Source organism: Glandiceps talaboti, chromosome 19 (genome assembly GCF_964340395.1).
Source record: "Glandiceps talaboti chromosome 19, keGlaTala1.1, whole genome shotgun sequence".
Classification (NCBI taxonomy): Eukaryota; Metazoa; Hemichordata; class Enteropneusta; family Spengelidae; genus Glandiceps; species Glandiceps talaboti.
This window is the reverse complement of record NC_135567.1, coordinates 19,434,894-19,506,982: the sequence shown is the minus strand read 5'-3', so window position 1 is coordinate 19,506,982 and position 72,089 is coordinate 19,434,894. Positions and strand designations below refer to the sequence as shown.

The following is a 72,089-nucleotide window of genomic DNA, read 5'->3' as shown; positions in this document are numbered from 1 at the left end:
AGGTAAGAATTACATTTATCAGCCAACTAAAACACTAAAAACGAACAAAAACATTTCAAAGTCTTACTTTGGTTCATGACAATAATTTATATGAGATCATATTTGCCCTTTGTAATTGTCTGTGTCTGTGATTTATATCAATTAATTCAATATGAGACACCATATCAAGTAAACCATACGATGCAAATCCAAGTTGTACATGCCTCTACATCAGTCAACTACTTGTAACCACATTTAGGGTAAATAACGTTACTTTTTTCATGTTAATATTTATCAGATGTTTTTTAATTATATATGCTAATTCTGTTGTCATAGTGACTAATTGATTTATTTTCTATGTATCATAACCTATTCCTTTATATTTCTGATTTTAATATGTCATCACTATTAAGAGTTGCGTGCGTGCGTGCAGACATTGTTTGTATCTCATATGTTGGTACAATACTGTGTACAAGTTGTTTGCATGATTAGTTAATGAAATAAGCCGGTCATTCAGTGGCGGTAGCATAGCCTGCCATTCAGTGGTTCACTGCCAGTAGCATAGCCTGCCATTCAGTGGTTCACTGCAAGTAGCATAGCCTGCCATTCGGTGGTTCACTGCCAGTAGCATAGTCTGTCATTCGGTGGTTCACTGCCAGTAGTATAGTCTGCCATTCGGTGGTTCACTGCCAGTAGCATAGCCTGCCATTCAGTGGTTCACTGCAAGTAGCATAGCCTGCCATTCAGTGGTTCACTGCCAGTAGCATAGTCTGTCATTCGGTGGTTCACTGCCAGTAGTATAGCCTGCCATTCAGTGGTTCACTGCCAGTAGCATAGCCTGCCATTGGTGGTTCACTGCCAGTAGTATAGCCTGCCATTCAGTGGTTCACTGCCAGTAGCATAGCCTGCCATTGGTGGTTCACTGCCAGTAGTATAGCCTGCCATTCAGTGGTTCACTGCCAGTAGCATAGCCTGCCATTCAGTGGTTCACTGCCATGATGGTGGTGGTTCTGTTGCTGCTGATGATGGTGGTGGTAGTGGTGGTGGTGGTGTTACAGTTACCGTTGTTGTTTTTGGTGGTGGTGGTGGTGGTGGTGGTGGTGGTGGTGGTTGTGGTATTACAGTTACTGATGTTGTTGTTGTTGTTGTTGTTGTTGTTATTGTTATTGTTAGAATAGTAGTTCTTTTCATTGTGTCAGCAGAAACACGTGTTATTGTTCAACTTCACTTTTGTGTTGATGGTAGTATGTTACTCACTGTAGGGTGGTGTTTCTGATGACTTCCGTGATTTTCAAGTGTACATACAACCACGCAGAAACCAACAGTCGCGATCTACTAGCTAGAGGAGGCGATCAGGCTAAAAAATGTAAACATGTACCAAGAAGGTCAATTCAGGCAAAATAACGAAGGTAAAATAGCAATGAATGATTAGCCGACATCTACATCGGATTTTAATCAGATTGGTTTTGTCTATATTATGTTTGAAATAACATTTTTATCAGGAAATTATGGAAACACATGTTGACCTCTTTGATTATGGGTGATTTTATAGAACAAAGACTAAAACACCATCAGTGACAGACTGATTTTACAGGTGAACCCAGGGTACGGTCATGTGACAACCATCCCCCTGAGTAGCGCATACAAACCCCTCAGTGCGTACATACTACATGGCATTGTATAGAGAGACGCCCACTGCAACTGAATTGGAACTGGCAACAGGTCTAAACGAAACTGCATGATCTGTTTGTCTATTATGAAATAAACCGAATACTGCAACTAGACCCATGTCAATGTTTTGACGTCTGCATTTAATGTCTGTATAGCGGCACATTGGAATTATTTCATTTAGAGAAAATGTCGCAAGAAACTGTTTCATTCAATCTAAGACTTGCTCTCGTAAAGTGTAGTACAGTTTCTTATTGGTTTCTGTGCGACTGAACAGAGTCGGTGAACGGAACGGTAATATGAAACAGACAGTGTACATATGGAAGAAGGGACACTATATGCCACTTGAAAAAAACCGTACATATGCTGTCAGATAATATTGCTTTTCAAAAAGGATTAAATACAAAACTAGCTTATATGGCTTTCGAACTGTAACAGTTGGTGTTTCCAAGGCATATATAGAAATAAAGGCGAACCAAAGGTCAAAGGTCAATTCATAGAACAACGTTTGAATTATGAATACAACGATTGATTACAACTATATTCTTACTGTGTATTTGAATTGTCGGCTTTCCGGTTCCAAGATGCACTGCGTTAGACTACGTCACTAGCTTATAATGATACCTTTAGGCTCGTTTTGTCTTTATTACATTTGAAATGACATTTTCATCATGAAATTATGGAAATACATGTTGCCCTCTTTAATATTGTGAGTGATTTTATAGAATAGAGTAAATGCAGTCAATGAAAGAGATAGATTTTACTGGTAAACCCAGGGTACGGTCAGGTGACAAACACCCCCCCCCCAGTAGGGCGTGAAAACCCGTGTGCCATTTTGATGTTGTTGTTGTTGTTGTTGTTGTTGTTGTTGTTGTTGTTGTCGTCGTCTCAACATAATATATGTAATAACAAAATCAGCCAAATGGATATTTCCAAACAGAGTCTGACTACAATTTTCATATTTCTTCCTAGTATTCTTTGCTTGGAAACATGATGTCGGAAGCAGAGATGGGTGATGAGGAAAAAACGGTAATTGGCAAAGATGGCGAAACTAAGCCTATATCAGCAGGGAACACTCCGAGTAGTGCTGGTTGGGGTTTCCGTGGACTCGTACAGAAAATAGAAGTTGATCTGCTTCCACAGAAAGCCTACTTTTTCACTTTTGGATACGCCTTTGGATCTGTTGGCCCATTCCTTGAAGGTTACTTCAAACAGAGAGGCATGACTGACAGACGAATTCGCATCATGACTGGAATACGACCGTTTGTCGCGTTCATTTTCATTCCGTTGATAAACGTCTTCTGTGACTACTTCCAAAAACGAAAGATAGCTCTGTTGGTGTCGTTGATGGCGCTAATCCTCATGATGTCTATAATGGGAGTTGTGCCGCCACCTGAGGAAAAATCTTGTGAAGAAATACAGAAACACCTTGGCAACAAAACAAATGTTTCACAGTCGTCACATTTACTAGGCGGTGGTGGTGGAGAAGGAGGCAGAAAAAGATCGCTGCAACTTGTTATACGTCAATCCGATGATTTTTTGCCAATCGACGATAATAATAATTCGGACATCAGTGATCTAGTAGACGACTTAGAGGGCGATGGACTCCACGATAGAAGCTGGTTGTACACAGAAAGCAGTCTTGATTCTCTATTTGCTGGCTACATGGCGTTATTAATTGTCGGTGAAATGTTCACATCGCCAACAGAAAGTCTGGCTGATACAGCGACGTTTTATTCCCTGGGCGAAAAACGACTAACTTATTACGGTATCCAGAGAGCATGCGCAGCATTTGCACATATATTATCGTAAGTGTCGTCTGCTATTTTTGGTATAATTTTGAACACAAATTTCGATAGATAAGAAAAAGTGTGTTAATATAGAACATGCTACCCTCTTACCTTTACAAAGTGTGTTTGTAATGTAGAAACCGAAATTCTTAATACTTGATACCTTATTTACATTAAAATGGCCATATGGATGAGAATTTGGTATTTATTTTGGATTTTTATTTGATAAAACAGCTTCACCATGTTTTTCTACTTGAAAAAATAATGTGAAATAACATATACCAAGTCCATGTTCACAGCTCAATAAATGGCAAATCATTAAACAATGTGTAAAATGTTTGTTATTGTACGTACAATAACAAACTTTTACACTTTGTGCATCTTTTTGCAATGTATTGAGTTATGAACATAGACTTGGTATACGTTCTTTTGCATTATTTTTTCAAGTAGAAAAACATAGTGAAGCTGTTTTATCAAATAAAAATCCAAAATAAATACCAAATTCTCATCCATATGGCCATTTTAAACTCTTGCAAATCAAGCTACATTTTGTAATATACAAACAAAAATATGTGTGGTTCCAGTTATGCTCAATTTTAGAATAGGTGGGGTAGGTAGATTTTTTATTTTATTTTATTATAATTTATTTTCGTGTATGAGTGTCTAGTTCAAGTAGTTATGTGTTCCATTGTTTTCCAAATGGTCTCCGTGTTATTGGTTTCTTCCTATCAGATGTACAGCCATTACAGATTTGAAGAACAGTGTTATATTGTCTTTTTAAGTTGATGTCATTTTTCACATCCACTATTTCTAGCAAGACTGCACAATTTTCACGAGTTTATTTTATTTGTTTTCGAATATGTAAAAACGAGTTTAGGGTCGGCAGTGAAAAACTAGGTGGGGGTCAGGTAATCGGAACCCCAAAAAATTTTAGGCCTAAGAATGCACCTCTTTTTATAAGTCTTAGATAAGATAATACTTTATCATACCCCTAAAAGGGGCCTGCTGTAAAAACATACAATCACAGTAATAAAAACAAAGTCACAACTTACAGACTAAAAAGGAAAACATAAATAACTCACTAAAATATTTACAGTCCTACAGAAATATTGCACATGACAGATAAAAGCAATGTCTGATAAAAAGTTGGATACAGTACAAAAAAGTGGAAGTGGTTCAAGTAGAATGCTTAAAAAATGGCGTTAAAAAGTCTAATTGCTTCTGGTATGAAAGATTTGCTTTAAGAGTCAAAAAACATGCAGAGCTTCTAGGAGGAGACCTCTAGGACACCACGAAAGATGGACTTTAACCGTATACTGGTATATAAATTGTCAGTGAGAAATGTTCTGTGTGTACACTAGTATTAAAATATCATTCAATGTTTGGGGCAGTTTTATTGATTTTATTGCATGTCAGTTTGTGTTGTTGTCAATTTTACTTAAGCTGCTTAATCTGCAAGCTGTTACATACAAAATACAAAATACAAAATACCAGACACTGGAATAAATAAAGTAAAAAAGTAAAAAACAGGTCGCATAAAAATTTACCATAAACTATCTGTAGGTATGTAACATAGGCCAAATAAAATAAATAATGTGTTTCCAATAACCAGACCAACCCTATTTTGTCTCTGACCCTAAACAATTTTTTTCTTGCAAAAAGGTAAAATTATGCAATTTAGTTTTATTACCATGTAAACCTTTATGCCTTTGTCTCATCTATCACCACTTTATTTAAATGTATTCTAGAGAGAAATCGTGTCTTTTTAGACTATAGCAGTACAGTCTACATAACTCATTCGTCGACTTAACTTATAATTGTCTCCGTTGGCTTCTTTTACACCTCATCAAGCTCTCTCAGAAGTATATTGTGACTGACAGTTATCTTGCAACCAAAGTAATTTTGTAACCATTTTTTATGAATTTTTTTCTCTGAATCATATTTTTAACCCTTGCTATTTGTTCTGTACAGATCTTGTAATGGTCCTTACACAATAAATTATCATTTTTATTATTTGTATCTTACAGTGTGTTTCCTGCCATCGCAATTTTAAAATTATCACAATTAGTAATTGAACGATGCAATGGTCTCCAGTTTTACTTCCATCATTACAAGATATTGTTTTTCATATTTGATGGCTGGATGTTACTTGCTTTCCTTGTTGTGTTTTTTAAGTTCGAGTATGGCGTAAGTACTACTTTTTTTCAACTCATTCATGGAACATTAAGGGTGAGATCAAAGGTTGAATTTCTCAATTGACTACAATCATTAGAGATATTTGTAAACATTAAATTTAATTACTCCCATCATTTCCACTACATACAGGGAAAGTCCTTATTCTAGCACAGATATCTGTGCTACCCCTGCTGGGTGAAGTGTAAACAACGCATGTCAGTAGTAATCCATCACAGTTGCAGTTGAGTTCCATTAGACGATTGCTAATTAACTGAACTCCACCTCTCCAGTCTGAAACTAAAATAATGTTGGGACGCCATAATGTCATCACGTTTATATGAACGCAGTCGGGGGTAGCACAGGTTTCTGTGTTAGAGTAGCGGCTTTCCCCATATGTGAATGGAAATATTGGTTGTTATAGTAACACGTTGTATAGGAACTCGACTAACATAACCTTCAGTTAGTGAAAATACCTTTATTTCCAGGGGTGGTGACTCAGTGTGCCCTCTAACGATAGCCAGATTTTGTTGTTGTGAGTAAAAATGAGAAAAACTGGGATTTCTTGTGAGTCACCACATAGTAAAAGATAGGGGAACACCAAATGTTGATGCGTCAAATTGTGTGCATCAGTGGTACGTCAAATTGGCTTAGAGGGCATACTCACCACATAGTAAAAGATAGCGGAACACCAAATTTTGATGCGTCAAGTTGTGTGCGTCAGTGGCGCATCAAATTGGCTTAGAGGGCATACTGCTTGTGAGTCACCACATAGAGATAGGAGAACACCAAACTTAGTGTGTGACTGGAAACGGCATCAGTGATGTGTCAAATTGGCTTAGACACACTGCTTGTAAATTACCACATAGTACGAGATAGGAAAACACCAAATTTTGATGCATCACTTGAATTTTTATGTTCTGTTACTCACTTTGTGTGTTGTCTTTTTAGTAGTCACCACATAGTAAGAGATAGGAGAACACCAAATTTTGATGCATCAAATTGTGTTCGTCAGTGGCATGTCAAATTGGCTTAGAGGGCATACTGCTTGTGAGTCACCACATAGAGATAGGAGAACACCAAATTTTGATGCGTCACTTGAATTTTTATATTCTGCCACTCACTTTGTGTGTTGTCATGTTATCTATAGGATGATAAACCCAGATCTACATACAACCCTAAGTCTCTGCTCAGAATGGCCAAAACTCCTCACTATGCATCCATATTACTAGTGACTATATTCTTTGGTATGTGTAATGGTCTGATACGTGGTTTTCTGTTTGGCTACCTACGAGAATTGGGTAAGACTTTCCAAGATTCCATTAATTTTTAGAAGTGATTGTAGAAGAGTTTAATGAGTTTCAATAAGGCCTAATAAAAATATTATGATTCTGATTATGCTCAATTTTAGATTTTTTATTTTATTTTATTTAATTATTTTTTTTTCTGTGTGAATGTCTAGTTCATGTTTTCCATTGTTTTCCGAATGGTCTCCGTGTTGTTTATTTGTCGGCAAACAAAGTCAATAATGATTTCCTTCAAATTATACAGCAAGTGACTAGGAAAAGAGGACTCAGGTGTTTGATGTGATAATGAGCTAAGATTTCTGGTCTATGATATACTCACTGGAACCTGGCAATGTGATCCTGCCCAGATGGATAATTTGCTATGATGGTATACAGAGTATACAACTAAACATTGATGGAAACTTACAAGATATTTCTACTGCATATGAACAATGATGCTCTTTCACTGGCCAGTATTATTTCCATTAAACAAAATGATCCATAAATGAAATAGCCATCTCCTTTATTTTCTGGTCTAGGTGGTGATGAGACTCTTCTCGGCTTGGCAACGCTCCTCCTGTACGGGTCAGAAATTGTGATGTTCTGCTCATCTCATTGGTTGATACAAGCTCTTGGCTTTGTATGGGTTATGTATTTTGGTTTGATCTGTTACATAATAAGATTTCTAATGTATGCGCTGATTACTGATCCCTGGTGTTTATTGCCTGCTGAAGTGCTGCAAGGTAAGGTTTTTAAATATGAGTGACCTAAGGGGCCTTGTCACTTTGAGTCAAGGATGAGAAGATGCAAACCCCAATATGTTGCGAGTATTTTGCAATTGAATGAAGAAATATGCATTAAAGAATGATATATTCATGCACTGCCGGAATTCCTTAATGCAAGTTAAGGAAAATATGAGTGACCTAAGGGGCCTTGTCACTTTGAGTCAAGGACAAGAAGAGACTCTCCAAAAGCCAAAGTTCTGAAAATGTTTTTGGGAGTGGCGATTCCCTGCAATTATTCTTCTCTTGTCATATCCTCTTTTCAGGTATATCATACGCTGCTGTCTGGGCATCCATAACAACATACCTAGCCAAGGCAGTGACATCAGACAATTATGCTACGGTATTAGGAGTTTTACACGCCCTCTATTGGGGACTTGGCAATGGCCTTGGTCATTTCGGTGGTGGTGCCATGATTGATGGATTAGGAATGCAAAACACCTTCTGGTCATTCTGTATTGCTAGTGCCGTTGTTTTGATAATATTTGGCACAATGCAAAAGGTAAAAATTATCAAATAATCTTTTTTTTAATTTATACTGAATAGTTCTTAAGTTGTTTTTTTTATTAAATAATTTTTTTTTTTTTTATACTGAATAGTTCTTAAGTTTTTTTTTTGAAATTTATACTGGAAAGTTTCTTATGTATATAGACACTTATCTCCCAAGAAGTCCAGTGATTGCCATCCCTCATGGGTTCAGTGTTAATGCAGGAGGAAACCCGGGGGGAAATCTACATTGTTTGGTGGAGTCAAACTGAACGACATTCTTCTTACTTACTGTAAAGTCTTTTAGATGAATGTGTATATAGTTATGTGAGTGGGTTGATACAGATAGATGCAGGATACAGCTAGTGTTTACTGTTTGAATGCTTACTATGGAGTGATTACTTTATTCACATATGTACTGATGGATATAAGGATCAGTTACACTTTGATGAGAATGTGGTATGTGGATGGTTGATAGAGATAGACGCAGGATACAGTGTTTACTATTTGAATGCTTACTTACTGCAGTATGATACTTTACTTTATGTTTAGATGGATATAAGGATCGGTTACACTTTGATAAGGAGGTGGTATGTGGATGTTAAAGCATTAGAACAATTTGGTAGTTGAATGTTTATTTGTAAATACTACATTTACAGCTGTGGTAAATTTAAACAAATCCTGAATGATTTTTAAACTAACTCTGCAGCTGTTTCCTAGCGGACATAGTGAACTCGAAGGTGGATACTCTGACTTAGAGGAAACAAAGTTAATTGATGATAAACCTGGTACCCTATACACATCATCACTGGAAAACAACTTTGATAACAACATGAGAATGCCTGACAGTGAAGCTGGTACAGCAGCAGACAGCACTGGACAAGGTGTCGCTGCCATAGCAACAACTGCTACTGCTGCAGAGGCACAAGAGGGCGCACCAGCTGAGGAAGAACACAAGATTGAACATGAGAAAGAAAAAGGAGATGAGAGCAGTAAAAAAGAAGAAAGTGATGATGATGATGATGATGATAAGAAATCAGAGGGGGAGGAATCGGGGAAGGAATCGGAGGAGGAGGGGTCTGGGGATGTTTAGGTGATGGTTGTAAATGATTCAAAATTTAGTTTATCAAAAAAATTTAGTTTATCAAAAAAATTTAGGTTATCAAAAAATTTGTTTAATACCTAAAATCTTATGAGTGTAATCATAAATAAATGTTTACAATAAAATCAACCTCAATTATAGCTTAAATAAGTTTTAAAACATTTCAAAATATCGCTCTCTGATGATCAGATTACCTTTGGAGTAATCAATATGCATGCTCAAACTTGGTTTCCAGTGTTATGCTCTTCAGATATCTTTATAAAGAAATTATGGGATACTAGCCAGTCGTTGTTCCAGTCACAACAGGACCCTTGTCATTGTTTGAAGAAAAATCCTGTCCTGTGATCATAATAATATTGTAGAATGAATGAGTTTTAGTCTGTTGAACTAAAAGCTACTTCTCTATGGCTATAGCCTTCAATGAGGACGCCCTCAACGGAGAGATGAGATGAGTGACTTTATAAGTGTGAGTTACTGACCAGGTTTATGTAGCATGGGACCCCGAGATGTGTCCTTAGTTACTGACTAGGTTTATGTAGCATGGGACCCTGTGTGTGTGTGTTTGTGTGTGTGTGTAATAGGGAACTTGCAAACCCGCCATGTTGAATGTTGCATCATGGGAAATGTGATAATAAATACTAATCAAATAATGTTCACCACAAACAATCAATTCATAATCACCCTGACCATTGTGGGAGGTTTATTTTGCCGGTAGCTCCAGATTAGGTATTACCATAACCACAGATAATCCCATAGTCCTTTGCTTCTGAGCATGCTCAGTCTGGATTGCAAGTTCCCTATTCAGATGACTGCTGCACTTACAATCTACATGTAGTAAATTATTTTAAAGACAAAAAACTAACCTCCATCCTTTAACAGTAAATAAAATATAAGAGAAAGTAAAATATTATATATTAAAACTTTTAAATAATTTGACAGTTTACTTTAAAAATGACGTAACTATTTACTTATAGCGGAAGTATAAGGAGTCGTTCTGAAATATAGATAGGTATAATTATACAGATGATGTCACATGTCTATAATTACAATTTTGCATGTTATATTGCCTTTATACAACATGTGCTCTTTACATACACTTTTCCACTTTAGGTTAGGTCAGGTTTGGTCAGGTCAGGTTAGGTTGGGTTAGGTTATGTTAGGTTTGGTCAGGTCAGGTTAGGTTAGGTTAGGTTTGGTTGGGTTATGTTAGGTTTGGTCAGGTTAGGTTAGGTTATGTTAGGTTAGGTTAGGTTTGGTTATGTTAGGTTAGGTCAGGTCAGGTCGGGTTAGGTTAGGTCAGGTCAGGCTATTATGTTCTTGTTTTATCACCAACTTGGTAGGGTTGTGTTAGCTTCAGCTGAGTATGATACAACACTTTCATTTACCATTGGTTGATAGTTGATTGGTTAACTTTGGTTGGTTTTTGATGATTTTTTTATAACTTACATCAAAGGCAAATGTACTTAAAGTGTTAAACCATACAATAAAAGTTGATTGATAGGTAGTTGTCATGGTGCTGTCAGGTAGTTGTCATGGTAATATCAGGTAGTTGTCATGGTAATGTCAGGTAGTTGTCATGGTACTATCAGGTAGTTGTCATGGTAATATCAGGTAGTTGTCATGGTAATGACAGGTAGTTGTCATGGTAATGACAGGCTTGTTTATAAATAATGTTTATTTACCTACCATAGTCTAATTGACTTCTTGCATATTACCTCATGATATGATGTTTATTCACCCACCACATTAAAAAAATAACATTGAAAGCATACAATACACACAGTGTGTGCAAAATTGTATTAGAGCTGGCGAGAAGCTAGAAAGTAGTTACTAATTAACTAATCAACTCAAATCTCAGAAAACTTGTATAACATGAAAATCCAATTTTGTTTAGTTTTCTGAGATATTATAAATAATAATGATTTATTTAGAGAACCAGCTCCTACACTAAAAATTGCCCAAAAACATCAAAAAAACACACAAAAAGAAGAAGAATTTACAGTACATAGTTAAAGACATTCCAGCTTACATATTCATTACCACACTGTCGCAAACCACGACCTGTTTTACGGCAACGTTCTTAACGAGCCTCCCACTTTATTTCGAAATGTAGTGGTAGAAATAATAACTCTGGTTTGCGAGAATGTCATTACCCAAACAATAGAACAGCTGTTTTCCTATAACTTAATATTTATTGACTTCATCATCAGTAAACAGATAATATTTACAAACTGGGTTTTAATGGTATCGTTAGTATTTTGGGCCTTGACAATCAAATTTTTGAATATAGCTTACAACTTTATGTGTTATTACATGTTGTTTGTACTTACACCAAAATAGATTGCATTTGTGTCTGCATGCAACCTACCTACATGATATATCGGGTAGCAGATGGATAATAAAGATTTTTTTATAGAAAATATGTTTTGTCTCGTGTGTGATTTCCCCAGATGACAAAATAATCTGCACTTTCAAAGAACATACATATGATACAAATATACAAAATGAATACATAATTGTTATCTGATGTTATCTGATACAGAAGAAAAGACAAATGAACTCACTCACATACATACATACATACATACATACATACATACATACATACATAGACATACATAGACATACATACATACATACATACATACATACATACATACATACATACATGCATGCATGCATGCATGCATACAGACAGACAGACATACAGAGACATACATACACAGACAGACATACATACATACATACAGACAGACATACATACAGATACATTTGAGGCTAAAATAAGCATTGAGATGTGTGTGACGTAATCATAATAAACAGCGCCATCTATCATAGATTGAACAATACTGATAGTTTGCAGGTGAAAGCTCTTACCTTTTCAAATCATGTGCATACTGGTTAAAATTTTAGAACTCATGAGTATTAGGGTTAATTTAAAAACAAATCTTGCGGTTATGTAAATGATGTCATGATTTTGACCACTAGGGGGCGCTGTTCACAATCTTAGTTTCTTTGTGCCATGTTGCTCATATCTGATAGAGGGACTGTGAGTTGAAGTTTGTTTGTTCCATGATGCATAGTATAATTTGGCACACACACATACATACACACACAAACAAACAAACAGTTTAGTGGTCGGGGTCGGCGACATTACTGAGGTTGACCCATCAGAGTTGACATGACAAGATATGGAAATCAAAAAGCTTGTTTACTCGTATATAATATCAGCTAGGTAAATTAGCATATTATGTTTCGACAGATGGCTGGAAAGTGAACAACTTGATTGAATTTGCATATTATTATATGAAGGACACCTGGTGGCAATTATATCGTCCAATCGTGTGAGGCAGTAGAGTTGTTTTGACACTAGTATGAAAGGGAAAGTGTTTGACAGTTCTGGGAGGTGGACTCTCGATTTTGATCTCTGATAAACCTAGGAATTTCTGAACTCTGTTACTGCTTAAACTCAATGTTTGCCACGACTGTGAAAACTACATTGTATGGCACTATGCTTTGTATTTGTGAACTGCTGACCATCTCATCCATGAGTTGTGTGTGTGTGTGTGTGTGTTGCAGTGTCAACAGTGTCCCCAAGTCTGCACTTCGACACAGGACAAAAGAGACTGTACGTCGAACATTGTGAGTAGATTTATTTGCCATAACCAGCCATCAAGTTAATTTCAAATGTACTCTAAGTTCAAAGATTTATGCATAGTTTCTTCGTACAAGCAATTTCCATGTGCAAAATGTTGTATTTTTTTATTTAGAGAGAAATTAGACCAATTCAAGTTAAACTTGTGACATCTGTGTGTGTGTGTGTGTGTGTGTGTGAGTTCTCTGTTATTTCTCCAGTGACTGTGGTCTAGAAATCTCGAGTAGAGTCACGTGAACAGCCAAGCACTAAGGAAATCGTACTCTGCCGTAGAGGGCGGAATAAGTTGTGAATGGGGTCCGCTGTATATATTTCTCACTGAGCCCTGTATTACACACAGAAGCCAACTGTACGGTCAGAACCGCCTTCCCTGTGGATCCTGTGTGCAAACAGTGATTGTATCCAAGTGCAAGACCTGCATTGAATACCAGTCCAGTACATGGAAGCAAAAGGCGGTGATCATCCAGAACTAGAACAAACGAAACAAAACGATGAAAGGTAAATAAAGACATCTCGCCCGTTTCACCACATCAGATGATTTTAATCAGATTGGGTCAGAACGTAAACACAACTAATGCACTGAACGCGCACAATAAAATATGTTAAAGATATACAACGAGCCCGTTGTCGGGGGCAACGTGTTATTATATACTTTACAGCTTTTCCTGTTTGTTTACGATCAGCTGTATAAATATGTCGGTAAGATTTGGTTTGGTTTGAAAGCTAAGCGCTACTAAGTGGCGAGATAAATATTTTAATGTGTGATAATAAAAACTATTTTAGTTAAGCCTCCACCAACCCCCCCCCCACCCCCACCCACCCCACCCCTGCTTTCTAACTTAATTGGCCAAAATTGAAAAATTGTTTCTTCTAACAGTACCCTCAATTTCAAATCAGTATGTAGTGGTGTAGACTGTAAGATACGTCGTGACGTTTCGCCCTCACCGTCACGGCGTACCTTACAGACTAGTAGTGGTGCTATGATATCGAATATAAACCAGTATGTATATATGTAGTGAGGTAAAAATGCTCATTTTAAATTAAAGGCCAGGGTTTCAGTCCCAGGTCATCGCATTAGTGTTAGCCTATCATTGAAGCCACAAGGATTACACAGGATTATTCTTTTGTTCCGGACTAACTTCTTCTATAGCTCTACCAAAGAACCAGAATTTTCATCAAAAACGGGTCTTGACTCTTTAGTAGCGTAAGAGTACGGTTGACACAAAATGTTAGAACATATTGTACAAGTACTGTCAGTCGCGAAACGAGTGAAAAATTGGAAAAGACACGAAATAGTGCGTAAATAAAACAAAATGAAGGTGAAAAAGAACAAAAAATATCGTGGCGCCCGGTTAGGGGGTCGAACCCTAGACCTTAGGATTAAAAGTCCCACGCTCTACCGACTGAGCTAACCGGGCCGATGTCGTCGGAGGTGCATTCAATGAACTTGAACCGTGAGACAGTCCGCACATTACGATTGAATTTTTTCTTTCTGACATTTTTACAATCCTGTACATTTTGCTGTTGTTGAAACGTCTCCGTAAAATAATACCCCCCCCCCTCAGGAACTCGACTATCGTGTAATACCGTTCTTTGTTGGTAAATTTTGGCGCAGCCTAGCCGCTCTCAGTTCGGTGGTCGTTCCGATTCCGTTTTGTGTTCTGTCACTGTTAATGTTATCAGTTTTGTTGGCTATGTACATGTCATTCAATACAGCACGAAACATACCTGCCTGACGTTCATAAAATCATGAAATCGGCACAGATATAAGTAAATATCGGGTGATATACTGCGCTGAAGACGATGGTAGAGGGCGCTGTGACCCATGCAGTCAAACATAACATTCGGCTCTCGCTTGACTCTGACTGTCTCGAGTTGTTCGGGGGACGAGTCGATATTTACATGTACAACCGTACGTGCCTAATATCAACGTTACAGAGGGACTTAGTACATGACATAAATCATAAATTACAAAAAATATTCACCAACCTTGTTGTCAAATCATTGATGTATAGCATAGTACTTTATTACTTAGACAATTAACTTTTGGAGCGTTCATGTTGAAATTATTATTACGCGCACCAGGAAATTCGAACACATAACCCCTATTCTAAAACAACTTCATTGGCTTCCAGTATCTTATCGTATTGTTTTCAAACTTCTGCTCTTCACTTATAAAGCCCTAAATGGAATCTCTCCACAATATCTCAAGAACTTAATTACACCTCGTTCTTCATTACACACTCTTCGTTCATCGGATAAATGCCTTCTGCATACACCCAAATGGAATCTGGTTTCCTATAGTCGCCGCTCCTTCTCTTCAGCAGCTCCTGAACTTTGGAACTCTCTACCCCTGGACATTAAAACCTCTCCCAATGTAAACATTTTTAAAAGACGCTTGAAAACTCATATATTTCAGAGAGCTTTTTCATCTCCTTTCTAACTCTAAGCGCCACTGAACATTGTTTTCTTTGGATATTCGGCGCTATATAAATTTATTAGATAGATAGATAGATAGATAGATAGATAAGGAGAGCGCCCCCTGTTGATCACAGGTATTCAGCACTAGTAACATATCAGCATTCGGAAATTTCCAAATGAAACAACAGTAACTTAAACCAATCACAGACTGCTAGCAATAATTTAAGCCAATCACAGACTGCTAGCAATAATTTAAGCCAATCACAGACTGCTAGCAATAATTTAAGCCAATCACAGACTCCTAACAGTATAAGGGATTTGACATAAATTAAGTGTAGGGGACCAATGTGTTTCAGTGTATATAGTTGTCTGTCTGTCTGTCTGTCTATCTATCTGTCTGTCTGTCTGTCTGTCTGTCTGTCTGTCTGTCTGTCTGTCTGTCCGTCCGTCCGTCCGTCCGCCCGTCCGTCCATCCATCCATCCATCCATCTACCCTTCCCTCCCTCTGTCCGTTCGTCCGTCCCTTTTTCAGAGGATCAGTGCATGGAAAAGATCAAGCTCCCCCCCCCCCACAACCTTGCATAGAAAAGTTATTAGACAGCTGTCTTTGGGATTTCTTTGATAAGAAATATCATTATAACACAAAAATGGGAACCACTCCAAAACACTTGCATGAAAAATAGTGACACTCCCCCTCCCGACCCCCCCCCCCCCCCCCGTCCTTTTATCCAGTTCCTAAAGTTACAAATACTATTAATAGATCCCTGAACGTGACTTATCGTTTGAAATTACTGGTAAATCCATGGTAGTCACGTGACGACCATCCCCTGAGTAGCGCGTGTAACCCCCCCCCCCCCCTCCCTTGCAATTGCGAGTACAGCATGGCGTTGTGTGCCGTGAAGAGACGCGTAATGCAACTGGAAACCGGCAACAACTGGTCTATCAATTAACAGTGCAGTGTTATCGTTTCATGTTACCCAGGCATGGACTACTTGACCTTGCCCGGAAAGGTCATCTAGTGTCTGTTGCCCTGCAGCCCGCCAAATGCTTGTGTGTACAGTCGGCATATAGTGTCTGTTGCCCTGCAGCCCGCCAAACGCTTGTATGTACAGCAGTCGGCATATAGTTGTCTGCCCCTCTGTCCGTCCCTCCGCCCATCCATCCCTTCCACTCCCTCTGTCTGTCTGTCTGTCTGTCTGTCTGTCTGTCTGTCTGTCTGTCTGTCTGTCTGTCTGTCTGTCTGTCTGTCTGCCTGCCTGTCTGCCTGCCTGTCTGTCTGTCTGTCTGTCTGTCTGTCTGTCTGTCTGTCTGTCTGTCTGTCTGTCTGTCTGTCTGTCTGTCTGTCTGTCTGTCTGTCTGTCTGTCTACGCCGGCCATTTAACTTGTCATGCGAAAGTGACCATAGTTTCTTTTGATGCATATATGTGAATAATACTAAGTTTATATTATTGTTACTTTTTGAATAGGTAAGAAATTAAATTCAAAGGAACTGTGAAAATGGCCAGATAATATATTTGTATTCTAATTATTATCACATATATATTGGCAGGGTTGGACTAGATTAGTTGACAGGCAACTATTGGTGGGGTTGGACTATAGATTAGTTGACAGGCAACTATTGGTGAGGTTGGACCAGATTAGTTGACAGGCAACTATTGGCGGGGTTGGACTAGATTAGTTGACAGGCAACTATTGGCAGGGTTGGACTAGATTAGTTGACAGACAACTATTGGCGGGGTTGGACTATAGATTAGTTGACAGGCAACTATTGGTGAGGTTGGACCAGATTAGTTGACAGGCAACTATTGGCGGGGTTGGACTAGATTAGTTGACAGGCAACTATTGGCAGGGTTGGACTAGATTAGTTGACAGACAACTATTGGCGGGGTTGGACTAGATTAGTTGACAGACAACTATTGGCGGGGTTGGAGTAGATTAGTTGACAGACAACCATTGGCGGGGATTGGACTAGATTAATTGACAGGCAACTATTGGCGGGGATTGGACTAGATTAATTGACAGGCAACCATTGGCGGGGTTGGACTAGATTAGTTGACAGACAACTATTGGCAGGGTTGGACTAGATTAGTTGACAGGCAACTATTGGCGGGGATTGGACTAGATTAATTGACAGGCAACCATTGGCGGGGTTGGACTAGATTAGTTGACAGGCAACTATTGGCGGGGATTGGACTAGATTAATTGACAGGCAACCATTGGCGGGGTTGGACTAGATTAGTTGACAGGCAACTATTGGCGGGGATTGGACTAGATTAATTGACAGGCAACTATTGGCGGGATTGGACTAGATTAATTGACAGACATCTATTGGCGGGGTTGGAGTAGATTAGTTGACAGGCAACTATTGGCGGGGTTGGAGTAGATTAGTTGACAGGCAACTATTGGCGGGGTTGGACTAGATTAGTTGACAGGCAACAATTGGCGGGGATTGGACTATAGATTAGTTGGCAGACAACTTTTTTTCGATCCCTTTTCCCATTTATTTGTGTACTCATACTTTCTTTACTGACTTGTATTATTTTGTATCTAGGAATAAAGTGATATACATATATATTTATCCAAATGTATGGTTCCTCAGCAGATCTTCTGGTGTACACTGCTCGATACGAATGCTAAAGTTTGATAAGTGCCACCAGCCACCTTTTCTTTAATCACATCAGACAACATATATATTATATATATAACTACGTATATATATCAACTTCCTGTATACGTAAGATATATATATATATATATATATATATATATATATATATATATAACTCGGTGAGTATCAATCTGCTAAGACAGTGCTCTATACCGCAGTGGCAGAGCGTAATAGTTTTGGTATTACTGGAACTCTTTCTTGGTTGTAACTCGGAGTTTCACGCATTGCGCGATCATCAGACAACATTGTCTGATGATCGCGCAATGCGTGAAACTATATATATATATATATATATATATATATATATATATATATATATATATATATATATATATATATATATATATATATATATAACTACGTATACAGGAAGTTGATCCAAACCAAAATAATGCATTAGCTTCCCTGATATGTACACGAACGAGAAAATGTGGCGTATAATAGTGAAACTTTGGCTTTTTGATAAAAAACAACAACTCCTTAGGAAGGTGGCCAGCCAACGTATAAACAAAAGCGGTCTTTTCTTAGTACTTTCTGCTCTGTAACTTTTTTTCTTTAATTAATAAAAAAAAGAAAAAAAAAAGCGGTGAACGCAAATTGAATACAAGCTCAGTAAACAGGAGATAATGTAAATAAATAAATGAAACCCTCCACATAATTATATTTTAATCTATATACATATATATGTACAATTGACAATAAAAAATATATATATTTGTACTGAAAGCAAACAAAAGAAATATATATTGGAGAATTTTAATTTAAAGAATAACAAATTTTGTGATCCAAAGTGTCGTCAACTTTTGAAGGCTTCGTTCCTATGTAGAAGAAATGGAACATGATATAGATACGAATTTACAGACAAGTTGAGTCACTTTTCTGGGTTTTGGCTGACCTCTTGCGGCGGAGAAAAACTGAAAAGAGTGAATAGGATTATATAGGCCTACAAATAAAAAATATATTAATTATTTTGAAACAATATTTCACGCAACGATTATTTATTGAATTCTAGCCCAAAATGGAGTTCTGGTGTTTAAAAAAGTTCAACAAAAACAAGAAATCTGGTCATATTATCCTTTATAGTCTGCAAACCTTATTAGTAATCATATTTTTACTGTGAATGTGATTTATAACGGTATTAAAACGAAATTTAAAACCGTTCTTAATTTCCTGAAAAAAATCACAAATAGATTCGTGGAAATTTGAGCGGGAATCAATCAGTTTATCACCCTACAATGATAATATCACCCGATTACCGGCGCGACGACATCGACAAGCGGGTGATAAATGTCCGCATTTTTGATGAGTACGAGTAAAAGTCAGGTTGTGGATAAGCAGATGCGTTCTCGGCCAAGTTTCTAATTTGGTGGACCTTAAAAAAATGAATAATAACGGATGTGACTTTGAAAGATGATAACATACCAGTCCCCGGATGACTTTGCATCCTTTCGTAAAATAAAACAATAAAACTGAGTTGCCGATATCTTATCTCGCGCCTTATCTAGACCCAAATCTTAAAATTGATTTTCTTAAAATGACAATAAATAGAAGCAAATATCGATTTTGAAAAAAAAAATATAAGAAAAAGTGACAAGAATAGCAAAGGAAGTGGTGATGTCAATAAAATACACTCAGATCTGCAGATATTCCTTCATAGCGCCTACATTGGTCACATGACAAGGCCACACAATTGTATTTCACACAGATACGATGCGTACGCATTTCGCGTGACCCGTGTTTTCCTGATTGAAAAGGGAAAAACTCGCCGATGCTCGCTACAATTTGAGAAATGTAACGCTTTTCGGTGAACAGGACCGCCATGCCTTCAAAAATAATTAATTTTATTGAATATCGAAGATTACTGCATCTTGTACGTACGATATGCAGAATTGTAAAAACCAAGATAATACATAAATCTTTCAAATGACGTAACCAATTTGCATTTACGTCATGGCCTAAACGTTGCTATAATATATGTTATTAAAATGATGTGATATTATTTCACCGTTTAAATTTTCATAGTTTTCTTGGTTTTAAAAGTAATTTTTGAAAACATCATTTACCCCTGGAGTCCTCCCTCCATATTTGGGTTCACAGAAGCATCACATCCCATAATATTTGCCCACCGCTGCCGGATCCTATTTTTCTCGCTGTTCCGGTAATAGCTGTCCCCTCCGGAAATTGACTAAATTTGAACAAAACTAAGCCAAAAATAATTAAATAAAAACAAGATTGTGTTTATTGTGTATTATCTTACATGACAAATTGTCTGATTTGAGAAAATCGAAATTATTTCGGTGAACGTGCTGTTAAATTCGATAAAAGTAACTACCTACGGAGGGAGGTGGCAGCCTCTGCTCGTCTCGACTCCGTCACCACACCCAGTGAAGTGGTTTAGTATTATCTTGGATTGGAACATTGTATTCGAGAAATATTGGGCGGAACCTGGCGCAAAAGGCATCGAGTGTGCCGTATATTTGTGGTTGATCTTTCCCGCTCTTGCTAGGGGACAGAAATTAGAGGGATTGCCTGAGCTCGGCTTTTAAATTGAGGCATTTTTTGGTGTTGTGTGTGTTCAACAAAATGGCGTGTTGTCTAAGCGAGGAGGCGAAAGAGCAAAAACGTATTAACCAAGAAATTGAAAAACAACTTCGTAAAGATAAAAGAGATGCCCGTCGCGAGCTCAAACTCCTTTTACTTGGTAAGTTCAGTATTTTTTTATATTTATAAATATTGAAATGTGTGATCACACTTGATAAAATTTTCCCGCGATGCGATGATAATGTATGTAGCTCTGTCCGCCATGTTGTTCATGGACGATACAGAAAGATACACTGACATGTTCGAAATGTCGACATATTCGCATCACATCTATTTCTTTTCCTGTTTTTTCCCTAATAAACAGGGACGGGAGAGAGTGGAAAGAGCACATTTATAAAGCAGATGCGAATTATCCACGGTGCTGGATATACAGAAGAAGATCGAAAAACGTTCACGAAACTGGTGTACCAAAACATTTTCATGGCGATGAATTCCATGATCCGGGCAATGGATACACTCAAGATTCAATATAAAAACCAGAATTCAATAGTGAGTAAATCTATTATATAAACCCTCCCCCTCATTAATTGCCCCTCAAATTCACACACTTTTTTCCTCACAGATTTCCCCCAGCTACATGAATGATCGATTGACAAGTGAATTAAAATAGAAAGCAAATAGTCCATTTTCCCCTGGTTTGACGGTCTTGACCTATAAAATAAGGGTATAGTGTGTCCTGACAGTTCCACTAATGAATTAGAACGCACAGTTGTAAACGGTACGTACTCGCTGTTTCCGCAACCAAATCATTATTCACGGTCTCAATAAAAAAAATGATTTTGTTTTTGTTTTTTTATGGAACAGAGAAGCTAAGTATCTCATAATTTAGATATATGCATAAAAAACGGAAAAAGAAAATTATATCATAGATTCTGAGGTCGTAATACTAGGCACCCTGTGTGTTTAGTTATCATTGGGTTGGATTATTTGCACGATTTTGATATTCTGAATTTGTTTTAAGAATGGTTTTAATGTAATAATTGTGTTTAGAAAGACCAGGGCTTATAATGATAAGTCTCAAGGTATTGTAATATGTATGGTTGAAAAAATGTCGCCAACTTATATAAAAGGATTTGAAGATAATTCACATAGCCCATTCACAATTTCTTTAAGCCAATCAAATTAATGCAAATTTCACCATTGGTTTATGTAATTATTTGACCAGGAGTTCAGGTATGTGTCATTTTCACAGCAGTGCGTTGTCATGGCTGCATGGAATACTGTTCCTTTTCCATCAGCTGATAGGTCGATTTAATAGTCAGAGCAAATATTGCAAGAGTGAGATATATATTAGGCCAATCAAATATAGGATTATATTCAATCTAAATCAGTCTTCAAATCTTATGGCCTGAAAAGGAAAATTATTCTCATGCATTTTATTTTTAATTTAAAAATTTTTTTATTGATAATTTAAACTCCTAATTGAAATGGGATGCTAATTATAAGATAGAAACAAAATGAGATGTTATAATATTGGATTCAACACCAAAATTATTTTTGATACTAGTTAGAAATTTTTATTTGTAATTCAAATGTTATTGTGAGTGTTCTATCAAGGTGGATTTAAAAATTGACTTATTTTACTTTATGGTTAAAATTAGTGAAAATTATTTTATGATTATATATTATACAATATTACAACTTCTTTCATTTGAAATTAGACTCCGCATCAGTGTGCCTACTAAGCCAATTTGATGTGTTATACTGATGCACAGTTTCTATAGACACACCAAAATTTGGTGTTCTCGTATCTCTTACTATGTGGTGAGTGTGTCTTCTTAGCCAGTTTGACTGATGCACAGTTTCTAGTGACACATCAAAATTTGGTGTTCTCCTATCTCTTACTATGTGGTGACTCACAAGAAATCCAGTTTTTATCATTTTGACTAGCAACAACAAAATTTGGCTATCATTAGAGGGCTAACTGCCCTCTTAGGCAATTTGATGCGCCACTGACACATACAATTTCTAGTAACACACCAGAATTTAGTGTCTACCCCATCACTTACATTACAAATGCATTTTCCTCATTTTGACAGAATTTGACAATCATTAGACGGCACACTGCTTTGCATAAAGTGCTTGGGTGAAGTAGAATTACAATAGAGTATTGTGTGTAAGGACACCAAATGATTACAAAAGAATTTCAAACATTTTCACAATGTACTTTTGTTCGAATTATAATTGTTCAAAAAATGGAAGTGTTGAAGTAATTTATGTCGGGTCAGACGTTAGTGAATCAAAACAAACCAATCAAAGTTTGAATAAATTTTATTTCTACATGTGGTAGACGGAGTTAGTCAAGTGAACTGTTTCAGCTACAATATCCATTTGATATCTAGTGGTCTAACAGACTATCATGTTATAATTTGGTTGTCAAGATACAATGTTCAATAGTCTATGTGTCCTGGACTACTGCTAATTTGATAGTCTAGATGCAATGTTTAGTAGTCTGTGTGTCCTGGACTACTGCTAATTTGATAATCTAGATACAATGTTTAGTAGTCTGTGTGTCCTGGACTACTGCTAATTTGATAGTCTAGATACACTGTTTAGTAGTCTATGTGTCCTGGACTACTGCTAATTTGGTAGTCTAGATACAATGTTTAGTTGTCTGTGTGTCCTGGACTACTGCTGATTTGGTAGTCTAGATACAATGTTTAGTAGTCTATGTGTCCTGGACTACTGCTAATTTGATAGTCTAGATACAATGTTTAGTAGTCTGTGTGTCCTGGACTACTGCTAATTTGATAGTCTAGATACAATGTTTAGTAGTCTATGTGTCCTGGACTACTGCAAATTTGGTAGTCTAGATACAATGTTTAGTAGTCTATGTGTCCTGGACTACTGCTAATTTGGTAGTCTAGATACAATATTTAATAGTCTATGTGCCCTGGACTACTGCTAATTTGATAGTCTAGATACAATGTTTAGTAGTCTGTGTCTCCTGGACTACTGCTAATTTGGTAGTTTAGATGCAATGTTTAGTAGTCTGTGTCCTGGTCTGTGTCTCCTGGACTACTGCTAATTTGGTCGTCTAGATACAATGTTTAGTAGTGTATATGTCCTGGACTACTGCTAATTTGGTAGTTTAGATACAATGTTTAGTAGTCTATGTGTCCTGGACTACTGCTAATTTAGCAGTCTACATGTATGTGTCTAGATATGATGTTTAGTAGTCTGTGTCCTGGTCTGTGTCTCCTGGACTACTGCTAATTTGGTAGTCCAGATACAATGTTTGGTAGTCTGTGTCCTGGACTACTGCTAATTTAGCAGTCTACATGTATGTGTCTAGATATGATGTTTAGTAGTCTGTGTCCTGGTCTGTGTCTCCCTGACTAATGGGAATTTGAAGCCCAGTCTGTACTCAGTGTTATAATCTGTAAGTCTATCTTCATCTGTGTAAAGAACAGGACAGCTTTGGGTTTATTTGTATGTACAGTTTGGATTGTATTTTTATGATGGGGCACCTAATTTTATGATTTAATGCAAGGCCTAATAAAAAAAATTGTTTGGTTCCGGTTACCTGACCCCACCTAGTTTTTCATGTTCATCCTAAACTTTTTTGTATATATTCAAGAAAAAATTAATAAAATCACAAAAATTGTGAAGTCTCTCCAGAAAAAGTGGATGTGGAAACTGACATCAACGTGAAAAGACAATATAAAACTATTCTTCCAGTCTGTAATGGCTGTACATCTGATGGGAAGAAACCAATAACACAGAGACCGTATTGAGATCAACGGAAAATATAACTACCTGAACTAGACACTCACATATGGAAAAAAAAAATGAAATAAGATAAAAAGCTAGCAGCCCCACCTATTCTAAAATTGAGTGTAATTGGAATTTCACAATTTTTTTGGTAGGTGTAAGTGTGCTTCTAGTTCTGATTGTTTGTAAGGTTGTGTCCGCAGTGTGCATCAAATACATGTGACAGAATATACCAGTGAAGTACATGTATGTTAAGGAAAGAACATACTTCCACAGTACATTTTGATTTCCATTGTGTGTGTGTGTGTGTGTGTGTGTGTGTGTATGTATGTATGCGTGTATGCGTGTGTGTATGTGTGTGTGTGTTCATGGGGAGAAATGTTAATTGCATAAATTGAGTTCTATTGAAGTGTGTTAAAAGAAAAATCTTGTGCTTCTATAATAAGATTTAATTCCTGTATGTATGTATGTATGTATGTATGTATGTATGTATGTATGTATGTATGTATGTATGTATGTATGTATGTATGTATGTATGTATGTGTGTATGTGTGTGCATGTATGTATGTATGTATGTATGTATGTATGCGTGTGTGTGTATGTATGTGTATTTTGTGTACGTATGTATGTATGTATGTATGCGTGTGTATGTATGTATGTATGTGTATTTTGTGTGTGTGTGTGTGCGTATGTATGTATGTATGTATGTATGGTCTAAAATATGGTTCTATGATAATATATCAAAGCCCCGCCCCTTCTACCCCCCCCCCCCCCCCCCCTCCCCAACTTACAAAGAGATATGTTTGAATCTGTATTGGAATAAGTTGAATTTTGTTATGAAGTTTTTTGTGTGTAAACATTTGTAAATATTATTTTATGTACAATGTAACAAGTTTATGTAATGTGACTTCTACCTTTTAAGATTTGTGTCACATCTAATTTGTGTAATATTTGTGCTAAAGTTAGTGGAATATTTGACCATGTGTTTATGATGTCCATATATAGTAGAAATGATGTAGGTTTCACTCATGGGACAGTATGTTGTTGACACAAAGATAGACAAATTATCAACGCTAGACTATTAAACAATAACAGAGACACAGTAAAGACAGTAGGATCCCTTACCCAGTGGCCTTGAACAGTGATAAGCATAGCTATTCTTGTATAGTGCAGGCTGCTAATGAAAAGATTACACATGAACTTGACACAGCACCAATGTCGTGGTTTCATTTGCATTTTGAAGTCTGAATGTAAAATTGTCATGTTACATGAATGAAACTACAAGGCAAAGTCATTTGTATTTGTTAGTAAGTTTATACAGAGCTTAAAATTAACAGTAGTTCCCATTATGCCCGGCCCACAGACTACCAATTCTTGTCATGGGGATACCATAGTCCCATGTCCACAGACTACCAATTCTTGTCATGGGGCTACCATAATTTGCAGCTGGTAGCCCACTCAGGCTACCACTGATTATGTGATGAAGATGGAAGATTTATGGACATGAAAGTATTTTAATAAAATAAATATTTCCAATAGAGGAAATCTGTTTTCAGTTCAGGAATATCAGACTACAGGTCACAATACTCGGGCTACCAAAGAAAACGGTTAATTTAGAGCCCTGCTGGCATGTGTACCAGTAATTTTCTTGTTAGTAATGTAATGTGATTTAGCTAAACCAAAGCATGGCATTTTAAATAGGGGGGCATTGTATACGATGTATAGAATTACATGTCTGTCAGTGGAGCTCTCACTGTTGTGTTTATATACCATTATTGTTTGCTGTAACAATGTAGACTATTGTTATGCAAATCACAATCCTATATTTAGTATATTGTAATGTAAATTAGCTAACTATCTTTGTCTACTGACTACTCAAACAAAGGAAGGGAATTCCCTTCCATTGTGCAGTTAAAAACAATAGTATCATGTTTTAGGACACAGTTAGGTTATTCACACATACTCACAGACTAGTAAAACGGTTGCATTGTTGTGCAAAGTAGTACCAATAGGGTTGTCATATGTAGTTAAGGGTCGCGTGTGGGGCAATAATATCAAAGTACTAAGGAGCCCAAGTTCTGATAGCATTCAGTGCAGTTTTCAAGGCCTGTATGTTTTGTGCACAGTGAACTTCTTGATGTCGTGAGTTCCATAGTGGTAGTGTTTTGGATGTCAATAGCAGTCTTTATTTGTGGTTATCACTTTGTATTTATGAATGCCTGATTTAATGTTAACATACAGTTAAATGTACTAAGTTTGGAACATTGCTGTTTTTGGTGGTTTATCTTTATTTGAATATGACAATCTTTGTGATTTTTATTGAGAGTAGAGTGTGCCCTCTAATGATAGCCAAACTTTGTTGTCTTTGATTGTTACATTTCTAGTGTGTATTGAGAGTATTACCTTTGCTAACTACTGGTAAATTCTGTTGACATATTCTCAGTACCTGTAATATCATTTCACCTCATGCTAGGGAGTCAAACTAGCCTAGCACAAGAAGGCTGACTTATTTTCAGTACGTGTAATAGCATTTTACCTCATGCTAAGGGGTCAACATAGAACGAGAAGGTTGACTTATTCTCAGTACATGTCTGTCTGTCTGTGAATGTATGTACGTATGTATGTATGTATGTATGTATGTATGTATGTATGTATGTATGTATGTATGTATGCATGTGTGTATGTATGTATGTATGTATGTATGTATGTATGTATGTGTATGTATGTATGTGTGTGTGTGTGTGTGAATGTATGTATGTATGTATGTATGTATGTATGTAGGTATGTATGTAGGTAGGTATGTATGTAGGTAGGTATGTGAGTGTCTCACTGTGTACATATATGTATCGTGTATGTAAGTGTGTATGTCCGTACATACACATGCATGTTCTGTAGTACATGAATCACTAAAGTGTGCACATGAATGTGTGCGTGTGTGCGTGCGTGCGTGTGTGTGCACGTGTGTGTGTGTGTGTGTGTGTGTGTGTGTGTGTGTGTGTGTGTGTGTGTGTGGATCTGGATAAAGTTGGCTCTGCTTTCTCAGGAATATCATGCCAATGTGTTTGTGTGTTTGTGTATGTGCATGTGTGTTTATGTGTATGTGCATGTGTGTTTATGTGTATGTGCATGTGTGTTTATGTGTATGTGCATGTGTGTTTATGTGTATGTGCATGTGTGTTTATGTGTATGTGCATGTGTGTTTATGTGTATGTGCATGTGTGTTTGTGTGTATGTGCATGTGTGTTTGTGTGTATGTGCATGTGTGTTTGTGTGTATGTGCATGTGTGTTTATGTGTATGTGCATGTGTGTTTGTGTGTATGTGCATGTGTGCTTGTGTGTATGTTGAATTGTGTAAATCACTCAGACTGACCCATTGATGTTGAATACACCCTCCATACAGTAGACTCAAGAAAGCTGTCAGTAGACATAACTGTCCCATGATTAATGATGCTGCTATCAAAACTTTATTAGATGTATCTGGTACAACACCCAGTATTCATCAATTTAACTGTGCCAGACAGATTTAAGTTACCGACGTCAAAATTCCTTAAAATAAAACACATTGATGTACATAATTAGTAACATTTTACCAACATCTTCATCAACGTAGTCTGGATGCCAACGTGGTTTCTAACTAAAGTGAGTAGAGGTGTAAATGATAACGATACTGTATAGGAACTAGACTATGTGTGGAGATGTAAATGGTAATGATACCGTATAGGAACTAGACTATCATCAATGTAACTATGCCAGACAGATTTCAAGTTGCAAGTTAAAAAATTCCATAAAATAAAACCTAGTTTGTCACTTTTTACCAAAGCTCTCATAGTTCCATAAAATATAACAGATCAATTTACTTAGCTAGCCAATATCTCATTTCAAATTTGTTGACCTTTGACCTATCACGTTTCTAGGACAACGCCCAAAGTGTAAGGTCTGAGTTAGTCTAGAGGCTGTCTGTTGGCTTTGACTATGGAGATCACTTTACCCGTCATTGGTAAGGAGATCTTCACATTCAAACTCAATAGGTAGTCTCAACACTAGGACTTTGTTAGCCATACTGGAAACTTAGTGAGAAGTCTGGAATCCATGCTGTCGTGAGTCTGTTTTCCCCACTGTAGAGAAAGCATGGTGCAAACATCGTCCCTGCCATCTAGGCTGCCATGCATGACAGGTTTCTGATGTGCTGTGTTCTCCTCACTATAGAGAAAGCATGGTGCAAATGCCGTCCTTGCCATCTAGGCTGCCATGCATGACAGGTTTCTACCATGCTGTGTTCTCCCTACTATCAAGCAAGTACACATCGTCCTTGCCATCTTGGCTGCCATGCTTGACAGGTTTCTACCGTGCTGTGTTTTCCCCACTATCAAGCAAGTACACACCGTCCTTGCCATCTAGCCTGCCACGCTTGACAGGTTTCTACCGTGCTGTGTTTTCCCCACTATCAAGCAAGTACACATCGTCCTTGCCATCTCGCCTGCCACGCTTGACAGGTTTCTACCGTGCTGTGTTTTCCCCACTATCAAGCAAGTACACACCGTCCTTGCCATCTCGCCTGCCACGCTTGACAGGTTTCTACCGTGCTGTGTTTTCCCCACTATCAAGCAAGTACACATCGTCCTTGCCATCTCGGCTGCCATGCTTGACAGGTTTCTACTGTGTTCTACCTTCCTTGAGCTATAGTAACCTTTAACTCTTTCACCACTATTCTCCCCATGGGACTGTATGCTATCCACTAGGCCCCTCATTAGCATACACATAATAAAAGTATGAGTGAGTGTTATGTTATCAAATTGATATAAAAATACTTAGAATTGCCTAATCTTTGAAAATTAGGTATCATTTTAAAGCCAAATAAATTTTCTACATTACACTTCCAATTACACACATCCAAACATCAAATATACAGCTAGAATTTGGGTTAAAATGATAAAATTTCGTTAAAAAAAATGTGTGTTGCTTATTTATTGTCATATCACAAATAAACAATACATTTATATCACAAATAAAATACAAAATACCAACATTCATGTTCCTATAAAACAAATATATTCTGGTTGTATGGTCAAAATGGGCGAAAATTTGATAAAAAATGTTATTTTATGTCATAATAATTTGAACGAAATTAATTAACGGCTCACTAATCCGATTACGACGCAATAGTCTGTGCCGCACCGGCAATGAAAGTGTTCTAAAATATCTGAAGTCGTCACCTCAATACCTTTTGAAAAGTTAGTTTGAGTAAATATAATTCATTATTTGACAGAACAACAAAAAATTACCACTAAATTTATGCCCAAAATCAATAAAAAATGACCACAAGTTGGAGGTATGCGAGTCCGAATCGGGATGCCAAAGTGGCGCTTTTTGCCGACATGCTTATCCTCAAGAGCAAATATGCAGTCGGAACTTTGAACTAACGTTGCGGCAATCTGATCCCTACATAAACTGTTTTGAGTTCACACAGCCATGTCCTTGTATAAAACAATGTATCGACAGTCAAAATTTATTGAAAATTTCTATGAACAGCACCTTTATTTAAGTTGTAAACGATGTTAGGGGAGACAGTTTTGCTTCGGCCATGTTGAAATTTTGAATTTTACGCTGAAAATCACATGTAAAAAATCCGATTGGAAAATCGCCCCGATCGTGCACAAGTTTCCCTCCACTGACCCGTACACAGTGAGTTTGTATTACTACAAGTCATTATTGAGCCGTAACAAAAAGAAATAAAACCAAAATAATCCATTTTATAGCCAAAAATTACAACCAAGACGTTAGTATGGGCGTCGGTACCGGTCACAAGATTGCGTAAATTTGCCGACATTCAAAAATTCAGACGTAAATTGCTGCCGGCAGCTCAAATAGACTGAAGCGGGAATTTGATGCTTACACACGAGTACAATGTGTTCCCATAGCTAAACACTTCTATTCAACGATGTATTTCGAGTCAAATTCTGTCGAAATATCCAAGGACAGTGCCATAATTTCTATCGTAGACCATGCTATGGGAGCCGTTAATTACCTCCGCCATGTTTAAATTCGATTTTGTTGGCGAAAAACGCACATAAAAATTACGATCGCTCGTTTTTTGGGCCGTACTCGGTTACCGTTCACTGTCACGCATTCAAAATGGCAGTATAGATAAACAAGGCTAATACGCATGTGTGGAACTAGTTATGGCAGCAAATTTTGCAGCAATAGCTGCCGTTGAACAGTTTTACGGCGATGAAGGTGAATGAACTTTGGCGTCCCGGTATACCGGGTTCTCGTGGGCGCCCTAGCGCGTCCCGGTATACCGGGTTCTCGTGGTAAAAGGGTTAAAATGACAACAATATACTGTAATGATATTTTCACATGAAGAGAAATGGCTGACCCTCAATATACATGTGTGTACATGTTAAAATAAACATGTCAGAGTTTGTTCCAGCATTGAAGACATGCATATTTATATACTGGTCACAATGCAAACCGATATGCAAATTACCATGTTCACTATATGTAAATCAATATGCAAATTAGTCACATCCTTGCAAACTATTGTGTGGATAACATATATGTGGCAAGACCAGCAGAACCGATGACATAAACATACATTGTCTTGTCGTTGAACAACCAGACTATAAAACCCATATTTTTTGCTCGAACTCATTCATTCATGTATGTGTTGTTAAATTATTGGCAAGTCGTGATGATAACTCATGTGTAACAACATTTCTTGGTAATATTCTTGCATACCGTTGCTGTAATTTGAGAAAGCAATGCAATTGATATGAATCATACTTGGTTTTTAGATTTTATCATGAATCAGGCATTTAAATAACTTACTCCCAATATTTTTCTTCAGCCGAGAAATTATCTGAATTATAAGAAAGTGGGTTTATTTATTTCCGATAGTCTGGCCTCATTCTACTTTCATTTTCATCCAGATGTAGTTGGGTCAGTTTTTGTCTTTTTCAGTATATTTTGTCAGTTCTGTATTGTTTTTCATCGCTCTTCTAATACTTTGTGTGATATATTATGTGCGAGGACCACAATAAAAATAAGTTGATAAAACTTCTCTGTGTCATCCTCGGCAAAAGTATTCAGTGATATATCTGTTTTGTCTTTCCTGTGAATGTGATAGTTGTCATATTGTATATCCATTTTAGTTTGTGGTTTTCCGAATATTTTTTTGCCAAATAAAATCAATCAATCAATCAGCCAAAGAAATACTAGTGATCTAAGGAGTGCTTGATTTGTGTAGTATATTGAAATAAGCACATCAAAGTCACAGGTTCCACATTGTTTTTGCTAAGGGTCATAAGGCCAAATAAAACAAGTTGTTTGGTTCCGGTTACCCGACCCCACCTAGTTTTTCATGCCAACCCTAAACCCTTCTTTTACATATTCGAGAAAAAATAAGAAAATCGCGAAAACTGTCAAGTCTTGCCAGAAATAGATACTGAAACAGATGCCAACTGAAAAAGACAATATAAAATTGCCATTTTTACCCCTTTCTGTTACTTGGGTTCCCATGTCATTTTACCTGGGTTGCTTAACAAAATTACCAAGATAGACTCTATGGGAAACATTGCCATATTTACCCCTTTCTGTTACCGGGGTTCCCCAACCTAAGCAAAAACACTACCACTACATAACAGGTTACCATGGTTACAAAACCCTAGCAGTACCACTCGGCCTGTAACCAAGAGACTGGCGTATCTGACTCACCGTAATGACTTGGTAATATCTGTTGATTGACATTTTCAAGTCAGATAGCCAAGCCTCTAGGCGACCCAGACAGCTGGTCTTTTCTAAATATCACATCAATGCATTGGTTGCCAAGTTAAAATCCACTAACCACTAGTGTGTATAGTTGGTTAAGTAAGTAAGTTATTTATTGATAATTATTTGTCATGGGTGTAGCTGTCACTTATAAAAAAAGCATATCACTTAGGACAGTAGGGAACTTGCAAACCGGCCATGTTGAATGTTGCATCATGGGAAATGTGATAATAAATACCAATCAATTAGCATTATAAACAATATTGATACATTGTAACCACAAATGATCAATTCATAGTCACCCTGACCATTGTGGGAGGTTAATTTTTATCAGTAGTTCCAGATTAGGAATTATGATAACCACAGATAATCCCATAGTTCTTAGTGTCTGAGCATGCTCAGTCTGGATTGCAAGTTTCCTATACACAATGTCACACAAACTCAATAATTGAATTTAGTTCATGTAGACCATAACCCCTACCCCTCTCCTAAACTAAATGAACGTTCACAAATGCAATGACAGGCAATTTGCTGTAATTCAGTTTGTATGACCTTTGACCTGACATGTTAATTAGCTTCAATGTTTTTGTTGAAGGTGATAAGTATCTAAAATCTACCCGAGTTCCCTTGACATTTTACCGGTCGTTCCAACCAAAACTACGGTTTGGTATAATCGAGGAGCTATCCCTGTTTTACCATATTTCCCCCTTTCTGTTACCAGGGTTACCCCTTAACAGAAACACTGAGCTGCCTCTACCATTCTAGATTCTAGCTCTGACAACTAACTGTAGGGCAAGGCCATGCCAGCTTGACCTTTGACATAGCAAGAGTTCATGAAGGCATAACAAGACTCAAGTCGTGTGTATCCCACTATGTGTATATGTAAATCAGTGTCTGGCAATGTGACCTCAAGTCTTAACTCTGCCGACTTTTGACCCCATTTTTTCTCGTTGACTCTTTCCGCGTGACCTCCTTTCTGACTCTTACAACATTTGACCTCTACTCTTACTCTTTAACCCTTTCAATGTGACCGCCATTTTAACTCTTAGAACACTTGATTTTCATTTTTACGCTTGGACTCTTTCAATGTGACCGCCCTTCTGTTACAACGTTTCACCTCTACTCTAACTCTGACCCTTTCAATGTCACCTCAGATCGAACTATTCAATTAAACTGTAAATGACATCTGTATGCAGTCTTGCTATTTGAAATAGGGAAGAACCATAGCGGAGGGGAGACGACAAGTCGAAACCCCACAGCATATGTAGCCAGAGCTAGTTTCAGAGAGAACTTATAAATAACAGCAGACAAGGGAAGTATCCAAGGTCATAGTAAAAGTGTATACTATATTTATATGTTAATAAATGGGATGTGTTGTTACCAAGTGATCTGCCACAGGAAACAATTGTTAATGTATTTCCGATCCTTCCGGTCCTAATTTAGGACCCCAAAGGTCAACAGAGGTCAAGTGTTGTTTTTACTGACAATCACAGGCATTGCTTACTTCTCTAAGTCCTAGGACACACACATGTGTTCCAAATTTATACAATTATGTAGTTTTACTGTGTTTGAATTTAACTGTTATGCTTTGTAGATCAGATTACGCCAACTGAGTAGTTTCAAGTACAGTTTTCATAAGTTTAGTAGTCTATGTGTCCTGGACTACTGCTAATTTGGTAGTCTAGATACAATGTTTAGTAGTCTGTGTCCTGAACTACTGCTAATTTGGTAGTCTAGATACAATGTTTAGTAGTCTATATGTCCTGGACTACTGCTAATTTGGTAGTCTAGATACAATGTTTAGTAGTCTGTGTCCTGAACTACTGCTAATTTGGTAGTCTAGATACAATGTTTAGTAGTCTATATGTCCTGGACTACTGCTAATTTGGTGGTCTTGATACAATGTTTAGTAGTCTATGTGTCCTGGACTACTGCTAATTTGGTAGTCTAGATACAATGTTTAGTAGTCTATATGTCCTGGACTACTGCTAATTTGGTGGTCTAGATACAATGTTTAGTAGTCTATGTGTCCTGGACTACTGCTAATTTGGTAGTCTAGATACAATGTTTAGTAGTCTATGTGTCCTGGACTACTGCTAATTTGGTAGTCTAGATACAATGTTTAGTAGTCTATGTGTCCTGGACTACTGCTAATTTGGTAGTCTAGATACAATGTTTAGTAGTCTATGTGTCCTGGACTACTGCTAATTTGGTAGTCTAGGTACAGTGTTTTAGTTGATGTGCTGTGGACTACAGCTAATATTTCAAGCTCCGAGTTACTATGGTGACACCACCACATTTAACTGACAAGCGTGTTACCCAACATTTTCCTTACACATGTTATATATAACACACAAGCAGTTCAGATATTTTTAGCATTGAGCTTTCGATTTGTCTTGGTTGAGAATTTCCATGAAAATGATAAATTACACCTGGTGACGAGGTGGTGATAAAATACTTTGAACTGCTGGGGTGTTATAACCTGTGTATATCATTTGATTACTATACAAATGAAGATTTAGTCTGAGATCTGAACTTGAACTTAATCATGCTTCTAGTTAAATGCATCCCCCACCCCCTCCCATCCCCAACCTGTGTACAGACAAATACCCCCACCTTCCACCTCCTCCCACTCTATGTACAAATACGCCCACCTCCCACCCTGTGAACAAACAAATTCTCCCACCCGGTGAAAAAATACTCCCACCTCCCCCACCCTGTGAACAAACAAATACTCCTACCTCCCCACCCAGTGAACAAATACTCCCACTGCCCTACCCTGTGAACAAATACTCCTACCTCCCCACCCTGTGAACAAACAAATACTCCCACCTCCCCACCCTGTGAACAATCAAATACTCCCACCCTCCACCCTGTGAACAAATGCTCCCACCCTGTGAAGAAATACTCCCACCTCCCCACCCTGTGAACAAACAAATACCTCCTCCCCCAGTAGCAGGAAGACTAACTTAATGAATGGGCAATGACTTAGTCTCATTCCAACTTATTAAAAACATATGATCATCAGAAATTGGTATGTGTAGACTAAATAAAATCTAGGGATTTGACAAAATGTAACGCAAACATCCAACTAGGTAGATTTAACCTATTGGTATTTGCATACAGAGATAATGTAGACTGGTATCCATGGTTACAGACCTATATCAATGAACTGTAACATTTATATTGCCGTATGGTCCATTTATGTAGAACAGATTTCTAACAAAAATCGGGTAAAACTTGCAGATTTCTATATTTTTTTACTAATATTTATGTTGTGAATCCCTGATGAAAAATTAAAAAAATAATTTATGACCTCAGAGTTCACGCATTTCCTGATCTTTTACTAATATTTTGGTTGTGAATCCTTGGTACATTTCATTTTTGTAGAAAACCCCAAAAACCTGATATCAAAAGAGTTTATAGATTCCTATACCGTATACCCATTTATTTATTTATTTATTTATTAATCTTTCATATGCAGACACCATTTCAGTGCATTAGCACTGTTCTCCCAATGGAACCTGTTGCAAGATTGCGTACACAGAAAAAAAAACCAAAAAAACAAACCCAAAAAACCAGGACAAAAAGTTACAGATGCACAGTGTACTTTAAAATATCCAATTACATTACCATATACCCAATTTGGTTATGAATCCCAGTAAAAAGTAAAAAAAACAAATAATTGATGACCTCAGTAGAGTTCACGGATTTCCAGATGTTATACTAATATTTGAGTTGTGCTGGTACAGTAAAAAAATAACACAGGATGCCCTCCTGGTTAAAAAACCTGAGGTGTAGTGTGTATTGCCCTATGATTATACTGACAAGCTGTTAGCAAAAAATTGGTGTTTGTGTCCAGAATTTCCTGATGCTGTGAGAAGTTTTAAATTGATACCAAATTTTTGGGGGTTGTAAGAAACTGTATCTAAGGACACACTGCTAGGGAACTTAGTAAACTGGTGTATGTCCAAGGACAACACGCTGCTAGGGAATTCATTAGAGGTGACCTTGGTATCACTTCAGTAGCAGCACTGGCTTATGTTGTTCACAGATAACTAATATGCAGTATGTTCCAGCGTGATGTATACTTTTTCTATCGAGGAGAATTTCATTCTCCAATGATAGCCTTTCTTAGGCTAGATAGTATCTGACTGGAACCTATACCTAAATAAGACATTTTGTGATTGGACATATAAAATAGGGAACCAGTTTCAATGGTTTGTCAGTGGCCGATAGTTAAATAACTTTTCTCTTACCAGTGTGGATCTTGGTTTGATAAAATTAATATCAACTGACAAATTATGTTATAATGTTACCATTTATAACAAACTATGTTACAATGTTACCATTTACAAACAAACTGTGTTACAGCGTTACCATTTACAAACGAATTATGTTATAATGTTACCATTTACAAACAAATCATGTTACAATGTTACCATTTACAAACAAATTGTTATAATGTTACCATTTGCAACAAATTATGTTACAATGTTACCATTTACAAACAAATTATATTACAATGTTACCATTTACAAACATGATACTATAATGTTACCATTTGCAAACAAATTATGTTACAATGTTACCATTTACAAACAAATTATGTTACAATGTTACCATTTACAAACAAATTATGTTATAATTTTACCATTTACAAACAAATTATGTTGTAGTGTTACCATTTATGTTACTCGGCTAATTTCAAATTGGATAAGTATACACATTGCCTGGCCAAGAATCCAAATTGATTTTATACACAGTACCTGGCCACCCTAGCTTTTAATTGTTTTGCGAAGAGACCACCTTCCAGTTGATGTTTGAAGTGTACAGATTTATATAAAAGAAAACGTAGCGTTGGCACTTAATTATCTGTAATAGATTTCCTACTTTGTATTCATTAATATAGTTGTGAGTCCCGACATCTAACACATCTGTGGGTGTCACATCAATGAAGTGGTGCTAAGAGGAAAGACACTTCTTTCTTCTCTGAAAACTGGAATAGTTGTGTAAGCGTAGTTTCATAAGATGTGTTTATATAAGACTCACAACAGGATTTTACTGACAGTAATTTTCCTGAGGTTGGAACTCGAGGGAAAATCTGGTAAAATTTACAAAGGTTTTTCATACCTTGTATCATAATTTTGTTAAGGATACAAGTATGAATCCCTTATGGATATACACTTGCAGTTCCTGCAGTGTTTTTATTTGTGCTAAATCTTGTGTTTTTATGCAGTCACATAAATTTATGCAAAAAATAAATAAATACTATCTGCGTATGTTTATCTGTACTCATTCTGTTAGCTATAGAAGTTAAACCCAGACAGGGACATGTGAATGGAATATGTAAATGAGGTGTTGTTACTGAAATTGACTTAACATGACCCCAACATGTTTCTATGTACCACAGTTTGATCAATATGCATATAATTATGGATTCCTTACTGAAATTATAATTTCCCAGAGTAAAACCCTGGTAAAATGACTGTGGTAAATTTTACCTACTTACCACCCAAAAACACTGGTAGAGAACCCTGGTAAAATGACTGGGCAACTGTGGTAAATTTTACCTACTTACCACCCAAAAACAGTGATAGGGAACCGTAGTATAATGACTAGGCAACTGTGGTAAATTTTACCTACGGTACTTACCACTCTTAATAAAAACACTGGTAGAGAACCCTGGTAAAATGACTGGGGAACTGTGGTAGATTTTACCTACTTTAATACCACCCTTAACAAAAACAGTGATAGGGAACCTGGTATAATGACTAGGCAACTGTGGTAAATGTTACCCACTTACATACTTTCTGTAACCATGGTTTCTAACCTTCAAAACCTCAGTATCTCCTTTTTGAATGTAGAGGAACTTACTGGGTTACGACTCCAATTACCTACACTATAACAAGGCACTGTAGTGTTGTCAATTTTGTAAATTTTAGTATAATATTTTTATTGATTCTTTGACTTTATCCATTCGATGGCTAATACAGTGTTGATTCAATGATTGATATATTTATTTGCATAGTCAGGTCTAATTGGTTCTTAATTAATGAAAGTTTTAGTGAGTGTGGGAACAATAGAATTTGATTTGTCCGTGACCTTAGCACAGCGCCCTCTTGTGTTAAAAACAGCCAATGTTAAGACTCTGTATCTTGTCATGTGACTAACTAAACTCACAAATGACTGACATAGCACAGTGCCCTCTTGTGTTAAAAACAGCCAATGTTAAGTCTGGATCTTGTCATTATGTGACTAACTAACCTCAAGAAAAACTCACAAATGACTGATCATACGTACAGCGCCTGCTTGTGTATTCCATGTCTAATAACAGAAATACTTGAATTGCAATAGTATAGCGCCCTCTTGTGATAAAAAGTCAATGCTAAGTCTCTGTATCTTGTCATGTGACTAATTCCAAGCAATCGCAAATGTTAGACTACAACACAGTGTGCCCTCTTGTATTTTGTATGTTTCAAGAATGTTTAATGGAGTTACCATAGCACAGCGCCCTCTATGTATGTTTGGCTTGTCTCATTTGTATTGATATTCTACAGGAGTCGAATGACATAGTATAGCGCCCTCTATCTACATTGGTCTTGTCACATTGTACTGATATTTTACAGGAAGTATCAAATGACGTGGCATAGCGCCCTCTATGTCTGGTGTCTGTATTATGTTACAGGACTACTAATGACATGGTATAGCGCCCTCTATCTATGTCTGACCTATCTTATTTGTATTTTATTTCACAGGAACTACAGGAACACTCAAACCTTTTACGGGGTGTAGACCATGAAACAGTGACGACGTTAGAATCACACTATGTAGAAGCAATTAAAAATTTATGGAATGATCCTGGTATTCAAGAGTGTTATGACAGAAGGAGGGAGTATCAGCTAACAGATTCAGCAAAATAGTAAGTCAAAAGTATTAAATAATAACACACTGGAAAAAGGTGAAGAATAGATGTGCAGCGAAATTACTCTAGCGGGTAACAGTGCCAGGCAATAGTCTCTGTATGCAAGTATCCCGCACAGACTCAATCTGATTAAAATCCGATGTAGTGTACACGTCACAATTTCTTTTTGGCTGTTACGTTTACTGCTGTTTGTTCTTTTGTGAGTGCTTGTTACGTACATCTGACACAACACCATAGGTGTTCCTGTTCCAAATCTTGGCACGGAGTAAGTCAATAATTATTAAACTGGCCTTAGGCCTAACAAAAAAAAAATTATGTGGTTCCGATTACGGTCAATTTTAGAATAAGTGGGAAGGGTAGATTGTTTAGTTTATTTTTTTCATACGTGAGTGTCTAGTTCAGGTAGTTATGTTTTCCATTGTTTTTCATATGGTCTCTTGTGTTATTGGTTTCTTCTCATTAGATGTACAGCCATTACAGATTGGAAGAATAGTTTTATATTGCCTTTTTAAGTTAATGTCAGTTTCCGCATCCATAATTTCTTGCAAGATTTCACAATTTTGGGGATTTTATTATTTTTTCTTGAATACGTAAAAAAAGTAAAACTAGGTGGGGCAGGTAAACGAAACCAAACAAACTTTTTTCTAACATTAGATTTCAAGGTTAGCTGTAGGATATAAAAACAAAGGAATCACATTAATTGATTTAGAGGGCGTTGTCTAATTATGTCAATGTTTCAATTAACCTAACAATGCCTTTTGAAGGGAATGCTGTCAACCAAAAAGTTGAACATTGACATATAAATCTTAAATTTACTAATGTTACCCTTCACTGTTGCCATGGTTATGAAATTTTAGCAGAAATGCTGATTGTATAGGTGTCAGCTATTTTATGTAAAATGGCAACGGGGACACACTGTGCCACATTACATTCACAGTACCTGGTAAACTAGGGCAGTTCTTTATTTTCAATGTGAAATATTGAATTATGGATTTTTTCCCTTGTTCATTGATGACTGTGTTGCTATAAATAACACAAGTTTTCTAAAGGATATCGAAATCAACATGAAAAAAAATAAACCCTGGAAAAGTGACAGAGCCGAGAGATACCTTGGATATGTTGATGTTTTTGTGTTGTTTTGTATAAAACCCTGGAAAATGACAGAGCTGAGCTGCACACCTTCGATATGTTGATGTTTTTTTGGTGTTTTTATGTTGTTTTGTATAAAACCCTGGAAAGTGACAGAGCTGAGATATACACCTTCGGTATGTTGATGTTTTTGTAGTGTTTTGTATAAAACCCTGGAAAAAATGTAGGTCTTGTTTTTGTGTTGTTTATTATTGATACATTTAGTGCTTCTATTTTGAGATTTACTGTTTCTCTTCCCAAATACCTACCTGTACTATTGTTGTCCTGTTTTTCATGACATTTTATGTTTGTCTGTAGTACTGCAGGGCTCCAAATTAACAGTAGTCCCATGTCCACAGACTACCAATTCTTGTCATGGGGCTATCATAGTCCCATGTCCACAGACTACCAATTCTTGTCCACAGACTACCAATTCTTGTCATGGGGCTACCATAGTCCCATGTCCACAGACTACCAATTCTTGTCAGTCCCATGTCCACAGACTACCAATTCTTGTCAGTCCCATGTCCACAGACTACCAATTCTTGTCAGTCCCATGTCCACAGACTACCAATTCTTGTCAGTCCCATGTCCACAGACTACCAATTCTTGTTATGGGGCTACCATAGTCCCATGTCCACAGGCTACCAATTCTTGTCAGTCCCATGTCCACAGACTACCAATTCTTGTCAGTCCCATGTCCACAGACTACCAATTCTTGTCAGTCCCATGTCCACAGACTACCCATTCTTGTCAGTCCCATGTCCACAGACTACCAATTCTTGTCATGGGGCTACCATAGTCCCATGTCCACAGACTACCAATTCTTGTCATGGGGCTACCATAGTCCCATGTCCACAGACTACCAATTCATGTCATGGGGCTACCATAGTCCCATGTCCACAGACTACCAATTCTTGTCATGGGGCTACCATAGTCCCATGTCCACAGACTACCAATTCTTGTCATGGGGCTACCATAGTCCCATGTCCACAGACTACCAATTCTTGTCATGGGGCTACCATAGTCCCATGTCCACAGACTACCAATTCTTGTCATGGGGCTATCATAGTCCCATGTCCACAGACTACCAATTCTTGTCATGGGGCTATCATAGTCCCATGTCCACAGACTACCAATTCTTGTCATGGGGCTACCATAGTCCCATGTCCACAGACTACCAATTCTTGTCATGGGGCTACCATAGTCCCATGTCCACAGCCTACCAATTCATGTCATGGGGCTACCATAGTCCCATGTCCACAGACTACCAATTCTTGTCATGGGGCTATCATAGTACCATGTCCACAGACTACCAATTCTTGTCATGGGGCTATCATAGTCCCATGCCCACAGACTACCAATTCTTGTCATGGGGCTACCATAGTCCCATGTCCACAGACTACCAATTCTTGTCAGTCCCATGTCCACAGACTACCAATTCTTGTCAGTCCCATGTCCACAGACTACCGATTCTTGTCATGGGGCTACCATAATTTGCAGCTGGTAGCCTACTCAGGCTACCACTGGTTATGTGATGAGGATGGAAATTTTATGGACACGAAAGTATTTTAATAATACAACTATTTCCAATAGAGGAAATCAGATTTCAGTTCAGGAATATTGGAGTACAGATCACCACCATCCTTGGGCTTCCACTTTCTGAAATTGGTAGTCTACTAGGACTGTGTAACTACATCATCTCTCAGACTCCTTGAATATTTTGACCCCTTGTACCAGACTGGCTCATTTATTGACTGATTGTTGAATCACATATCAAGTCAAGATTACATACCAAAGGAACAAGATTTGATTGATTGATTTACTGACTGATTGATTGATTGATTGATTGATTGATTGGTTGTATTTTGTTTGTTTTGCAGTTATCTTACTGAGTTAGATCGCATATCGAATCCAGATTACGTACCAACGGAGCAGGACGTATTAAGAGTAAGAGTGCCGACGACTGGTATTATTGAATATCCCTTTGAACTGGAGACAGTTATTTTTAGGTAAGGAAGGAATCGGTCAAATTTAAGTCTTGTTTTACAACACCAAAAACCACACTTAATCCATACCTCATATTTATTCAGTGTTCTCTCTAATGATAGCCAAATTTTTGTTGTTGTGTGTCAAAATGATAAAAACTGGCATTTCTTGTGAGTCAGTACATATAAGAGATAGGGGAACATCAAATTTTGGTGTCACTACAAATTGTGTGCGTCAGTAGCAAGTAAAATTGGCTTAGAGGGCACACTGCCCATATTCATATTCACATTCATATTCATATTCACATTCATATTCATATTCACATTCATAGTCACATTCACATTCATATTCATATTCATAGTCACATTCATATTCACATTCATAGTCACATTCACATTCATATTCATATTCACATTCATAGTCATATTCATATTCACATTCATAGTCACATTCATATTCATATTCACATTTGTCCAAAGTGGATGGAATTTGTTCTTCGTCACAACAATGCACTTCTATTTCAGTTCCACTCAAAATAAGAGTCTAAACATTCTAAATCCAATAAATTCTGTGCATCGGTGGTAAATCGAAATAGAGGAGACACATTAATCTCATATTATGGGTTAAGGGGATTACCTAATAGGGAACTTGCAATCCAAACTGAGCATGCTCAGACGCAAAGGACTATGGGATTATCTGTGGTTATCGTAATACCTAATCTGGAGCTACTGATAAAATAAACCTCCCACATAGATCAGGGTGACTATCATTCCTGGTTATAAACAATGTAACAATATTGTTTACAATGCTATTTGATTAGTATTTATGATCACATTTCCCATGATGCAACATTCAACATGACGGGTTTGCAAGTTCCCTACTTGGTATGTAGCAAGAATTTGTTGTCAGTGGCATATCAAATTGATGTAACAGACATGCAGGCAGGCATACTGATCATGTGTAGTGCAGGATGACCACATTTGGGGTGTAACAATAAATTCTTGTGCATCAGTGGTGTAGCACATTGGCATATAATCTTATTACACATACTGTTTATTTATTTATTTTCAGTGTAAACAAAGTTGTAAACAACACTCGTTTGTTTGCAACATGATAGTTGGAAACAATTGTTTATTTATAGAGGTGTACTTTACGTCATTTTCTATACCACTTAAACTACAGTATAGGCAGCATTATTCATTTAAACTTTTTTGTTTATTTACAATGTCAATATTGTTGTTAACAATTTTTTTGTTTATTTGTTTACAATATATGGTAGTTGTAAACATGTCTTGTTTATTTACAGTGTAAATTTTTATAAACAACTTTTATTTACAATATATGATAGTTGTACACACCTGTCTTGTTTATTTGCAGTGTAAAAATAATTGTAAACAAATCTTGTTTATTTACAGAATGGTTGACGTAGGGGGTCAGCGATCAGAACGTCGTAAATGGATACATTGTTTCGAAAACGTGACGTCCATCATGTTCTTAGTCGCCTTAAGTGAATATGACCAAGTATTGGTGGAATCAGATAATGAGGTTGGTAGCACCAATAATCTGGATGCCAACCTGGTATCCAATCATTTCTAACCCTGTCTAGATGCCAACCTGGTATCCAATCATCTCTAACCCTGTCTAGATGCCAACCTGGTATCCAATCATCTCTAACCCTGTCTGGATGCCAATCTGGTATCCAATTATCTCTAACCCTGTCTGGATGCCAACCTGGTATCCAATCATCTCTAACCCTGTCTGGATGCCAACCTGGTATCCAATCATCTCTAACCCTGTCTAGATGCCAACCTGGTATCCAATCATCTCTAACCCTGTCTAGATGCCAACCTGGTATCCAATCATCTCTAACCCTGTCTGGATGCCAATGTGGTGTCCAATCATCTCTAACCCTGTCTGGCTAAATGTGAAATTATGAACCAAAAGTTGTTCCCGCAAATGAGTAAATAAACCCCTATTAGAATGATGTAAACAATGTGTAAGTAGAATCCTGAGCTGACAAATGATTGGATATTACCTAACAAGTGTTGCAGAGCCAGCCTTTGGAAAAGAGTGGGACATAGTGTCCCAAGACTTTCATTTTTCTGGGTCATCTTAAGTTTTTTGGGGGACATTATTATTAAAAAAAAAGCGTCAATGGCAATGTAGCAGAACTGCAAAATATTTACCCACATGCTGATCCATCCTAGGTATTTGCTGAATGATTATGCAGTTGCCTATCCAACCCTGTTGTTATCTATGCAATATATGCGATCATTTGGCTGTTGCTATAGGCGTGGTCATGTTGAATTTGCCATGGTGGTGCTCTACTTCCTGTTTGTGTGTACCTTGGTGGTATACATGGTATAGGTTACTCAGTTAATCATAGAGCACTGCTGCTTTCCTCGATGTCTGAACAATACAAAAAACATCCCCGATTTACACTTGTACAGAATACCAAGGAACAAAGCTCTTAAGAAACGGTACAGTGAGGTGATGATACCCCCAAATGAGCGAGGGCGCTGTTTTCTCAATTTCCTATTTGTTATTGTTTGTTTGTTTGTTTGTTGACAGAATCGAATGGAAGAAAGCAAAGCGTTGTTCAGAACAATTATCACGTATCCATGGTTCCAGAACTCATCGGTTATTTTATTTCTCAACAAGAAAGACTTATTGGAAGAGAAAATCATGTACTCACATCTAGTAGATTACTTTCCTGAGTTTGATGGTAAGATATTTTAATTTACTCGCATCTACAGTACAGCTGAAGTCAATCTGATTAAAATCCGATGTACTGTACACATGATTTCTTTTTGGCTGTTACATTTACTGTCGTTTGTTCTTTTGTGAGCACTCGCTACATACATCTGACACAACACCATAGGCGTCCCCATACCAAATCTAAGCACTGAGTGAATTCACTCAACAAATGGGAACGTGTAATACACCAAAGCATACAAGAACCCTGAAAAGAGCAACAATGTTACATTTATTGTTTGGTGGTTCTCTTTCTTTCAGTTTTGAATGTTGAGTGTATATATTGAAAGACCGATTCTGATTCGCTACTCGTAAGTTCTATATTTGGTACAGGAACACTTATGTTTTTGTGTCAGATGTATGTAAGGAGTGCTCACAATAAACTAAGGGACAGTAAACGTAACAGCCCAAAAAGAAATCACAAAATATACAGTACATCAGATTTTAATCAGATTGAGTTGAAGTGTACCTTTCCAGTTTGCTGTTCAGGTATAAGTTTTATGTTAACATAATGTTGTGCTTCCCTTTTCATCATGCCAGTGAGGTGTTAGGTACCAGCCTGGTGTTAGGTGCCAGCCTGGTGTTAGGTGCCACCCTGGTGTTAGGTACCAGCCTGGTGTTAGGTACCTGCCTGGTGTAAGGTACCAGCCTGGTGTTAGGTACCAGCCAGGTGTTAGGTACCAGCCTGGTGCTAGGTACCAGCCTGGTGTTAGGTACCAGCCTGGTGCTAGGTACCAGCCAGGTGTTAGGTACCAGCCAGGTGTTAGGTACCGGCCTGGTGCTAGGTACCGGCCTGGTGCTAGGTACCATCCAGGTGTTAGGTACCAGCCAGGTGTTAGGGACCGGCCTGATGCTAGGTACCGGCCTGGTGCTAGGTACCGGCCTGGTGTTAGGTACCGGCCTGGTGTTAGGTACCGGCCTGGTGCTAGGTACCGGCCTGGTGCTAGGTACCGGCCTGGTGCTAGGTACCGGCCTGGTGTTAGGTACCGGCCTGGTGCTAGGTACCGGCCTGGTGCTAGGTACCGGCCTGGTGCTAGGTACAGGCCTGGTGTTAGGTGTCCATTGACAGTATTTATTAAAATCTGTAATTGTGATATTTTCCAGCCAGATGTCATTTGTTTTTGGCTGCAATAAAAATCAAACCCTTATCATTTCTGTAGGTCCACAGAGGGATGCGCAAGCAGCACGGGAATTTATTTTGCGGATGTTTGTTGACCTTAACCCTGATAGCGACAAGATCATCTATTCCCATTTTACATGTGCGACCGACACAGAAAATATCAGGTTTGTATTCGCAGCTGTCAAGGATACGATCTTGCAACTCAATCTTAAGGAGTACAACCTGGTGTAACGCCGACGCGCCATCAACACCGTTGTGGGGCACTCTGGTCACTATGTCACTATCTTCACTGATTATAGGCCACTAGTGAGTTGCACCCCCTGGGCACTTTATCTTCTATAGCCAATTAGGAGATTTTTACCTGGCTGCCCAGACAGGGGGTGTCTGTTCTAATTTAATTCACTGTGTGTACATGTGTTTATACGTGCTTTGGAGAGCTCTGAAATAACCAATGAAATCTTGAAAAAGTTTTTAAAAAAATATGGAGATAAATTATCAAGCTCCTTGGAGCGTTGCAGTGACACACAAATTCTTTATTGATTTACAATACAAGGGAAATTTCTGTGACCACCAAGTGCAATGTTTCCATTTGTAGCAAAAATAATGTTTAGGATATTCACTGTGTAGACTACCGTGATGTTCTCAACCAATCAGTAACAAGTAATCAAGGTTCAAAGGTCAAAAGCAACCAATCAGTAACAAGTAAACCAGGTTCTAAGGTCAAAAGCAGTAAACCAGGTTCAAAGGTCAAAAGCAACCAATCAGTTACAAATAAACCAGGTTCAAAGGTCAAAAGCAACCAATCAGTTAGTAGTACAGGAGATTGTGTCACCACATTTAGAAAGACATTTTTGTAGGTACGTGCATGTGTATATACCTGTGCGCCCTGAGAGGGGTCTTGTCCTATCACACGTTGATTGTTTCCATCAGAAATCGTCAACACTCGTTTAGCGTCAACGCTCTTGTAGCGTCAACGCTCGTTTAGCGTCAACGCTCTTGTAGCGCCAACGCTCTTGTAGCGTCAACGCTCTTGTAGCGTCAACACTCGTTTAGCGTCAACGCTCTTGTAGCGTCAACGCTTGTTTGTTTTTCTCCCTTGTGCTACTGCAATGTCTTAAAATAACCAGCGACCAACACTGTCATATTTTGAGGTCAAAGGTCAAATCATGAATTTAGTATGGTGTACAACTTGTCAACAATTGAGATTTTTGCCAGTTTTTTTGCTACTATGTTTAAAATGAGGAGAAATTTTGGAGAGAAAAAAAATTGTGAGTCGAACCATGTAAATGAAAATTTTTGTCCGAATATTTTGACCTCTTCTGTAGTCAGCATATCTAGAGATAAAAATTTGTTTACTTGTAAAACTTCTTGTATGTACGAGCCCTGTTTTGATGTGAATTTTGATTATTTGAATCTGATTTCAAAAGCTACTAAATCGATATCTCCTTTACATTGGAACTCATTTCTTTGTACACTTGTAAGATCACAACATTTTTTACGTCACCCTCAATCTCAATGTAAGAGAGAGTTTTTAAAAACAAGATAGCTAGCGTAGCTGTGCAGTGCAGTAGTAGATGTCACAACAGCAGTGCAGTTGTAGTTGTCGGACAATGACACAATACTTGTATGTTTGTAGCACTTGAAATATTACACTTGTAATCGAGCCTTTGGGTTTTCTAAGATAGAGGCAAACTAAATCTGTTGTTCTTCAATGTGGTAGATTACACAAGTGGGTGATAAGGTTCCTCTGTTGTGCTATTAATCATCGATCAAGATAATGTAAACATGGAAGTCCCAAAATACTACACTGTAACTTGAACTCCCTACTGAGACTATAATTAAATCAACGTCCATTCAATAGCTTGTTACTGTTGTACCACCATGTTGTGACAATAGTTTTAGTTTGTACCTATCTTAGAAAACTGAAGGCTTAATTACCAGAGTCGTAAACACACACAGGAGCTTTTTTTCTCTAAAATGTGTCTGCATGAACAAAACATATAATGATGGAAATACTACTGTTCCTACAAATATCCACCCAACTTTGTTGTTTCCTTTCTGTATTTATAATGCAAAACCATCGTTGGTTAGGTTGGTCTTGCAACAATTTCTAGTGCCGGACGTTTATGTTAGAGTGATTCAATTCTTACCAAGTTAAGCAGTCCCTGGCTCAAGTGAATACAATTCTTACAAACTTAAGGAGTCCTTGGTAGTGTGATCTGATTTCTCACATACAGTCTCTTTGTAGAGTGGGATATAATTCTCACAAACCTAAGTAGTCCCATGCTAGCAGGATACAATTCTTATAAAGCTAAGCAGTCCAGATTCTCCTAATATGCATATGATGCCCAGGGATGCCATGATTCTGATGTGATGCACTTGAGTCTCATTTTTACACAGATTTGTGTTGCCATGGTAACTGGTAAAAAAAAAAGGACAAGAATTTAGGGCATTTTGTTTGTGCACTTTCAAATATTGTATGTGCATATGCTAAGTGCCTAAGAATGAACGCTTTGAAAGTTTTCCTCGTGAAAAGCCAGGGATAGTTATATTTGTATGTCGCTGCTAGAAGCCAAAGACTTCTTGGGTGTCACTCTGAGTAGGACGATTAAGCACGTGCGTGTAAGATGTTTTGACTAGCGTTAACGTGGGTCCACCCAGTAGCGTCTTCATATTACGCAAACTATTGTTAAACTTTTTTATCAGACCTACGATAGTGGTACGAGATGTTGAGACTAGTTAGTTTGTAACTTCTTTCCTCTACAGTTGGACATTTTTGTCACGTGATAATTTGTAAGAATGTGTTTTTCATTGTACTTCAGCTTATCATAGCACATAGCACAACAAGCGTCGGCTTTTTGTGTTTGCGAGGAAAATGTAGGAGTGATTTTGCACGTAGTTTGTTTAGTCATGCAGAACAAGAGCCACATGCTGGCACCATGCCAACAGATAATGGCACTGTGCCAATGCATGCTGGCACTATGCCAAATGACTGCTGGCACCATGCCAATATATGTTGACACTGTGCCAGTACACACTGGCACTATGCCAAATCACTATGCTGGCACTATGCCAATTTATATTGGCACTATGCCAAATGACTTTGTTAGCTTTCTGAAAGTAAAGTGGTGGGGAGGGACTAGTTCAGGGTAAAGATTAATGATTTCCATATGAAACCACAGCCTGTAGTATAAAGAAATAGGTAGCAATTTGAGAGCAAATGGGAATCCTTGAATTTTTGAATATTTATTTTAAATAATTTGAATATAAAAACATGCCAAGTGAAAGTTTAATTTCCCGCATTTTTTTTCTGAAGAACTGAAATTTTGATGCAATATTTGCATTGTTTACTTAAGCAAAAAAAAAAAAGATTTGGAAAAACCGAATTTACTATTTTTGACACAATGTCAAACCTGTGCATCTAAGGTGATATGAAGTGTCACTTCAGTTGGTCTCAAAGTTTGCAATTTTCTTGAAGTGTCATTAATTTTGTTACTTGCACGTCTCTTTTGGACAATGCACATTATCCGGTGGAATCAAATTTTAAAATCATTGACGATGTTTTTGAAAGAGAAAGCATACAAATGGCTGCAGAGAACAGCACCCTCTATGAAATGATAATTGAAGGCCGCAGTGAATAGCGCCCTCTCGCGTACAATGACAGCCTACTGCAGACCAACACTGACATTTACCCCATTCCATGACCACTTGAGGGTGTACCCCATTCCATGACCTTGCAAAATACTTGTAGTAGCCATTTTGGATTTATTTTCACTTACAACTGCTTGAGAGGCGTAAAAACTACAAGTATATGCAACAAATTTATTTATGGTGTGTTTACCTTGATACTGCTAAATTTCTACAGACTCGGAATGGCGTAATTGTAAGTCGCCTTAGATGCACTTGATTTGACAACAGTATTTGATCATTTTTGAAACGGGGCCAATTCCATTTTTTTCTCTTTTTTTTTTCTGAAGAATTTTTCATAAATACTGCCTTGATTACTACAGTACAGTATATGTCTGAACATATGGCAATGTGCTAGAATAATTAAATCCCAGTGACCAGTTGGAACGTGGTTTCCCCAGACTGTCGGTTGGGTGGTCTCGTAGAAGAGCGCCCCCAGTGGTGAGAGTCTGGTTAACCAAGACTGGGTGGTCTCATAGTAGAGCCCCCACTGGTGAGAGTCTGGGTAACCGAGACTACAAATCATAATCAATCTTTGTGAGTATCTTGCAAGCAATGTTGAATATAAGTACTTCGTGTAGCAAACATTGCTGTGTATATCCAACTCCTGAAAAAAACAAAACAGTGCGTTTGCGTGAATGATGTGAGCCATAGAAAGTCTTCATGCAAAGACAAAATCAGGTAAAAACAATAATACAATTGATACAAAAATTGATGTAGATTCACTTGTTGCTTTTGTAAGTTTGTTTATATATCTGTAGGTTTTAATGTAAAAAGATACAGCTGACTTGGTCGTTATCATGCACTTAATGTGTAGCATTATACTTTAATAAGTTACCTACACTAATTACATCCTACGTCTTTGCATGAAGCTTGCCTCATTCCTGTTTACTGCAAGCAAATACACTGGTATTTTTTCACAGGTTGTATATCAGGTTTGCACTTTGCTACATTTTTTGCAACATAGTAGCCAATAATTTATGATATATTCAAGGCCAATATCAAATATTACTAGCACCCAATGCTGACTCTGTACTTAATGCATGTGCTAGTACATACTATATACATGTACTAGTAGATGACATGCTAGCTCTTGGGGCTTTGTTGTACTAGTACTTTGTCTTGGTGTTAAGGAAGTATAGTTATGGGTGTTCCAGGACTTGACATTCTTGCATTCACCTGCCAACTCTAGTTATGGGTGTTCCAGGACTTGACGTTCTTGCATTCACCTGCCAACTCTAGTTATGGGTGTTCCAGGACTTGACGTTCTTGCATTCACCTGCCAACTCTAGTTATGGGTGTTCTGGAACTTGACATTCTATGAGTGTTCGAGAACTGAGCATTCTATGAATGTTCCAGAACTGAGCATTCTATGAATGTTCCAGAACTGAGCACTCGGAGTGTTCAAGAAGTGAGCATTCCAAGAGTGTTCCAGAACTGAGCATTCTATAAGTGTTCGAGAACTGAGCATTCTATGAGTGTTCGAGAACTAAGCATTCTATAAGTGTTTGAGAACTGAGCATTCTATGTGTGTTTAAGAACTGAGCATTCTATGAGTGTTCAAGAACTGAGCATTCTATGAGTGTTCGAGAACTTTGCACTCAGAGTGTTCAAGAACTGAGCATTCTATGAGTGTTCGAGAACTTAGCATTCTATGAGTGTTCGAGAACTGAGCATTCTATAAGTGTTCGAGAACTGAGCATTCTATGAGTGTTCGAGAACTGAGCATTCTATAAGTGTTTGAGAACTGAGCATTCTATGAGTGTTCAAGAACTGAGCATTCTATGAGTGTTCGAGAACTTTGCACTCAGAGTGTTCAAGAACTGAGCATTCTATGAGTGTTCGAGAACTTTGCACTCAGAGTGTTCGAGAACTGAGCATTCTATGAGTGTTCGAGAACTTAGCATTCTATAAGTGTTCGAGAACTGAGCATTCTATGAGTGTTCGAGAACTGAGCATTCTATAAGTGTTTGAGAACTTAGCATTCTATGAGTATTCGAGAACTTTGCACTCAGAGTGTTCAAGAACTGAGCATTCTATGAGTGTTCAAGAACTTAGCATTCTATGAGTGTTCAAGTACTTAGCACTCGGAGTGTTCGAGAACTGAACATTCTATGAATGTTCCAGGGATGAGCATTTTATTGTAGCACATTATCATACGAGTGTGACTGTACTGTACTGTAGTAGTATTTTGATACATGACCCATTTAAACCCGTACTGGAGGCATATAGTATGGGGCTCTTGTTATAGTAGGGCTTGAGTGTAAGTAAAGACTGACAAATTGAAAGGAAGTGTGTATGTATTGCTGATGATGTAAGTTTTACAGAAACTTGTCTCTTAAATGTAGTGTCCTTTGATGTACCTGTACTACATGTTCATGTTTTTGAAGCAGCTTTTGTAAACCCCTCCCCCCTGCTTTCCCTGCTAAGTAGACTGATCCCATTGTTTGAATCAATAGGGTGATACTAACTTTACAGTGAAAGGGGTGGAGAGGTGGTGGCAACGCTTTCTGTAACACCAGAGTCTTTTTCTAGTTCTTTCCAAAGGAATCAATAAATCCCTCCATGATAGTTTGTTGAGATGTTAAGTCTTGTGTATGTAAGATAACTACGCCTTTCTTGACCTCAGATTTGTTATTTTTCGTAGTTCTTCGCATGTCTTCGCCTCAGATTGTTCATTTTCATAGTTCTTGTTATTGTGATATGTGTAGCAAGTTACAGGAATAAAACACCCTGTGGACGACAATCATCTAACAACTCAAGATAACAACCTTTTGAGGGCGCTATATGCATTCCTTCATATGTCTATTGGGGCATTTACTCCTACCTTGTGAGGGCGCTATATGCATTCCTTCATATGTCTATGGAGGATTTAATACCAACCTTGTGAGGGTGCTATATGCATTCCTTCATATGTCTATGGAGGATTTAATACCAACCTTGTGAGGGTGCTATATGCATTCCTTACATCTGGAGGTATTTAATGCTTACCTTGTGAGGGCGCTATATGCATTCCTTCGTACGTCTATGATGGTATTAGCTGTTCACCTCTTGGGGGCGCTGCAATCAAATTTCATTGTACATTAGGATCACATTAAAAGTCTACTTATTGAGAGGCACCACAACAAAATTCCTAACTTATAGAGGGAGGTACATAATGTCAACTTAAGGAGACGTTAGTCAATTCCTCATACATCAATGAAGTTACCTAAAGTCTACCTTATGAGGGCGCTATTCAGTATGGTGATCGAGTCTACTTGTGGTGGATTTCTTATTCAGGGGGTGGGGGGGATGAAAATTGAAGACTTGTCTGTGCAGTCTCTTACATAGTGACCTAAAGTTTAATGTTAGAGATGACAGCATCGAAATTTGGTCGTTCATATTTGACTGAAAGCCCTACCTTGAGTAAAATACGTTATGTCATTCATCCAAAATGTGAGGGCGCCCTCACAGGCCAGCCTCTACCAAATTCGTGTACTTTGCATTGAAAACTTATAAGGATGTGTTTCAATCCTGTAACAATCTACACATATCATTAATAACCAATCTTTACGACAGAGTTCTTTATTTTTCCTCTCCTCTTACTTTTTTAATTCTTATGTACATTTTTTAGTAGTTTTCACAATGTTTTAGAATTTTTCTTCATTTGTACAGAGTATCGACAACAGAGTTGTGTCAAACCCTCAGAATGTACATGTTGCTCACACAAACCAAGTTGAACATGTTCAAACCAAAAATATTGTATTTATACAAACCAAATTGAACATGTTCAAACCAAAAATATGGTATTTATACAAACCAAGTTGAACATGTTCAAACCAAAAATATGGTATTTATACAAACTAAGTTGAATATGTTCAAACCAAAAATATGGTATTTATGGCTGTTCTGCATCATGATAATTCATGTGTACATTGGTATGCAGTGCTCAAAACATTTAAAATCATCGTAATGTTTCCCGATATATTATGCTTGTGCGGGTACAGTTATATTATTCCTAAACACTTTTCTTCTGTTAGCTGGAAAATATCATGACCTAGGGGATGTTGTCATTATGAGTTGAAAGACAAATAGTAGTAACAAGCCCCCTCAGGTCACTCATATTTTCCTTGGCTAGACAAAGAAAATATTGGGGAACAACATCTAATAACAATGTTCAGTGTTCAAGAGGGTGTAATTTTGACGTTTCAATTCTGTTGTCAGGTGATTTTACTCCCACACATCATCCCTCCCCTAAATTCAACAATGTAATCGTCCAGCTGTTTGCAAGTATTTTGGAATATACCAAATTACATTTGCTGTTGGGGGTGGTCAGGTTAAACTGACATGGCTTTGCCAGGATATGTGGAGGAAATAGATACCCAACTAATACTGCCATTACCATGACAACTTCATGCTTGCTGCAACAAGTGTTGCCATTTCAGTGTACCAGGCCAATCAGGTGGAAGATTATTTGCATATACATGACTAATTATATCAGCCAATCAGGAACGTGCATTGATGTTTCATGTAGTACTTATACTACAATGTGCCAATCAGTGTTCAATTTACTGGTATGTGAATAATTTGCATACATACATGTTGACCAATCAAATACCCAGGATGTGCATATGCAAATTTTGTACACATGATAAATGTTTACATAGACTTCGTAATCTTCCTCTGTTTGTGTTGTTATGACAACAAGATTTGTTTTTGTTTGTTTTTTTCCTTTTTACCACAGAGGCTGTATAAGACAGTTAGACATTGCCCCATTAGAGATTTTTATTTTTAAAAAAATATTCGTACCATTTCAAGATATTTTGCCGTACTTTTTTGCAATTTCGCGACAATAATGAAAATATAGAAGTCGGGAAGCCCAGTTTTGACATACAATTAAACAGAAACTGCCACTTGTCTCGCCTTCAAAAGAACTAAACAACGATTGGTCAGATGCACAGTATTTATTAAGATTTTGACTTGTCAGCCAATCGCATCAAGTCTTTTAAATGGCTAATGTACTCAAATTTGCTATATAAGGTTTTGCCAATGTAAATTCAAACATTTGTCAAAAGAAAAACCATTCGGTAAAAGATACAATCATATTCATGTAAAATTTGATATTTCGATCGTCAGTATTATTCACACGGACTTAACACTTACAAGGGGCAGTGCGAATGAAGTTTGCATAATTATTCATATTTTCACAAAAAATTGCATAATTATTCACACATTTTCATGGCAATTGCATAATTATTCATATTTACTTAGAAATTTGCATAATTATTCACATTTCCTAAGAAATTTGCATAATTATTCACCTTTTCATAACAGAATGAAGGAATCTGATAACGTAACTGCTGCACAAATAAAATCAAGTTATTTCATCAAAAATGCTCAAAAGTTATGCCAATTTTGTTCCCGATGCTTGTGAATGAAAAAAACAATTTATTGTAATTAATAGTTACCATTCCGGACACTCCAACTTATGTCGCTGTCTGCCTCAAACCCTGTCATATCGCACATTAATCAGGTCACAACTATATTTTTACGTGACATCCTTTTTTTTGCCACCAGAACACATTTTAGAAATTTATTTGTTTATAGTGATATCTATTTATGAATTATGTCACAGAAATCCCTATTGGTATGAATATTTGCATATTCATGAGCTTGAAGATCTCACCCAATCAGAGCTTGGACCTACAGGTCATGAATATGTAAATAATGATATGCAAATTTCTCTTCTAAAGAAAAATTATTACCATATAAGGCAATGATCACGACAGCATGAATATGCAAATAAGCATCCCAGATTTAAAGTGATTGTACTGACAAAAGTTGTATAAATGTACTCAAGTGATTTGGTGCTTTTAGAAAATGAAGGAATCGTACAGCCTGGATAAAGTACCCTGCGAGTTGAGTTTTATCAAACACAAGGGGCAAAAAAATCAGCCTTCTCACAAGCACAGATTTAAGAGAGTTGCTTGAAAATACTTTTATGTAGAAATATTTCTTTGATATACCTTGTTCTTAGGTGTTTTTTAAAGCGCCATATTTCCCATAATGCACCTTGATGCTGTGGTCAGTGGTAGTTTCAATCTTCCCTTTTTTCAGCTAAGAGATATCACAGTTTTATGCGAGTAACATGCGAGATCTCTCGGCTATGTCTAGATTTTCTGTAAAAAAAAATCAAAAAAAAAGAAGACTAAAGTTAGGAAATTTGTAGAAATGTCGTTGAAAGTTTGTAAACGTACATAGTTAGACTCTAGAGTTACAGAGAAATGTCTGATTCCTCTGGTGTTCTTTTCACACTCTGGGCACTGTCAACGTTTTCACCGAAAAATGTCGGAATTCAAACTTTACAGAGATTACCATGTCTTTTTTTTAGCTGAACGTAACATGTTGGTTTGTATTCTCTTTTGTATGGCATGTGTCAACCATTTTTTATAAAGAGAACCCTGTTCTGTTAAAAAGTAGCACGACATCTTGTGGCGAAACCTAACGCCCGCCATCTTTGCCAGTGTAGAACATTACCATCTCACAATATTGTCGGAAGAGAGCGTCAAATATTTCTGTGCAACAAAAGTATTTCTTTGCAGAACCAAAAATCAAAACTTTTCACAATTCTTTCTACTTCACAAAAATTTCAGCTGATTTCTGGTCACATGACCATTTAAAGGTTGCCACTAGAGTGCGCTCTACTTTAAATAATTGATAGAGGGCGCTGTTTATAAGAATGGTTGTCTTTTGTTGGAAACTTGGACAGTGCCTGATTTGGGTCAGAGTCTTGCATTTGGTGTTCCTAGCTAACACTTTTTCATGTATCTTGATTTGTGTGTAAACTGCACACAGCATAGCGGTAGACGTACGCCGCATATAGCTTAGCGGTAGATGTACGCCGCACATAGCTTAGCGGTAGACATAAGCCACACTTCGCAGTATACGTAAACCGCTAGAAGCTTAGCAGTAGATGTACACCGCACATAGCTTAGCGGTAGCTGTAAGCCACACTTCGCAGTACACGTAAACCGCTAGCTTAGTGGTAGACTACACCACACAAAGCTTAGCATATAGTTTAGCGGTAGATGTATACCGCACATAGCTTAGCGGTAGATGTACACCACACATAGCTTAGCTGTAGACGCAAGCCACACATCGCAGTACACCTAACCTGCTCGAAGCTTAGCACATAGCTTAGCGGTAGATGTACACCACACATAGCTTAGCTGTAGACGCAAGCCACACATCGCAGTACACCTAACCTGCTCGAAGCTTAGCAGTAGACGTTAATCGCGCACAACATTGCGGTAGATGTGCTCTGCCCATGGCTAAGCAGGAGATGTAAACCACACATAGCATAGAGGTAGATGTAGATGTACACTACACACAACTTATATACACTACTCATAGCAGATGATGTAAACCGCTCAAACCTTAGTGGTAGATATAAATCGCACTAAGCATAGCAGTAGACATATACTGCATATCACTTAGTGGTAGACGTAAACTGCGCATCACTTAGTGGTAGACATACACTGCATATCGCTTACAGTAGACATACACTGCATATCGCTTTGCGGTAGACATACACCGTACATAACTTAGCGGTAGACGTACACTGCGCATAGCTTAGCGGTAGACATACACTGCATATCAGTTAGCGGTAGACGTACACTGCATATCGGTTAGTGGTAGACATACACTGCATATCGGTTAGTGGTAGACATACACTGCATATCGGTTAGTGGTAGACATACACTGCATATCGCTTTGCGGTAGACATACACCGTACATAACTTAGCGGTAGACGTACACTGCGCATAGCTTAGCGGTAGACGTACACTGCATATCAGTTAGTGGTAGACATACACTGCTCATCGCTTAGCGGTAGACATACACCGCACTGAGCATAGCGGTAGACTCCTATGTGGTGTGATGGGTTTTGTACGCTCCCCGACACCAACATGAAATCTGCTGTAGTGTAGCGTACAGCCAGCGCTTTCCAACAATGTATTAGTAATGTTCTTTGAAGAGAGAGAAAAAAAAAATTGTTAAAATTTGTAGTAGTCCAAGTCAAACACACTTGTATAACCAAATTAATATTTGAAGTCAGTTCTGAATATGGAGGGTTTTTGTGTTTACCAAAAGAATAAAATATTTATTCAAACATACGATGGAAGTCATTCCCAGTCATTGCGTCAGTAAGATGGAAGTCATTGCGTCAGTAAGATGGAAGTCATTCCGTCAGTAAGATGGAAGTCATTCCGTCAGTAAGATGGAAGTCATTCCGTCAGTGAGATAGAAGTCATTCCCAGTCATTGCGTCAGTAAGATGGAAGTCATTCCGTCAGTAAGATAGAAGTCATTCCCAGTCATTGCGTCAGTAAGATGGAAGTCATTGCGTCAGTAAGATGGAAGTCATTCCGTCAGTAAGATAGAAGTCATTCCCAGTCATTGCGTCAGTAAGATGGAAGTCATTGCGTCAGTAAGATGGAAGTCATTGCGTCAGTAAGATGGAAGTCATTGCGTCAGTAAGATGGAAGTCATTGCGTCAGTAAGATGGAAGTCAATCCCAGTCATTGTGTCAGTAAGATGGAAGTCATTGCGTCAGTAAGATGGAAGTCATTCCGTCAGTAAGATGGAAGTCATTCCGTCAGTAAGATAGAAGTCATTCCCAGTCATTGCGTCAGTAAGATGGAAGTCATTCCGTCAGTAAGATAGAAGTCATTCCCAGTCATTGCGTCAGTAAGATGGAAGTCATTGCGTCAGTAAGATGGAAGTCATTGCGTCAGTAAGATGGAAGTCATTCCGTCAGTAAGATAGAAGTCATTCCCAGTCATTGCGTCAGTAAGGACTGTCTTTAGTGTTGGATGATGTTAACTGTGGTACATGTGTAATTTGATTCATTGGTGGTAACCGTGGTTACAGTGGTAGGTTTTAGTCAATTGATTGGCTGATAGTAACCATGGTTATAGTGATGGGTGTGTCAAATGATATGCTACTCGTAACTGTGGTTACAGTGGTAGGTGTGTGTCAATTGATTGGCTGATAGTAATCATGGTTATAGTGATGGGTGTGTCAAATGATGTGCTACTGGTAACCATGGTTACAGTGGTAGATGTGTGTGGTGATGGATGTTTGTGTATCAGGTGATTGGCTGCTGGTAACTATGGTTACAGTGATGGATGTTTGTGTATCAGTTGATTGGCTGCTGGTAACCATGGGTACAGTAACGGATGTTATTCAAGAATGCATAAACAAAGGCAGTGCCTTTTTGCTCTTACTGAGTGGTAGGCAGATGCCAGCCCAGAGACTTGTCTTGGCGTTACTATCTCAAGAAACTCTCAGTACCCAGAGACTTGTTTTGGTACTATCTCAAGAAACTCAACACCATGAGTGTAGAGAGCTTGTTGTCAGAGATAACACCAAGACAAGTCTCTGTGCTAGGTCGATGCTAGAGGGCGCCATGACATGGTATACCTTCCAGACCACTAACAGTTATAGATATGAACAATGGAGTGAATGGAATACACCTACATAATGAGGCTACATATAATGAATGCTCAATTTACCCCTTACAACAATATTAACGTGGAATAATCTATTCATAATCATGTCAACCAGTGGGAGAGTAGAGATATGTACAGAAGCCTGTCCATTTACAGTCAAAATATGTACCCCCACACCTACCCCTTGCCGTCAGTACATGTACCCCTATCATAATGTCATGGAATGGTTCATTCATGTCCACTTCGACCAGTGAAAGTAGGAGAGGAGAGATATGTATGGAAGTCTGCTCCCTAGCAGTCAGAAGATCTACCCCACCCCTTTCTGTCAGTACATGTACCCCTACAACACCAATCTTAGTGTCATGGAATGGTTCATTCATATCCACTTCAACCAGTGAAAGTAGGAGAGGAGAGATATGTATGGAAGTGTGCTCCCGAGCAGTCAGAAGATGTACCCCACCCCTTTCTGTCAGTACATGTACCCCTACAAAACCAATCTTAGTGTCATGGAATGGTTCATTCATATCCACTCCAACCAGTGAAAGTAGGAGAGGAGAGATATGTATGGAAGTGTGCTCCCTAGCGGTCAGAAGATGTACCCCACCCCTTTCTGTCAGTACATGTACCCCTACAACACCAATCTTCATGGCATGGAATGGTTCATAATATCCACTCCACCCCGAAGAAGTGGGAAAAGAAACGATCATTAATGCTACCACCCCCCCCCCCCCCCACCCCATTTTTTTCAGGCAGAAGACATACCCCTTAACTCGTCAGGCAATGATTAGATGTGTATCAAAGTTGCACCATTGCAGCCTTATAATGTATCCCACCTTTCTATTGCTGTATGTGAGAAGGGAGATCAAGAAGTTATTAAACTGAGAATTATCTGCTTTCGTGTGATTTGTGAGAGTGTGGAAAGTATATAATGGTGTGAACATTGTCACTTTAAAGCTAAACCCTCAAGGCCCCCCCCCCCCCCTCAAATAAAAAAAAAATTGTTTCCAGTGTGTGCATCACATAAATACCCGTGTTGGTCTTTTTTCCGTGTTTGTCCAGCCCATGCAGTCTGCAGATCCGTGGGGAAACATAAAAATAACCCTCTCTACTTCAGTGAAGACAACTGCAGAACCAATCATGAACAAGTAAATGACATCTACCCCACATACACACTTGCTCTAAAGTACTAAATAAAAAGAACAGTAACTGCCATAAATAGTAGACTGAGTGACCGTTTTGTTGAGAATAAAGTATCACGTCTTTGCACCATTTTAGACAAACTGTCTTGACCAGAAACAATTCTTTTTTTTGGCCGGCCTAGTTAAACAATGGTGTGCCTATTTATGTTACAGTCCAGCTCACCTTGTGGATTTTTAATTAACAACACAATTTTATCATGGCTTCCTACTAGAAAATCAGTGTGGAACAACTTATGCCAAGTCTGAGTTTTTAACTCAATAAATTACAAGACTAATAAATATGTAAAAAGGTTTGTTATTGTACGTACAATAACAAACCTTTTTACATATTTATTAGTCTTGTAATTTATTGAGTTACAAACAAGGACTTAGCATAAGTTGTTTCAAATTGATTTTTCGAGTAGGATGCCATGATAAAATTGTTTTATAAATTGAAAATCCAACCCAATCCTCATCCATACTTCCACATAATAGTAATCCATCAATCTGAAATGAAATTTCATTTACCCATGCACATATTATTTGTTTGTTTGTTTATTTATGTCTTTATTTGTAATACGGGTTCTGGCTCGAGGTCCCTGTGGAGTGAGAACTCGACCCCCCCCCCCCCCTTGATTCTGTGATCGTCAACACTTTTGTGGTGTACAGCGCCCCCGTGCGATCATTTTGCACAGGTAGGTCAACGGTCAATCAGCTGCTCAGATCACAAGTAGCATCGCAGCACAACAGCTTTGTGGTGATATCACCGAAATTTGAAGCGATCATATAATTAGAACGTAAGTATCCTACTCGTAATAACGTACATTATGTATTTGTGCCGTCAGTGGTTCGTTACAGTGGTTATATTTTTGTTCGAAGCGATTGGATTTTGGAATTCTCCAGACCAGTTCAAGTTGCTTCTCAAAACAAAATGGCTAGCCTACCACGACCACGTGGTTGTGTAGTCTGGATGCCCACGTGGTTTCTAACTAAAACGTATGAGGCGGGAATGGGGCTCCGAACATGGATTAAATTCAACCAGGTTGTGTAGTAGTTAGGGTAGAGATAAACAACTATGTGGTTGTTACATACAGACAGGAACCCTCAACATTTTGAGCTGGTTTGTGAAGGGAAACTATTGGCGATGTGTGAGTGGAGGTGTACATTTTGTAAATGGTAACGATACTGTATAGGAACTAATCTAGTGGTTTGGCCAATTGCGATGCAAGTTATACTGGGCCGTTTGAAGATAAAGAGAGCTTGGATGTATTGAGTGACGTATGTTGTTTAACTTTCACATTGATTTTCCAAGTAGGATGCCATGATAAAATTGTTTTATAAATTAAACAAATCCAAAATAAATACCCAATCCTCATCCATATGGCCACTTTAATATCATTATAGTTGCGACTTGCGGACCTCAAATGAATATGTGAGGCTGAATATGAGATTAGTGTCATTTTTAGTTTCCAATCTGATTTTTAATCCGAATCTGAGACTAACTTTATCCAGCCATGAATCTTTCAGTGTAGACCTGAACTTGTATCTCATCTCCAAATACACTAGGGTTCACTATCATCGCATACCATCAACATTAACTGAGAAATGATGACAAAATTGCTAACTGAAAATTGTGATGTTACAATATTTATCGCTTAGTAATATTCTGATCTTGGTTCGACATTTTCATTCTGATATCAGGCATACCATTTTGAATTCATGCTCAGCATTATACATGTTACCATAGCAATGATTTCAATGGCTGGTTAGCTCATAAGATATGTCATGTTGTCCAGCTCTGTCGGACTTCTTTGATAGCAGTGTGGCATGAATGTTGTAACTGATGAAGTTTTACATTTTCATAGCCATGAATTGGTGATTAACTTCAGGCCTACCATAGGGGTGAGTTCAGGGAGAGTTTGAATACATATTCATTCTGAAATCAAGAAAAAAAGATGAGTGTGGATTTGGGGGACTCCTGGAGTAATGACTCAAAAAGTCGTGGCGCCTGCAGGTGTTATGTTTGCCGGGCCTAGGTGACTCCAGGATAGCCTGTTGACTGACTGGGAAAGCCTTGACAGTTCCACAGCAACGTGATATACAATCACAATCTAACTCGGTACTAAAACTTTGGCTGAAAATAACCAAGTCTGTTTTCTTACTCCTACAGGTTGTATACCACAATAAGAAGACATGAAATTTGAATATTAAACCTTGCTGAACACCTGGTGAAAAATGATTGTGTTAGTGTAAGTATCATAGTATCCATGGCAACAAGTGTGGACACAATGCCATTAACCCCCCTACAGTACCACTTATGCTGTATGATCCTGTCACGCCATCCAAGCCTAGTAACCCACACCCCAATCTGATTAAAATCTGATGTGGTGAAAGCTTCTAGATGCCTTTATTTACTTCTATTTCCATCGGTTTGTGTCGTTTGTTTTGTACCATCACTTTCCATTGACTGAACTCAAACCTGGTATCAAGATATAACCCATAAATTATCTGATGATGTCATTTATCATACGTATCAGGAATGTTCAGGTAATCCCTACGATACAAGTAACTGGTTGAACAATGTCTGAAGACAATCGTAACGTTACAGGAAGTATGCATCGAGATTCAAATCATTTAAAATAGCTTAGTTGAGGTTATTATCAAAGTATTTTCACTTGAGTAAAAACGTGCCACTTTAAGATTTTAAAACCCTGGTGATAAATAGACGATGAATTCTGGTAAACTACAGTGGATTTCCAGTCTTTGTACAATAACAAAACATTTCAAAGTAAATACTTACACAATATAGCTTGTTGAATGTTCCAGCGTGATGTATACTTTTTTCTATCGAGGAGAATTTCATTCTCCAATGATAGCCTTTCTTAGGCTAGATAGTATCTGACTGGAACCAAAACCTAAATAAGACATTTTGTGATTGGACATATTAAATAGGGAACCAATTTCAATTGGTTGTCGATGGCCAATTGTTAAACCTCGTGCTTCTTAGTGATTGAGATGATCCTGTACCAAAATAAGACATTTTGTGATTGGAGTCGTACGTTAGTACCAGCTCTTTCCTCATGTTGTTCTTGGATTTTGTTTTCACAGTTGTCATATCCACATTACCACATAGAGGGCGCTATTGGCTGTGTTTTGAGACGACGACAATGTCAACTCATCAACCAAAAAAACTGCAAGTTCAAGTGCATGAAAACATCACAGAGGAAGAGTTTGTTCAAGAAATCTATCCAAAAAGACTTCCTGTAGTCTTGCGAGGATTAGATATCGGGGCATGTAAAGAAAAGTGGACGACAGATTTTCTCTGTCAAAATGGCGGATCCCAAGAGGTCAAAGTTCATGTCAGTCCAACACCAGAAATGGATTTCATTAACAAGAATTTTGCATATAGGACGTTAACGTTCAGTGAGTTAGTCAAAAGAGCGTCACAAGTAAAACAGACTGATTATTTCGTTCATCCCGATGAGAAATATTATTTACGATCGTTAGGAAACGACACAAGGAAAGACATCGCTGACGTCAAAAAACAATTTGAAACGTTGGCGGATGATATAAAGTTTCCGAAGTTTTTCACTGATGATCAATTCTTTTCTAGTGTATTTCGAATCGCGTCACCAGGCACGCAACTGTGGACACATTATGATGTCATGGATAACGCATTAATACAAGTTAGTGGCCACAAGAGGGCGGTATTGTTCAGTCCACGAGAGGCAACAAACCTGTACCTCGTAGGAGACAAATCGCAAGTCCTCGACATCGACAACCCTGATTTAGACAAATATCCGAATTTTGCGAACGTGACGTGGTACGAAAGTATGCTACAACCGGGAGATGTTCTATTCATCCCAGCGATGTGGTTCCATAACGTAATATCGCTAGAATTCGGTATTGCTGTGAATGTATTCTGGAAACATCTAGCTGCTAGTTGCTATGACAATAAGGATCTCTATGGCAACAAGGACCCAACTGCAGCAAGCAGAGCTATGCAAATTTTAGACAGAGCTCTGAAGACATTGGATGAGCTGCCAGAAGAATACAGAGACTTCTATGCAAGGAGAATGGTTGCTAGGATACAAACAAAATCATATGCTAATGATCTAGTTTGATTTGCTGCTGAAAACTTTAAACTAATAACTTTGTTGACTCACAACTCAACTAGTCTAGTCCTATTCACAGTTTCGAGCCCCGTTGCTGCCGTTTGTTTCTAAAGTCCTTGGGCAAGATTTGAACCATGATTGTGCCTCAGTCAACCCAGCTGTGTAATTGGGGACCTGGTAGGATAGAGGTTGCAATGTGAATGCTTTAATCCTATACGCCTTTAGAGAATTCTGTTTTAACACCAACAGCCTATACATGTTACGGTCAGCTCCACCATATAGTTAAATGGATTTTCTAACACAGAATTTAAAAACTGCCTCACTGTGTGATGGATTACTACTGACATTCACTGTTCATCCTTTCCCCAGCAGGTTTAGCTAGATTGTCAGTAGAATTTGTCCGTTTGACTAGACATGGAGAAAGAGATTGTAGAGAATGACTACATGTATAGTAACTAGACTACAAGTCAACATACATATGTAAACAAAGAGTGTAAGACATACAAAATACCGGATATTTATCCAATATTTATCAGCGATTTCGTTGTCTTGGAAACTGAGGAAACATACATCAATCTTATGGTCTTGTCTAATTTCAATACTTCAAGAATAGACAATTTGTGAATATATAATATTCTCTGTCATATGAAGATTTTGAAAATTCTAGAACAAAAGTAGACTGGAAGGTTTGTCATTGCATAGTTTTATTTTTACCAGATTACATGTAAAATGAAAAATGACAGTGTCTGTCTATAAAATGTCTTTGTATTGTGCAATAAGTTGTTCAGATATTTTAATAAAATATTTATTAAATAAAATACTTCGTGTTGTGGTTTATTCTAAGCTTCATTTGATTTCATGATGATTGAATGATTAGAATGCCTGGCTCCAAATCTGTAAGTTTCTTCTGCAAGCCTTGCTGCAGCTGTCTGTTTCTGAGTGGCTAAAGTCCTTAGGCAAGATTTGAACCATAACTGTGTCTCAGTCAACCCAGCTGTATAATTGGGGACCTGGTAGGATAGAGGTTGCAATGTGAATGCTTTAATCCTATGTGTACCCTAGTCAACCAAGCTGTATAATTGGGGACCTGGTAGGATAGAGGTTGCAATGTGAATGCTTTAATCCTATGTGTACCCTAGTCAACCCAGCTGTATAATTGGGGACCTGGTAGGATAGAGGTTGCAATGTGAATGCTTTAGTCCTATGTGTACCCAAGTCAACCCAGCTGTATAATTGGGGACCTGGTAGGATAGAGGTTGCAATGTGAATGCTTTAATCCTATGTGTACCCTAGTCAACCCAGCTGTATAATTGGGGACCTGGTAGGATAGAGGTTGCAATGTGAATGCTTTAATCCTATGCACTTATAAAGGCTGCAATGGATTGTATGCTCCCCAGGAAGTATACAGGGCCCTTTTGTGGTTTTTAGCAGGGGTAATAAATTTATGACACTGCAAAGGTAGTATTCAAAAAACATGCATTGCCACCCTCTGGCCAAAGTAAATCAACCCATTATGAATAAGTAGCATGCAGGGTCAAACCATAGATGATGGAATGTAGGGATGAGTACCAATCTGATTAAAATCCGATGTAGATGTCGGCTAATCGTTCATTCCTCTAGAGGATGCGATCAGGCTAAAAAATGTAAACATGTACCAAGAAGGTCAATTCAGGCAAAATAACGAAGGTAAAATAGAAATGAACGATTAGCCGACATCTACATCGGATTTTGATCAGATTGGGATGAGTACATGAATTGTGAGGGGTGTTGCATGGCATTATTTTCTACGACACATTCCATTTATTTTGATCTGCCGTTTCAGGTAACCTACTACACATTCCTTCCTACCTATACACTGCATGGTTGCAGTCAATGGTCTAATGTGCTGTGTTCCTTTGAGCAACTATAGACCATGTCACTCCATAGAGAGTCCATAGAGAAAACTTAGTATGGACACTCAATGCATATTGTTCAGAAAACCACATTTTTTTATTAGTACATTTACAAACCTGATGTCTTATGGTGCTACTATCTCAAGAAACTAGTACTCTTGCTTTAGGATCTCAAGCAGCTCTGCAACTGTGTCTCTCTGGGTGTAGAGAGCTTCTTGAGATAGTAACACAAAGAATGATCTCTGGGTACAACTTTAATGACGGTCGATTTTCTGAGTTCTTCGTTTGGAGAGAAATTAGTCCCAGTTTTCTTGAAAGTCGATTCAGAGGTTGCCAAAAAATTATGTACGAAAGAAAATATAAAGTTGCCAGTGAGGGCGCTAGTGGATTCGAGACTTTATCCTATCTGGATTCCTTCTATCTGCAAATTATGTATGGTTCAGTAGGTTCCATTGTACTTTTACTTCCCTATTGTACTCCACTCTCTTCTATTTCCTGTACTTTTCTTTAAGAGGACAATCGTAAGATGATTAGAAAAAAGTTGAATGAACCAAGCGGCTACTTCATATTTCTTCAGCCAATGTTGTATCAGGGACGTAGACATATCATTACGTCCCTGGTTGTACACGTTTAGAGTCCCTGTTTGGAAATTTCTTCACAAACTTTTGTTCATTGCATATGTCATTCACAACACCACTCTGTCTTTGGTGAGTTATTACATACATTTTAAGAAAAACAAACAGTGGAATTATTTTACTTCACCCATCAACCACTGACAAATATTAAACATACTTGCATGCATGGAATAGTATATAAACAAGACAACAGATTAGAATAGAATTTTTTTTAATGCAATATTTTGCAACAATTTAAACAATTTTTCTAATTTGGGAGAACTTTTTTTAGTTGTCCAATAAGATTTGAATGTTTATTCCAATACTGCAGGCTATGATTGTCTTTTAGTTCAAGCATTATTTAAGTTGAAATAATACATAATTCTTAGCTTCGTAGGAATAAAAATCTTAGATGAGATTTTTGGGGTGGGGTGGGGTGCGCAGTGGTTTGATGGCGGTACAGTTTTTGTTTGTTGAGGGGGAGGGGGGGCACTAGTAGTAATTCGTTGAAAATGTCCAACTGGAATAAATTTCATTATTGACTCAGGATTGTAGACGATGGCGTGACGTGTATAACCCCCACCCCGGTATAACCGTGATTAATATCGCCCATAGTCTGGCATAGACTGCATATATATTCAATAATGCATGTACTGTATACGTAGGGCTACATTGCACATTGCAGTTTGGTGGACCAACCTGTAACAATCACCTAATTTCAAGAAACCTGGGGAGCTTGGTATTGGATTAGACTCCTTATCACGAACCCGTACAGATCAGGGATCCACGGTTTGTAGTGACGTCACTAATGTAACACTTTGCCCTATGTGTTTACATAGGTCATGTTGAGATACATGTATACACATAATTTATTTACATTCGCTGAAATTTGTTGGAAAGAAAATAATCAGATATGTTCACATGTTTGACTGATACACGACGCCAATTATTCTTATCTCGCTATTAAATGTCTAAAAATGAGAAATAATACCAAAAGAAATATTGAAATAAATAAAAAATTCTACGTCTCTGGAATAATTGCAAAAAAAGTGGGAAACAACTTTGCATAATCTAAGCGAATGCCATCCTAACAGGAGAAAAAAAATTGTAAAAAATCAAGTCGTGTTGCTTGTGAAAAAATCTCGAAAATGCGGGGAAATATCTCCGTTGTTGCCCGTCAGGGGTTGGTGAGCTGCCAGGCAACGTGATCACGTGACCACACAACGCTGAGCTCATGAAAACATGGCGGATTAGGGGACATTGACAGGAGCCGAAGTGTCGTGTTTTATCGATAGATTTTTACAGCCCACACTCCGGTTTTTACTCTATAATTTTGGTTTCTAAGAGAAGAAAGAAAGGATTCTCAATTAGGTAAGTATCGTTGAAATTACGTGTGTAATTAAGAAATAACGGCGACAGTTTATAGTATTTTAATGAGTGAATGCCGTCCCCTCATAAACTAGCCATCAATAATACTTCGATTTTTTAGGTACACTAACACTTCACAAGGTTACGTCGTATTTCTGGTCGAACTTTAAATTTTTGAGTACCCGATAACGTAAACAAGTATAGCGTATTAGGTTTTGGCGTCTGACACTGCTACGTGTTAATTTATGCATCGATAAGTCCTTGGCCAAGTTTACTGTGTACGTAATGACTGGTGTAATGACATTATGGGGTAGGGCGATTATTTTACAAATTGTTCTTGGCCATTTGTTTAGCTCCTTGACGAAACGCGAAAACGTTCTGTTTTACAAACTATCAAATTACAAATGTCCACTTAAAAGCCTTACAAGAAAATGTTACTAGCTATGTCCGACAAGAAAGCTCACCTTTATAAAAATAGATAACATTACATAGCTAACTGTTCACTGTTTTGACACAGACAATTTGACAAGAATGTCGAAGAAACGTCCCTCAGGAACTCTCCCTTTGTCCCGTTTCTTCCAGCACGTACCCGCGTTGTTGAGTTGATCTACATTTCACGATCGAAATATATAGGAAGTACGCGAAGTTGAATAATGGTAACCCTGCTTGCAAACAGAGTAATTCTGGACTCGATTCTGACACTGTCCCTTCCAAGTTCCAGTGTCAGGCATAGAATCGTCGGATCGAATACCGACTTCCTCCGTTCGCAAGCAATGTGTTACACCGTCTGCTAGCAGAAATAAAATTATGTACGCTTACGATGGAATTTTGTCGAAGTCGTAATTTGTAGTACCGTGGAAATGTCAACAAAAGTGGACGTTTTTAGATTAAACTAGATTCATGAATGTCAACGACAGTACACTTTGATGGAATGCTAGATTTGTATTATTTGTACTTGTCACGTAATGAATGCACGACATCTGTTCACACGAAATAACGATGTCTTTTATCGCATTTACAAAACGTATTTAGTTTTGTAATAATTCTTTTTTCATAACAGGTCATACAATAACTAACAGGTTCTTTCGTGAATAATAATATATTAAATTTACCTAGCATGAAAAATATTTCCCCATGGCATATTCATTTTATTACACATAATATTTCATTTACCTATAGAGTCAAAAATTTCTTTGAAGCAAACACTTTATTTATTTTATTTAAAGTTAATTCATACACTGTTACATGTTTGTATATTTTCCAATCACAGACAAGGAGTTCTTCCTTGTCTGTGTTACAATTGACAAGATAACTTATGTTACTCTCTTCTTTCTTTACAGTTGACTGTGTTTCCTGGATTCTATTACAGTAGCAGACACCCAGTGTGATAGTTGGATCGTTTTTGTATCACAAGTCAGTGAATGGCGGCAAATTTGTAGTGGCGTTTATATTGTTACATCAATGTTTTGGACGTTGAAGAACGTACATTGATTCGTCAGACTGAATAATCCATCATTACAACTCATACGTCTTACAACTCATGAATTTCGGGCTTAAACTTTGTTATATTGTACGGGCGTGAAACAGGGAACGTTCTATACTTTTACGCCGGTGTTGAACTGGAAACATTTACATCCTTGTTTCGACATTAGACGGCATACAATCCATATATTTTTACGAGTCGTAGACGGAATACACTCCATATTCTTGTTCTGATGTTAGAGAACGGTCCATGTTCTTATACGAGCGTTAGACGAACTACGCTCCATTTTCATTTACAAGTCATATAGACACAATACATTCACAATGAGTGGCGGTATGGAAGGCCCACAAATCGCGTCCATGTCAATCTTGGATCGTGGTGATGCACCTGCACAGGCTATCATCGATAAAACGACACGTGCAAAGGCGAAACGAGTTGCTGATGAAACAAAAGAAGAATTGGATAAAATTAGAAACAGAGTTGCAAAGGTGAGGAGAAATGTTACAATAGCTGACCTTCATGATGTTCATGTGACCTTGAGTAGTACGTAAGGGACAATCGTACAATGTCACACAAGCTCAATAAACTTTGTTCATTTAGGATACAACCCTCTGCCCCTCCCCTAAACGAATGTTCACAAGTGCGACATTGATACGTTTATATATGGTGTAAACCATGATAAAAATTGTAGCGGTCACACCACTACGATCGATGCAATGTAAAAACATGATGGTAAACACATTAAAATACTACCGTAAACCCAGCACTATATCTCACATTAGAAGTAAATTTTATGAACTTATCAACATCTCAGTAGTAAATACAGAACTTGTTATCATTGAATGAGTGAAAGTTTTTGAAATTTGGATAGAAGTGTGAAAATGAAGTTCAGTAATCACATTGACACTTGACCCCTGACCCCCCTAAATGAACAAAGTTTGCTAATTGAGCTTGTGTGACATAAGATGTTAATTTTGAATAAACTACTGTGTTCCTAATTGCAACTGTACTTCTTCAACTCCCACCTATTGGGTATACGTTAGTTCTGAGCATTGGCCACACACCCCTACCAGACGTGGCCAGTATACTTCCCCCCCCCCCCCCCCCCCAATTCAGTGTATTTTGGTCTACAATGGGGTCTTTAAAACTTGAATGGTCTAAATGGAGTATTTGGTCAAATGAACCAAAAATGGAGTATGGGGTTGGCAGCATTGGCCCCTCCGGAAGAAATTCTTCGAGGTGGAACATTCTGTTGCCTATCGTAAAATCTCTTGTAATTTTAGTGAAGTATTATTAATAGAGTATATGTTAGCAATATTTTAAATGTATAATCTTGTCAATGAAATTTGATTTGGGAAATAAGTTGTTTTTCTACAGTTTAAATATCAGGAGTTAATTAATTGTATGTTTGTTTTTATTATCGTTTTCAGACTATTGATGCGTTTGAAATGAATGAACAGTACGTGAATGACAACAAGTCAGCTATATTAGTACCAGATTTGGTGAGTTCAACTTTGTATTTGTTAATTAGCTTTGTGTGCGATGGGGTGTGGGGGGGGGGGGTATGGGGAGCTAGGGGGATATGTGAATGTGTTATGGTGTGCATGGGAGGAGGGATATGTGTATGGTATATCTATGTGTGATTAATTGTGTATGTATGTATGTATGTATGTATGTATGTATGTATGTATGTATGTATGTATGTATGTATGTATGTATGTATGTATTATGTATGTATGTATGTATGTATGTATGTATGTATGTATGTATGTATGTATGTATGTATGTATGTATGTATGTATGTATGTATGTATGTCTGTGTGTGTGTGTGTGTATGTATGTATGTATGTATGTATGTATGTATGTATGTACATGTATGTATGTATGTGTGTGTATGTATGTATGTATGTATGTATGTATGTATGTATGTATGTATGTGTGTGTGTATGTATGTATGTATGTATGTATGTATGTATGTACATGTATGTATGTATGTGTGTGTATGTATGTATGTGTGTGTGTGTATGTATGTATGTATGTATGTATGTATGTATGTATATATGTTTGTGTGTATGTATGTGTCACGGTATGTATGTATGTATGTATGTATGTATGTATGTATGTATGTATGTATGTATGTATGTATGTATGTATGTATGTATGTATGTATGTATGTATGTATGTATGTATGTATGTATGTATGTGTGTGTGTATATATGTATGTATGTATGTATGTATATGTAAGTATGTATGT

At 37.7% G+C, this 72,089-nt stretch overlaps 4 protein-coding genes, 1 long non-coding RNA gene and 1 other non-coding gene across 11 annotated transcripts in view; 4 read left to right on the top strand and 2 right to left on the bottom strand.

The window, feature by feature from the left end:
- LOC144450301 (major facilitator superfamily domain-containing protein 6-like) overlaps positions 1-9,305 on the top strand; it is a 9,374-nt gene extending 69 nt beyond the window's left edge. The window contains exons 1-7 of the mRNA XM_078140897.1: positions 1-2; positions 2,620-3,455; positions 5,465-5,624; positions 6,760-6,910; positions 7,435-7,638; positions 7,944-8,179; positions 8,873-9,305. The exon at positions 1-2 is cut by the window's left edge and continues 69 nt beyond it. Coding sequence (XP_077997023.1) covers positions 2,638-3,455; positions 5,465-5,624; positions 6,760-6,910; positions 7,435-7,638; positions 7,944-8,179; positions 8,873-9,256 — 1,953 coding nt within the window. The 5' untranslated portion in view covers positions 1-2; positions 2,620-2,637 and the 3' untranslated portion in view covers positions 9,257-9,305. The remainder of the gene's footprint in view (positions 3-2,619; positions 3,456-5,464; positions 5,625-6,759; positions 6,911-7,434; positions 7,639-7,943; positions 8,180-8,872) is intronic.
- A 4,960-nt stretch (positions 9,306-14,265) lies between these two features.
- Trnak-uuu (transfer RNA lysine (anticodon UUU)) lies at positions 14,266-14,338 on the bottom strand. Its single transcript has one exon. It is a non-coding gene; the product is annotated as a tRNA-Lys (tRNA).
- Positions 14,339-20,387: 6,049 nt separating this feature from the next.
- LOC144450308 (guanine nucleotide-binding protein G(q) subunit alpha) lies at positions 20,388-57,815 on the top strand. The gene is made up of 7 exons (XM_078140910.1): positions 20,388-20,710; positions 20,915-21,099; positions 38,851-39,014; positions 42,029-42,157; positions 43,550-43,679; positions 44,706-44,859; positions 46,049-57,815. Exons 1-7 carry the CDS (start codon positions 20,593-20,595, stop codon positions 46,237-46,239), a joined length of 1,071 nt encoding a protein of 356 aa, XP_077997036.1. The 5' UTR covers positions 20,388-20,592; the 3' UTR covers positions 46,240-57,815.
- A 3,264-nt stretch (positions 57,816-61,079) lies between these two features.
- Positions 61,080-65,208, top strand: LOC144450217 (tRNA wybutosine-synthesizing protein 5-like). The gene is made up of 3 exons (XM_078140808.1): positions 61,080-61,160; positions 62,534-62,612; positions 63,472-65,208. The coding sequence occupies exon 3, from the start codon at positions 63,531-63,533 to the stop codon at positions 64,485-64,487; it is 957 nt and encodes a 318-aa protein (XP_077996934.1). The 5' UTR covers positions 61,080-61,160; positions 62,534-62,612; positions 63,472-63,530; the 3' UTR covers positions 64,488-65,208.
- A 3,011-nt stretch (positions 65,209-68,219) lies between these two features.
- The window catches only part of LOC144450307 (uncharacterized), a 75,485-nt gene continuing 71,615 nt past the window's right edge, over positions 68,220-72,089 (top strand). For all 6 annotated transcript variants that reach the window (XM_078140905.1, XM_078140904.1, XM_078140909.1 and 3 more), the window contains exons 1-3: positions 68,220-68,355; positions 69,693-70,323; positions 71,266-71,337. In XM_078140905.1, the coding sequence (XP_077997031.1) occupies positions 70,159-70,323; positions 71,266-71,337 (237 nt within the window). In that variant the 5' untranslated portion in view covers positions 68,220-68,355; positions 69,693-70,158. The remainder of the gene's footprint in view (positions 68,356-69,692; positions 70,324-71,265; positions 71,338-72,089) is intronic.
- The window catches only part of LOC144450309 (uncharacterized), a 26,665-nt gene continuing 24,170 nt past the window's right edge, over positions 69,595-72,089 (bottom strand). Inside the window, exon 3 of the long non-coding RNA XR_013482221.1 lies at positions 69,595-70,273. This is a non-coding gene — a long non-coding RNA (uncharacterized LOC144450309). The remainder of the gene's footprint in view (positions 70,274-72,089) is intronic.

What these genes read in the sequence shown, in the direction of transcription:
- LOC144450217 (XM_078140808.1), top strand. Translation starts at nt 63,531, where the DNA reads ATGTCAACTCATCAACCAAAAAAACTGCAAGTTCAAGTGCATGAAAAC.
- LOC144450308 (XM_078140910.1), top strand. Translation starts at nt 20,593, where the DNA reads ATGGCGTGTTGTCTAAGCGAGGAGGCGAAAGAGCAAAAACGTATTAAC. An exon ending in CTGGAGACAGTTATTTTTAG is followed by an intron (nt 42,158 to 43,549) that starts GTAAGGAAGGAA and finishes GTTTATTTACAG; the next exon opens with AATGGTTGACGTAGGGGGTC. An exon ending in TGGTGGAATCAGATAATGAG is followed by an intron (nt 43,680 to 44,705) that starts GTTGGTAGCACC and finishes GTTTGTTGACAG; the next exon opens with AATCGAATGGAAGAAAGCAA.